General features: G+C 38.4%; 4 protein-coding genes and 1 long non-coding RNA gene across 8 annotated transcripts; all 5 read right to left on the reverse strand.

Annotated features, from left to right (window-relative positions):
- Positions 1–3,518: 3,518 nt before the first annotated feature.
- On the reverse strand, positions 3,519–14,589 carry LOC311085651 (uncharacterized protein). Its single transcript, XM_084118213.1, has 11 exons — positions 14,243–14,589; positions 13,655–13,981; positions 12,749–13,051; positions 12,020–12,139; positions 11,876–11,937; positions 9,480–11,625; positions 7,893–8,159; positions 7,463–7,774; positions 5,612–5,893; positions 5,341–5,480; positions 3,519–5,010 (listed from the first exon to the last, which is right to left on the reverse strand). Exons 6-11 carry the CDS (start codon positions 9,592–9,594, stop codon positions 5,002–5,004), a joined length of 1,125 nt encoding a protein of 374 aa, XP_083974339.1. The 5' UTR covers positions 9,595–11,625; positions 11,876–11,937; positions 12,020–12,139; positions 12,749–13,051; positions 13,655–13,981; positions 14,243–14,589; the 3' UTR covers positions 3,519–5,001.
- Positions 14,590–17,066: 2,477 nt separating this feature from the next.
- On the reverse strand, positions 17,067–22,281 carry LOC311085882 (uncharacterized protein; the record flags this gene model as incomplete). The annotated part of the gene is made up of 7 exons (XM_084118502.1): positions 17,067–17,175; positions 19,017–19,135; positions 20,060–20,124; positions 20,480–20,599; positions 20,946–21,257; positions 21,720–22,043; positions 22,233–22,281. 7 exons carry the CDS (start codon positions 22,279–22,281, stop codon positions 17,067–17,069), a joined length of 1,098 nt encoding a protein of 365 aa, XP_083974628.1.
- A 3,904-nt stretch (positions 22,282–26,185) lies between these two features.
- LOC311085657 (uncharacterized protein) lies at positions 26,186–36,212 on the reverse strand. 2 transcript variants are annotated; one of them, XM_084118222.1, is made up of 6 exons: positions 35,755–36,212; positions 34,277–34,603; positions 33,808–34,119; positions 33,574–33,690; positions 32,541–32,608; positions 26,186–26,383 (listed from the first exon to the last, which is right to left on the reverse strand). In XM_084118222.1, the coding sequence occupies exons 1-6, from the start codon at positions 35,801–35,803 to the stop codon at positions 26,276–26,278; spliced, it is 981 nt and encodes a 326-aa protein (XP_083974348.1). In that variant the 5' UTR covers positions 35,804–36,212; the 3' UTR covers positions 26,186–26,275. The 2 variants fall into 2 exon arrangements, with proteins under 2 accessions (XP_083974348.1, XP_083974349.1); XM_084118223.1 differs by lacking the exon at positions 35,755–36,212 and adding an exon at positions 34,784–35,118.
- A 2,099-nt stretch (positions 36,213–38,311) lies between these two features.
- On the reverse strand, positions 38,312–39,103 carry LOC311085702. The gene is made up of 2 exons (XR_014606907.1): positions 38,724–39,103; positions 38,312–38,474 (listed from the first exon to the last, which is right to left on the reverse strand). It is a non-coding gene; the product is annotated as an uncharacterized lncRNA (long non-coding RNA).
- A 2,407-nt stretch (positions 39,104–41,510) lies between these two features.
- LOC311085661 (SLAM family member 5-like) lies at positions 41,511–49,552 on the reverse strand. Of its 3 annotated transcripts, XM_084118229.1 has the most exons (6): positions 49,049–49,552; positions 48,241–48,570; positions 47,782–48,093; positions 46,681–46,797; positions 46,478–46,545; positions 41,511–42,907 (listed from the first exon to the last, which is right to left on the reverse strand). In XM_084118229.1, exons 1-6 carry the CDS (start codon positions 49,095–49,097, stop codon positions 42,857–42,859), a joined length of 927 nt encoding a protein of 308 aa, XP_083974355.1. In that variant the 5' UTR covers positions 49,098–49,552; the 3' UTR covers positions 41,511–42,856. The 3 variants fall into 3 exon arrangements, with proteins under 3 accessions (XP_083974355.1, XP_083974356.1, XP_083974357.1); XM_084118230.1 differs by lacking the exon at positions 46,478–46,545 and having other exon boundaries at positions 46,677–46,797; positions 49,049–49,551; XM_084118231.1 differs by lacking the exon at positions 46,478–46,545 and having other exon boundaries at positions 49,049–49,512.
- Between the last annotated feature and the right edge of the window lie 22,537 nt (positions 49,553–72,089).

Below are 72,089 nucleotides of genomic sequence, written 5' to 3' on the forward strand. Positions count from 1 at the left end.
TTGAGAATGAACCAACCTTTGAATGACCTCTTTTACCAAAGGATTGAAATCCACAGAGAAACCCACAGAAATGCTTTTACATAATCAGAATGCATCAGATCACTCCAAATGCTAGATGAACTTATAATCAAACATCGTTCAACTGAATAATTCTATATAACCTATGTGACTATTTTGCTTAGATCACATATAAGTCATACAATTGTTATAACTATTAGATGTTTGACTGAAAGTGTTTCTTGTTTCGTATCAGTATGATCGTATGTTCATAATTCAGAAGATGGCTTGTTTGAAATCTGTGTAAAATATATTGTATCCTTATTATAAGAAATCATGACTAAACTTTTCTCTTTGTACTCTCTACTTAGAGCGGGAAGGTAATAGACCATAAGGTGTGATTTACGACGATGAGGGAAGAAACAGCAACCTCTGAACTAAAGACAGTGTCTGGTTACCACTCATCCAGGAGGATGGACAATTATTTGAGTTTAAAATCTTAGGACACGAACAGACAATTTGGAGTAGCCATGTAGACCAGACATGTAGATGAGAAGACGAGCAGAAAAAAAGACTGCAGATCTAGATCAGAAGAACATTGGTTAAACAATTTCTTTCAAACCATCTATCTACTCTCATCACACTTTTCTTTCTTCTTCTTTCTTTTCTTTACTTAGTTACTTTTCTTTTCCATTAAGAGTTTTGGTTCGAAGTTAAGTATTGCTGTACAGTTTACACAGCTTTTTTTTTTTTTAAATGGCTGGTGTTGGTGTTTCGTGTGCGTTCGGCCAATCAGCGTACACTAATGTCACTGGTAGTTAATATAGTGCCGGTTTAGACCCTACTCTTATAGGAGCTAAATTAGTTCCTCCAAAAGGAGTTCCTACAACTAAAATCATTCCTATAGTTCCTGCGGTGCGAACACACCAAAAATCAGGTACTTCCGCCAATAGTTCTAGGAACTATGAAAAGGTTCCTACCCCACTGACCCACCATGCCACCATTGAGTTTTATACTACAGGCTGTAAACATCTTAATAATTTTTTTTTTTTAAAGAAATACACTAAACGTCCATCTCCCCCTCAATGGATGTAATGGGTCATTTTCACAACACTTTAGTTAAGGGTCCAATTCTCAGTATTAACTAGTTGCTTATGAGCATGCATATTGCCAGGATATTGACTGTATCTTGTCATAGTACTTATCAAGCACATGTTAATGCCTTATTCTGCATGACCATATTCTACATCCCTTAATCTTACTCAATAGGCTACCTAATGTATAAAATCCCTGTCGAACTCTTCTTTTGAATTATTCTGTGACATCACATGTGGGCGGAGTCGGGGACATGAACGAACAAGTTTATCTGCGCTGTAACGAGACATCATTGTTTGTTTGATGTGTGTGCGTTCTTGACAATGTAAGTTTCCATTAATATACTTTAGATGAACATATATGTGTATAAGTAGACATGTGTATATTAATGCTCTATTGTTGTTTTGTCGTGATATTTATGCATGTGCTAAGAAGAGAGTTTCGATTAACAGACATTGACAAATAGACGATCACATTCTGTGTTTAGCCTATTGCAGATGCATATTAACCAAACTGATATTGATCGCTCGAATAGTTGTGTGATGTTATCATTTAGTATTCTATTTACTGTTTGAGGGTATTGTTTAAGTGATTTATCACGAGTAGGCCTGTTTAGCACCAAATTTGGTGACTCTGTTCTATTACTGGAGCAAAAGCTCCGCCTAGTGGTTATTAGTTTAATTTCATTTAATACTGCAATTCCCAATTCAGTGTTTCTTTATTACTGCAATATACAGTGCAATGCATAAGTTAATACACCCATGCTAAAGTTGACTAAAAAGAGGAATAAAAAATCATATTTTGGAAATTGAACTTAATGCCTTAATTAAAAAAATTAGGAAAAATACAACCTTTTAGGACACCAATTTTCTTTGTGAATTAATAATGTATCGTAAATAAATAAATGTTCTTCCTTAAAATACATGGTGCATAAGTGTGTACACCCCTATGTTAAATTCCCATAGAGGCAGGCAGATTTTTATTTTTAAGTATTTTTTTTATTATTCATTTTTAGGATACTATGCATCCTGATAAAGTTCCCTTGGCCTTTGGAATTAAAATAGCCCCACATCATCACATAGCCTTCACCATACCTAGAGATTGGCATGGTTTTATTTCAGTTAGCCTAAAAGCTAGTTTGATTTGCATTGAGAGATGATCTTATGGAAAGTACCCCATGCCAATCTCTAGGTATGGTGAAGGCTATGTGATGATGTGGGGCTATTTTAATTCCAAAGGCCAAGGGAACTTTATCAGGATGCATAGTATCCTAAAAATTAATTTAAAAAAAATACTTAAAAATAAAAATCTGCCTGCCTCTATGGGAATTTAACATAGGGGTGTACACACTTATGCACCATGTATTTTAAGGAAGAACATTTATTTATTTACGATACATTATTCATTCACAAAGAAAATTGGTGTCCTTAAAGGTTGGATTTTTCCTAATTTTTTTAATTAAGGCATTAAGTTCAATTTCCAAAATATGATTTTTTATTCCTCTTTTTAGTCAACTTTAGCATGGGTGTATTAACTTATGCATTGCACTGTATATTTGCCAGCATTGTATTTAAATATTTGATACGTTTATTTAATTTATTTATTGTTATTCATTTATTTCAGAAACCACACACAAGCACACACATAAACCTACAAACAACTTGTGGATTTATTGGAATAAATCAATGCTTGGGAACTGGAGCTGTCATGAACTTCTTTGCTTACAAACCTTCTGATCGAGGTTGAGGATTAGATGTTTACAAACCAGTACATCTATGCACATACATCTTTAACACCTAAACTTAATAATTACTAACTATTAATAAGCAGAAATTAGGAGTTTATTGAGGCAGAAGTCATAGTTAATAGTCAATTAATAGTGAGAATTGGACCCTAATTTACAGGCAAACTGATACCAACAGCAACTTTCAGATGCAATTATTTTTTTAGCTCAAATGGCACAGAATAGAAAGCACTGGATTGTGGAATATCAAAAGCAGTGAAGGATACATATGCTGCCATCAAAAATCAATCAGATGAAGGTTTCTCAGGAGAAAAGAAGTGAAGCTAACATTGGATTCAGACATACAAATTCATCTCTAAAACAACTAGGCTACAATCAAACTGTCTGATTTGCTAAATTGATATAAACTGATTCACTGAACCCTGTCAGGATCCCACACTTGATATTGATGCTCCACGTCTTTAGCTGGGGATTTCAAATGTTGTTGAGCTCGTCTTTGGCTCCCTCTAGTGTCACTGAATTGAACTCACCACAATTATACAACTCACTCATTCATAAACACTTTTTTCTTTTCACCAAACCTAAATTGCAATTCACTAACGATAACAGAAGCATTTCAAATAAGAAATTAATACAGGGTCAGTTCCCAGTTTAAATAAGCAGCTAACCATGGTCTAATATTACTGTATAATCAGAATCAGTATTCTTTATTGGCAAGTATGTTTACACAAGGAATCTGTCTAGGTGACATAAGCTTCCACAGTACAGACAGAATGACAGTGGCATGACAGATGATAAAAATAGAATCAAATTTAACAAGCGAAAAAAATACCTGACGCCTTCTGCTAGAAATCTTATAATGGGCCGTGGTTGGATCTTCCATCAGGACAACGATCCAAAACAAACATCAAAATCAACACAAAAATGTGTTTCGGAGCACAAAAAGCATCTGCCATGAGCGTCTCAGTTCCCTGACCTGATGAGTGGAGTGAACTGAAGAGAAGAAGCACCAACATGGATCTGTGAATCTGAAGGATCTGGAGAGATTCTGTATGAAGGAATGATCGCTGATCTCTTGTCAGTTGTTCTCCAAACTCATCAGGCATTATAGGAGAAGACTCAGAGCTGTTATCTTGGCAAAAGGAGATTGCAAAAAGGTATTAACTAAAAGGGTATGAAGAATTGTTGGCAATGTGTTTTGGAGAAAAACATTTTTTTCATAATGTGAAATTATATATATATATAATTCCCCCCAATCCAATTTGAATTCTTTTACTTCAATGAAAGGTTCGATTTTTGCCAATTTTTTGAACGAAAGATCAAATTTTTTGAATGAAAGATTTATTTTTTACAGGGTTTTTTAGATCATATTTACCGGGGGTATGAATACTTTCCGTACCCACTGTATTTTTTTTTTTTGCTCCCATCTAATATCATTACAGTTTTTATTTTATTTTATTCTCTTTGATACTATTTTCACAAGTAAAGTGTACATTTTCAAATCTGTGTACATTAGTACAAAAGTGTACATTAGTACAAAAATCCAAACTGACACACTTGTAACAAAGCTTCAAAACCTGATGTAATGCTTTCATTCAGTTGCACATATTTTCAGTCGACATAATCATTGTTTCAAACACAAGATTATTGTAATATGTAATGAGAACATTTGGTTTAAACACAACAGTACGATCTCCTTTCAGTTTAGTACTTTTAACAATCAGTTCATTCAACAGCAAACAATGCAAAATACATATTTAAATAATGACAGTAATACAGGCTATGTTGCCACATACGAAAATACACTTACATTACAAAACGTATGAAATTGAATCCATAATGTTTGTAATAGTATCTATCTAGTGTGTTATATGACTGAATCTCTACACAGATGAAGGGTGATTTACAGTAATATGGCAGTCTCTACAATGCTAATCAGTTTACAGTATCACATACTGTAATGTACTTTATTTTATGCCATCTGTCTCTGCATCTCTGATCAATCTGATGTTATATATGTAGATTTCCTCTCATTACTTGATCCTGCTTTATGTTCACAAATTGCAAATCTCCACACTGAGCTCCACACATTAGTTTTGTTCTGTGCAGTCTCAGTGTTAGTATTAGGCACGTAGACTCTGAATATAGCCTTCATGATCTACTCCTCAAGCATCCTGTAAAAAACAAAAAATCATAGGGAAAAATTACAAATAAGAAAGGAAAAATACTGCTGCTTTTAAAAACTGAGAGAACATTTTTTCATGTTACAGAGAGAAAACTCACTAAAACCAGCGATAACAGCAATGTCAGTATTGGCAGCACAATCTGCAATCTACATTAATCTCTGATTAGGCATCATAAAAGGGTTATCATTTATTTCCCTTGAGGTCCACACTGATTTTTGTTTTTCTGTACCAAATTCATTTTTATTTAAATTTTTCTATTTTCTATTTTATTCTACGACTATTTTCTACTTCCTCTATGCAAGTTGTGATGATACTTACATGTTCTGGTTGATTACGGTTTCTGCAGCACCAGATCATCACTCCCGCAATTACAGCCAGCAGCACTGAAAACACTATCAGTGGTATAAGTATAAAATAGTAGTTGCGCTTTTCTGTAATAATCAAATGGTGGTGCTTTTCTGTAAGAAACAAATGGAAAACAGCACTTTTTGTCTGTCTGTTTTCAGTCTACACACAATACCTCATCTGGAAGAGGAACTATTCATGTATCAATACAGGTCAGAAGGCTGTAACATTACAGCTGATGTACCTTCACATGTATGACAGTGTTCACTGATATCCAGATGTGTGGTCTGGTTTCTGATGGGATTGTAGATCACACAGCTGTAAGTGTTTTTATCCTGATATTCCACCTCCAGAGGTAGAGAGAGACTGATGCTGAGATCAGACACACTGATGCTGGACAATACACTGATTCCTTTGTACCAGGAGAGAGTCACATCACTCACATTCAACACTGAACACACCAGTGAACATCTGGACACTGATGATGATGAAGAACAGTTACTGATGTTAGGAACAGGCAAAGAACCTGAAAAACAAAATGAATAAGCAAAGAAACAACTTTAACAATAGATATCTGACTGTTGTCTGAGACTGTAAGTCTCAAAATAAAAAATGTAAGAAATAAAATAACACAGGTGTAAAAACAACCTGAGGTTAAAGGAACCGTATGTAGGATTGTGGCCAAAACTGGTACTGCAATCACTTTAAAAATACTGTAGAGCGGTGTATCTCCTCCCCCTACCCCCTGACTCGAGGTTGCCAGATAAGCTGAATTCAGCAGAAACGTAGGCTGCTTCAATGAGCTTCTAATGGCAAGTGACGACGAGACGTACACAGTAAGTTTTTTTCTGTTAATTATGTTTATGCTATAGATATTAAGTAATTAATAAGTAGTAATTAATAGTAATTATTAAGTAATTATATATTTAAAAAAATGTACTAATTGCCATTAGTTAAATATAATCGTAAAGATGTATGCTCGTATGTGACAGTATAATCGTAAAGATGTATGCTCGTATGTGACAGACAGAACGGTAGCTGTTAGTCTAACTTGTAACGTTATGTATCTGTCATTAATGTAAGTACAAGCACAAGCCTATGTCACTATGTGTAACCAATATCAAAGATACAGCTATTCATTTAGCTGATGCTATAAGTGAAAGTGGCCAGCTGTATTTTTTTACTTACCCTGCAGCACACGTCCATAACACGCTAAAATATGTGATGTGAAATACAGGTCAACTTGCAGCATGTGTAACTTAGTCCACGATATACGTGAAGAACGAATGACGAATAATTTTTTCTGAGGTAAAGTTAGGCTTCTGTCTCAATTACGTTTCAAATTGCCATAATGGGCGTGCTAATGTTGTTTTCCTCAGCGTCTCAGCATAATGACAGAGAAACGGGCTCCTATAATGCATTGCTAATGTTAGCATACGTCCATGTGAGCTAACGTTACGTTACTTTGCACGAACATGCATAACTTTGTTCGACTGTCATGAATATATGAAATGTCCATTGACATCAAGTACAAGTTAGCCAAGCATAGATGAATCTTACCTGTCCAGATAAGCAACGTTGGCGTCTGTGTTCAAATTCTTCTCCGTTTTCAGCCGTCTCTATCTTTCAAAAGCATCTCCAATACAAATTCTGGTTTAATTTCGGACTTTGTCACGACGAATTTCTGAATTATAACGAGGTCTTTTTGATTTAGTAACGTTAGACATTTTTATCCGACTAGAGTTGGGGTAGGTTAGAGCAAAGCTGGCAACCCGGATCCCGAAACACTACTGACTTCGTGATTGGTAGATAGATGGAGGGAGGCGCGTCAGGCCAAAACACAAAATGACAACATCAACATCAGTTGAGGGCTGCAAGTCCATTTTTTAAATGACAATATCTTAGCCATACTACTGTTGTCAGTGATATAAGTATTTGAAATGAACATGATTTCTTAATGTCTAGTGACACATCAGGGCCATTTTATGATTAATTGAAATAGATTTCTTACATACAGCTCCTTTAAATTACAATGCTTTCAATGCTACAATTTATTTTCACCAGGATGAAAGTTATGAAGGAGAAAACTGCTTACCGTACACTTTAACACAATAAAACTTTAATGTTTTATGTTGTAATATTTCATTTCTGATGATGATAAATTTATAACATCCAGTGTCTTTAATGCTGATGTTCTGGATGGTGAGAGATCCGTTCTGACTGTCCAGCTGAAATCTGCTGAAGTCTCCGATTCTCTCATTATCACATGTAATATTGTTATTAGCTATACATAGATGATCTCCAGACATCCACCGTATCACATCATCGCTCTGTAGTTCAGAAGCATCAGGGCAAAACATCACCGAATCTCCCTCCATCACTAAAGCGTTCTTTTCAACTCTTAAATCTGTAAAACACAATATCCAGTTTAAACTTGACATTCATTGTAATTTGTAATTTCTTTTCATCCTGTTGAAGCTTTTTTAGGTCAGAGTTTCAAAGGGTTTGCTATAACGTTTACTTACACGATCTGGACATGGTTTGTTGTCGAGGTTGAGTGTCGCTGAAGCTCCAGATAATGTGTGATCTGCTCTGAGTGTTTTTAAACCTCTCGTAACTGTCAGAGGTCGAGATGATCCTTTCATAGACTTCAGGGGTGTGAATGTTTGGAGATCCGAACATCCACAACACGTGATCATATTGCTGTGTTTCACTAATATCATTGTGAAGAATGATGAAATCTCTCTCAGTCACTCTTGTCGTCAATTCATACCTCGCATAATCGTTCACATCTGGAAAAAGTTAGTTAATTAATGAAAGATATTAATACACCTGACAATAAATCTTAGCCACTGTCTTGCAAAGTACATTTTAAGTGATTAGTGATAATCTACTTATTATTCAACAGGCCAAATTTCAATTTAGTATAACACACAGCATTCCTTGTAATTTATGTTCGATTTTTTGTTTAACATGTTAAAAATGTTAAAAATGTTTAATGCAACATTCCTTTCCCCCCTTCATCCTCTGGCTAGCGTTACAGTATATGTTTGTAAAGCGAGACATCTCTGCATGCTTCTCTTTGGGAGGCCGATAGCCACAACGAACAAGACACGACACGTGTGCTGTCATAACGTGCTTGTCTATGATTAAGACCAGTGCTGGGGATTAATTACAAGAGAGTTATGTAATCTGGGGCCATATTCACAAAACATTTGATCTTATACTAAGAGTTCTCCTAAAAGCAGTAAAAGTTTTAAGGTAAGTTTCGTCTTAAAACCTATTCACAAAGCTGCTGAGACTAACTTTTACTAAGGAATAGAGAGAAGCCTTAAGCTAAGAGTAAGGGTGGGGTTGACCTTGTTGCTATGACACATTCCAGACACCAGTCTCTGTCAGTGATTTAATCATAGAAATACTGTAGAACGAGGTATCATGTTGCCATATTCAAAGAAAGATTTTAAAATAAAAATGGTATTGGTTTGGGCAAATTGGTTTTATGCAAATTCCCAACCTCAGGAACGTGGCCACTCATTTAGAATGCTCCAAATTCATTAACTTTAGAACGAGTTGAAGAACAAATTCATGTGTGTGAATGCACATTTGGTGAATTAGGCAGATTTTATTTCATGAGAAGTTCTCCTGTGCAATTACTAGTGAGTGAATGAGAGCCACTGGTGTTGTTGTTTTTTTTACTTGAGCTTAGAAAGCAGTTTATGAAACCATTTTTTTTTTTTTAATTCCTCATCTTATATTATTAAAACATAATTTTGACAAAGTTACATTGATTTTAAGATTTTTTTTGTACCCCAAAAATTTGTAAATAATTTTAAAATCTGTAACTGTTAGTCATACTTATGACAACATCATTGTATGGATAAAGAAATGCAGGGTTAGATTGATATAAGAATGAAGAAATAGCATCAATAGTAACTTTTTATTATATGGTCATAGCTGCCATACTTGCAGCCAGAGGCAGAATAAGACCACTGACATATGTACAGAAGACGTTAAGCCGTTAAACAAAGCTGTTAAGTTGAAGTTGATGGTGACTGGAGACTAGAAGATCAGGCTTAATTTTAGAGTAGAGTTTAAAAAAATGCATCACTCACCATCTATACACAGATAAACACAGAACAAAGATAGAAAAGTATTCATATTCTTCAGTAGTTTGAACAGATGAAGAGTTAATGTGTTCCCATCAGTTGCTCTGCTGTTTGTTCTCATCCTAAAAATAAACCAGTAAACTAACTGGAGAAACTTGTACTACATTTATTTCAAGTGTCATAACTTCTGTCATCTTTTATGCCAAGACATTCCCAAAAGAAAACAAAAGCGTAGAAGTGCACCTGCGCAATATGAGTTGTCACACGAGTCAGTGCTTGTAGATCAAACACTATACGCTCTTAGAAAAAAAGGTTCAGTGGAACCCTGGTATTCCTGACTCAACTTTAAAGAACATAACAAAAAGGTTACAAAATATCCATAAAATGATCACAGTGGAAACCCCTGAAATGTACACATGAAGCACATGATAGATCACTTTAAGGTTCTAGAAATGTTTATTTGTGATATATATTTTTTTATTAATGCATTTTAAAGTAAAATGATCAGCCTTCAACACATCAAAACATAGCAAATGAACTATTGTGCACATACATTGGCATTTGTGGTTCAAAATCTTAGATCAGTGTTTCAGTGAGCTTTAGCTTGTTTTCCACTCACTACTCTTGCTGTGCAACGTACATGCAAATGTGTCTTCGTCTGTCACATGACTATTTGGATATGCAAAAGATGGCAGTCAAATTATTTTAGCTGAGCTCTTCTGTCTTCCTCTTCTGGTTAACCGGAAGTGGTTTTCATAAATGTCGTTTTTATAACTTAATATGAACATTAGCAAAACCTTCTTAGATTCACTGTACATTCACTGTTTGTGCTGTAGGGGGCAGCATTAACTTCCTTTACATCACTTCAGCTATCAGCAGGGTAAGAGAAGAGGACTTTATTCACATTTGCATACAACCATGTCCACAGTTCTGCCATGGCAGGTTTGAAAAGTAGGCTTTAGAAGAGCAGAAACTGGAAGGGACAGGATATTATTGGGTTTGCCTTTGTGGTTTGTGTTCGTGGAAAAGCTACTTTCAGCTGTTTCTTAAACGTTGTGATGGTCTAATAATCGATGGAGGCTGGAAACTCCTTCCAACACTGAGGAACAGAGAGGACAAAGGGTCTGGAAAGCAACTTTGCACCTTGTTTTGATGAATCCACCAGGTTCTGCTAATTCATTGATCGTAGAGTAAAGGAGGGCACATAAATGTCATATCTCATTAAGAAGGCTGCGTCCTCCAGGGGTCGCAATTGTCATCCACAGAGTCAGTAAAAAAAAAAAAAACATTACATTTCAAAGTCATCAAGAAATTACAATTTATGCTTCACAAGAAATGTTAACGGGTCAATTTTACGGGTGAGACATCCTTGATGAAGAATGCGGCCAACAAAAAAGACGAGTGCTGATCAGTCCTGAAGGCCACAGTTCAAGTTAAAGATAATCTGAGCAAAAGATACTGTAATAATCCCCATTGAAAATATATAGGATGATCCTTTTAAGTGCTTTTTAGAAATAGGATGAGGGTGGAGATGCAATGTAAACTAGAACACTAAGGAAACCTTCCTCAATTTTAAACATTTTTAAACACCAGTGAAAGCACAACTGCAGGGGTGAAAAAAGGCAAAATAAACAAATACCATACTAACGCAGAACTAAATTACCAAATTAAAGAATAATAAAATAAAATATGTAAAAAAATGTATGCAAAAATAGATACAGTAAAACACACACAAATATAAAAATAAAATATAGGCATATACATAATAAGTGACACAAAGTATATAAAAACTTAGATACAATATAAGCTGCATAATATATAAAATATCAAGCTGAATGCCACCTTCATAAACCGTTCCTTTTAATACTGATAAATTCTTTATGGAAATACTGAACTGATACTCTGAAAAGTGGAAATAAACGAAAAGACACCTTGACAAAAATGACCTCTAATCTGACTTCAGACTTTAACTTTAGCTGCTCCTAAATGAAATGTAATAAAACGGAGTAAAAACATTAATGATGTAAAAATGATCAGATTGGGTGAATTGCCAGAATTCATGGCATTGCTGCAGTATAACAATAAAAAACAATCTGATGGATATTCATGTCACAATAGGTGAGTACACTGTGTGATCTGCTGCAATGATGTCCTGCAAGAAAACAGAACCACAATCACAAATCAGACCAAGGTTCAAAAACACAAGCCGTACTGAAGTATACAAGTGACGGTAACAAACAGCTCTAATTTCCACAAACGAGTAATAAAAACCTTTGGCATCATTATATCAATAAGATGCTCAGTCAAACACACCTTGACTACAGGAATTTAAAGTAGCTGAGGGAGTTTACATATTGAAAACCAGCACAGTTCATACAGTAATAAAATATACAGTATCTTACCATACTCTGAAGTGTAGAGAATGTTGGAACAGCGTAATCCAACTCTTCATCATGACCCTTAACTGTTTTAATAAAAATCAGACATTTAATAAACTAAAATACATTTAATTAACTTGAAATGGTCATTTCAATGGTAATACTTGCCTTTTTTTCCTGGTTGTTTACGTCTTCTGTGGCACATCAAACCTCCAACTACAGCTATTGCTGCCAGCAGCGCTAGAGTAACAGCTATTACCATCATGAAACTTGAACGCCGGGCCGGTGCTGTAATGAACAGAGAAAACAGTCATTAGTGTAATCTGAATATAATGCAGCTAAATCTTAAATAAACCATTATAGTGATGGATCTAAATGTGATTTAACATGTTAGGTTTCAATTAAGCAGGCGTTTAAGTAAAGTACTTGAATATTTTGACATCTATATGATAAAGAGTCCAACTATCTATCTGGTCTTTACTTGATAAAGTTCATAACTTATATTTACAACTATTAAAAATGATTTGATGAACACCGTTGGTTTTACTGTTAATGTATTTCCTTGAAACAGGATGTTTGGGTGGGACAAATCGAAGACATGTCATTTTTTTAAAACGCCAATAGCCTTCAGTTTATTACAAATATCACACCATGTTCGGCTGGAAGAAGTTATTTAAGATGTAGGTGGAGGAACATTCAACAGAGCTCTTTATTGGACAAACATTTGTATATGATAACATCAATGAACTGTCCATATTTAAGAGAAAATATTTTCTATATTTATATCTATATTTAGCATATAGATGACCAAAAAGCTCATGGACATTAAATAAAAGCTATAAAACACACAATTTTGATTAATCTAACACATTTAGAGGATAGGATATATTGTGATACCTGGACATGGCTGACAGAGATCAGTGTTGTTGAGATGTTGAGTCTTGTTGGTGAATGAATAAGACACGACACAGCTGTATGAATCATCCAGACACTGAATCTCCAGAGGTAGAGAGAGACTGATGCTGAGATCACACACACTGATGCTGGACAATACACTGATTCCTTTGTACCAGGAGAGAGTCACATCACTCACATTCAACACTGAACACACCAGTGGACATCTGGACTCTGATGATGATGATGATAATGATGTTGAACAGTTCGAAGAGTTACTGGTGATGACAGGAAAGGGCAGACAAGCTGGAAAATATAAAAATCGTTTACATCTTAATAAGTACAACATAATTAGTATTTAAAAGATATAATGATTTCTTTGTCTGTTTGCAGCATGAACCGCTCAACAGACTCTGCCTTTGTTGTGCTCTCTTTCTGCTATTTTTCAATTTCATGTTTTCAAAAATGAAGATTATGATTAGGATTAGATGAAAGGAATAAAATCTCCCTTTGACTTCTACTGGTGCTTTCAAAATGTAACGGACAGCGTTAAATTATGTTGTATTTGCATATTGAATTGCTTACTGTATTGTGATTGGTTTTCATTCTTATATCAGTTAATTAATCTAAACTTTATTTTAATATTAATCTCTATTCTCTCTAAATTTGGCTTTGCAGCTATTGTAACATTGTTCCTAAAACTTCAACACTATTGTTTCACCTCCTTGTAAAAGCACTGGTATTTCCTTCAGGAAGTGCAAAAGAATAGTACAGCAATTGATGTATAAACCAAGTGTAGAAAATGGTTTTAAGTTTCACTTTTGTCAATTATTAAATACTTATGAACATCCAGATTAATCAAGAGAAGTTTTATTTTTGAGTGTCATCACACACGGACCATTTACTCACCAACAGTAACATTGAATCTTTTGAAAGTTCCGCTGCTTCTGATGATCTGTAGATTATAAAATCCAGTGTGTTCAGTTCTGATGTTTCTGATGGTCAGAGATCCAGTTTGATTGTCCATCTGGAGTTTGTCTTTGAATCTTCCATCATTACTGACAAATACAAAGTTTATTTGGTCCTTTTTAATGATTTCAGCTATTTTAGTGTTTTGAGGTCCAAACATCCACAGTATATGATCATCTCTCTGTACTTGAACATCAGTGTTTAGAGTGACAGAATCTCCCTCAGTCACTGACACTGACTTCACTTCATCTGGATCACCAAACACACCTGAGAAAAAAAAAAATTTTTATATATATATATTATATATATATAAACAAACCTGATCAACATCAAATAGTATTTATGAAGATCACCTAGGACAAAAATATTTAACACCATAAAAAAGGACTTTAAACTAATAGCCTTGTGTTAGGAATTGTCCCTGAACAAATAAGAAACATGACAGTAGTTTTAATTCGCAGTGGGGGGTTTTTTTCTTTCTTTTTTTTCTTTTTTTTCTTGTTATTTCAAAGGATGTTTATAACGTACCATTCGATAGCAATAAACACAGACAGAAGAAAGATGCGCTGTGAATCATTTTTCTGAACTTCTCAATAAACACTCGACGACATACAGGCAAACATGACGCGAAAAACGTGCGTGAGAAAAAAAAAAACATTCAGCGAGCTGGAGCTCCACTTAGAAAAACTATTTCCATTCTCAGGTTACACATTTTCAATAACAAAAATATATATCCATAGTAATAATTTAAAACATTTACAAGCAAGAAATAATCAGCTGATACAGTTCCATGTTAGAAGTCCGTTCAGAAACAGGATCTAGGAGTTTACGCTACATTTACATGCACACACCATCTCTCTCTCTCTCTCTCTCTCTCTCTCTCTCTGGGGGCGGATATTAATATCTGTCAAATGAAACGGCAGATCAGTGTAGGGTTATGTAGTTCATAAGTATTTATGTTTTAATCCAATATTCTGATCATCTGTTTATTTTGCATCTTAAACTTTCTTATTGCTAAGTTGAATAATTTGTAAAAGGGCCCCTAAATTCAATTTATTTTTTTATAGCTCTATGGATATTAGGCTACACATTGGTCCAACGTTTTCAAGAACAGTGTTTTCAAAATGTTGGTGCCAGTGGAATGTTAATATGTTTGCTGTAGATAAGGAGTAAATCTTGGGAGGAGCCGGGGTTTATCTGGGAAGCTCTCCCCGTGACATTTTAAACACATTTATATGAAGCATGCACACATAAAAGTTGTCTAATATTATATTGGATTATAAGTAGTGTATTCAATATCATTATTCTAAAGAACCCATGTGATATGCAAATAGTAAGGAAGAGGATGAGGCACAGCAGACACTAGTGGGCGAAACTTGATGCTGCTTGCAAATAGTGGCCAGGATATGGTACTGATGGATAAAGATTGCTTTGCCTGTGCACACATTAGGCTATTAACATAATCATGTTGCTGAATATAGGCCAATTTACACTGCACAGACGCCGACAGTCACTAGATTAAAGTACTCCTCAGACATTCCAACACACAAACACATTCACAATATTCAATTGGCAATAACAAGCGCCAACGTAAATCTCTAACCAACAGAGTCTGAATGACCACAGAGTTTACATCAGGTAACATCACAATGCTTCCAGGTATGGATACAGAAATTTACATTATGTTCACAGAGGAAATAGTATATACTGCATAAATAGAAAAAAAATGGTAGTAACAGAGTAACAAGTAAAACAGTGCCAATGTACGACCCCTAGACCACCGAGAAACTGTAACAGCCTTGTTCTTATCAGTTTACATCTAGAGGGTTTTTTCTTTTGACACTTTGGGTTCTGGTAGGCCACCATTTCCTTCACAGCTAAGACACAACATCTGTGTCAACTTTCTCACGGTTGAACATGTTAAATCTGCAAAAACAAGCGCCAATCAATGCCAACAGACACAACAAGGGTATAACACACTAAACTGACAAACCCATTGAATTGCTGTTGGTCGGCATCTGGCGGTGCAATGTGAATTGGCCTTAAGACATCTGTTTTAACCTAACAGCGACATAAATCAACTATGAAACTAAACTAAACTAAACTATTGTAGAATTATAATGCTGCTTATTACTTTTATTTCAATCATTTACATATTTATATGAGGAAATGCAATTAGTGGCCAAGCAAAGAAAGGTTTTCTGTTTGTAATCTGCAATGCGAGTCTCACAGTGGCTCTCAAACTCAAACTAGCACCACCATCAGGTCAAAAGGTTTCACAAACTGTTCAAAGTTTTCTGCTATTTAATTTGAACTGATTTGAAACAATACTTTTTTTCCCCCAAGCTTCAAAAATGTATGACAAGCTACATTCAACATTTAAACCTTCACCAGTTTTGGGTCACATGACCATGCTGATAAAATGGGTGTATTCAAAACCAGCAACGGCTAGAAAGATGACGGTAAAGCTGTATCATGTTTCCATATTTGTCTATCGAAACACGCCTTGAGCAGCTTTGTGCTTATTTATTGGCCCTTACTGTGAGAACTATATTAAATGTCTAAAACCTGAAACCTGTTTTCATCTTTGTATCTCAGTTCACAACTGGTTCACAAACATAAAGGATCAGAAAATGCAATCATTCAACTGGGACATTCATTCCTTTTGTTCTGAAATAAAAGCTTGACTGTGAATTCACTTTAATAAAGATGATGTTCTGAGCCGTATTTATTTTGGCAGGTTTTGCGTCATCAACACAAGCTAAGAAATGTTCCATATAAATGTCACTAAAAACGAATCTATTTTTAAACTCATTTTGTATAAACCTGTATCAAAGTATGCATTCTAGTTCCCACAACGTTCTGACAACATTAGTTTCCAGTGAAGCGCTGAGGCCTGGTAAGGGAGTTTCACAAGAGCATCTCTTCACCCACTCATACACCTTATACACACTAACACTCAAGTGCACTCTTGTGAGCCCAATAATAGGTTCACCAAAAAACCACCCGCTGCATTCAACCAACAACAACACAAAAACACTTGATACCTTACACTGACCTAAATAGATCTGACTTCTGACCACAGGTATCATTCTGACTCCGAGCTGCTAGTAAAGGCACAAAGAAGCTCTTGTTCATTCTACATTTAAAAAAGAGGCATTCTGCACAATTGATTCAATGCAAAAGCATCAAGACAAAACAGAAACATGATGGGTGTGAACCAAACAATGGAACAATACTCAGGAATTTACGGCAATACTCAATAATTAACTTGTGTATTGCAGGATTTCCAGTGGAAGGTCCTAACAATGCTGTATCTGTTGTTCAAAGCTCCCACAGACAGATCTTTGGGTTAAGGTTCTTTAAAGGCCGACACATTAACATCGCTGCTAAAGGACTGTGCTCCACTGCTACCTTCAATGAATTCTTCAACATACACAAACTTGTCTGCATTGGCGAGCCTAAAATAAGACTGCATCAAAGAACATTAAGAGACAAAGACCACAATTTGAATGTATAAATATAATTTTAACCGTGTCAGAAATCCACATCAGAAGCAAAATCCCTTGCGGGGAAAGTTAGGTCACTCATTGGCCATTTTTCCAACGCCTCTAAGTAGCTATTTCAGGCATTCACGACCAAGCCCTATCTATTTGAATAGGGAAATCCTGAGATCTCATTTTCACATAACATATCAGGAACAAAGTCTGAACTGAACTGCCCCGTAAATAATGTTTTTTTTTTAATGTTCAAACAGAATTAAACTTATACTTAGCATTAAAATATATGCTTATATTTCAGGCTGGACCAGCCAGTGATATTCAAAATTAGATTTAGTGCATCCCAAATCGTAGTATGTTGAAATGTGTATTCCAATGACAGATGGATGGTCTATTTTTTCCAGTTGAATCTGAAGTGCAGATCTGTGCGCACCCTAACGGCTAATATTGTCCATAACCCATTGAGTGTTGGACGAGGATTCGATTAGAACTAAAAACATGGAATAAAAAGTGTTAGAAAACTACAAACATGGTGGATGTGCGAGACCGATGGTAGAGGTTTAGTTAAAGGGGTTTGAGTGATTAATACTGGCAGATCAACATGCTGTTATATACGGTGGCCGAGAGAGCTCAACGCGCTGCAAATGAAGAAAACACATGCAAACAGAAAAAAACGCATGCAAACAGAAAAAAACACATGCAAATTTGCAGCGCGTTTCTGTATTTGGTTGTGTTGTGAACTTTTGCAGCGCGTTTCCGTATTTGGTTGTGTTGTGAGCATTGGGACGCACGTGAGTTGTAAAACTGATGAAGATGTTTTCTTATTCGTTGGTGGGTTTTTTTCTATTTGCATGTGTTTTTTTCTATTTGCATGAGTTTTTTTCTGTTTGCATGCGTTTTCTTCATTTGCAGCGCGTTGAGCTCTCTCGGCCACCGTAGTAATATTTCTCTCTGAAACGGTAAGAAATTAAATGAAATTGAATGTGGAGGAGTTTAACTGTGACAAGATGATTGGCTGTGTCCAAGTTGACAGGCTCTGCTCTGCCTCCCTCTAGTGTCATGAGTTAGCAAATAAGCAGACTATTTTGAGCTATTCGTTAGTCAAATCATTAGTCTTCCTTTAAGACATGACATACTTGCATGTTTGGACTGAAGCAGTAGGCAAAAAGTAAAAGATTCTTTCTAGATTTTTGTTAAATGTTTATTTGAGCAACACTGATATTAACACACAAAGCATTCAGAGCAGATTTTCTGCTGGCCTAAAATGTAAAATACAGTGGAAAATGCCCAGTATTAGCTGAACAAACATGTCCTGTCTGACAAGTTAAGCAACTAAACCAGACAGCAGCTGGTAAAATGGGCGCCAAACATTCAGAATCTAATCTGTTTGAAAAAAAAAGGAAGTCCAGCCATTTAATACTTAAAGTTATCCATTAACTTGACCATTTATTTACAGAAATCATTTCACTTTTTTTTCTTAAAAAAAAAAACAAAAAACTTTTTTTTGAACTTTTACAATAATAACAGGATACAGATAGGCTACAGGAGAAAAGTGAACAAATATTGAGAATTGAAAACAGAGTTTAAACAAAGTGAAATTTAAGTAATAAACCTCCAGCTACACTAGCGATTCCAACATCACACTAGAGGAATCACAACCATCTCTAGGGTTTACAGAGAATGGTCAGAAAAAGAGGAAATGTCCAGTGAGTGGCAGTTCTGTGGCTGACAATGTCTTGCTGATGCCGGAGGTCACAGGTCAGGAGAACGGCCAGACTGGTTTAAGCTGATAAAAAGGTTACAGTAACTCAAATGAGCACTCGCAGAAGAGCATCTCTGAACACACAACACTTAAAGCAGAAGAGCTACAGCAGCTGAAGACACCGGCGTCACTCCTGTCAGCTGAGAACAGAAACTGAGGCTACAATTCACACAGACACACCAGCATTAGACAACAGAAGATTGCAAACATGTTGTCAGATGAGCCTCGATTTGTGCAAACCTTTTCCAGTAACACAATATACTTTGATACACAATAATAATCTTCACTGCATGTGTTTATAGTTCACAGCTGTCTCTGTTCTGCCCAAATCCAGCCATGGTTTATGTTAAAGACAAAAAGAAACGTTCATATGACAAATGAATCAGTACTCTGATCTATAACTAAAACGCTGTTGAATCGGCTGTAACCGAGAGTAGGATTTAGAAGTGCTTAAACAAAATATCCATGAGCCAATGATGAGCAGTTTCGTTCACTGTTCTATGTTCATTCTTCCGCGAATGCGGGCGAAACACTGTATAAAAGTAGCCGACTCTGACGATAACTGCGTCCCAATTCAAAAGGCTGCATCCTTCGAAGGCCAGTTTGTACTGGACTTTTATTAAAGTTATATTCACCAGTCCTAAAACAAAACAGGGTTCACAAACTGTCTAAATATGTTTGCCATGGTCCATTTCTGTTTATAATAGAGTATAAACTACATATAATAGCATCTTGTCAACATTTGAACAGCTTTAAAGTTTTTTTTAATCTTTATATATCATTAGATATTTGAGTAAGTTTAAACCCAATACTTGTGTTTAAAGGTAATTCTGCAATTTCTCTCAAAGAAATCCTGTAGTCACTGGCACGTAGTGAATTCTGGGATTTAAGGCTGCGAAGGATCCATATTTTGTATCCTTTCATTTCACGGGAAATGAAGGACGCATTTGGAGGAGCCTTCGAATTGGGACAATCGGCGTTTGAATGAGGCTTTTGAAGGATGCAGCCTCTGAATTGGGACGCAGCCTCTGAATTGAGACGCAGCTAAAGACTCCCACAATAAATTATCAAGCGTTTACTGACCTGTGGCAGATCTCCCGTCTGAAGACAGTAGATCTGTGTGTATTCAGACTCTGTGATTGTCAGATCTACAAACACAAACACGTGTGGATCAGTGTGAGGAGAGTTTTTGTATTTAACATCAGTATCACACACTCATCCTGCTCTGATCAGTCAATAAAGCAATATTTCCTTTGAATGGGTTGTACTGCCATCTAGTGGAACATGTTTCCAGTTTGAAGTTTAAATTACTTAAAGTGTATATGTTTTATATGTAGTTTAAAAAATTAACGGTTTAACTTGTAAATGAATGTACAATTGCATAATTGCATTTACAATTGACTATTTATCAATCGGTTTTAACATATATTGCAGCACGTCTTTTGAACACTTTATTTTGACCCAGAAAGTCTCATATCATTGAATAAAAGAGGTAATACTTGCCTTCTATTGTTGCTTGTTTGCAGTTCCTGCAGTGAAAGTATTTCACCAACACAACTACAGCTATGACCAGTATCAGTAAACCAGCTGATATCAGCGGAATAAGATGTGACTGAATGACATCTGTAATGAAGAGAAAACAGTCATTTATATTAATGTTATAGTCTTTCAATGACTCAATCAATACATTATATAACACTGCAGAACTCAATATAAACCATCATCATTAAATAAAGAAATGTAATGGTAAAAGAAAATATTAAATACAAAACAAACGTAAATCTGCTAATGTGACAATGTCAATATAAGTTAGACTACTTGAAGACACTCGAGATCCCACTTTTAAACAAAATCTTTAAAGCTCATTAAGATAAAATAGCACAACAGTTGTGTTTCTCTACAGTATTTACAATCATTGACATCCAGCAAAATCTATGAACTATTCTGACGTACCTGGAAAATGACTGACAGAGATCAGTGTTGAGATGTTGAGTCTTGTTGGTGAATGAATAAGACACGACACAACTGTATGAATCATCCAGACACTGAATCTCCAGAGGTAGAGAGAGACTGATGCTGAGATCAGACACACTGATGCTGGACAATACACTGATTCCTTTGTACCAGGAGAGAGTCACATCACTCACATTCAACACTGAACACACCAGCGAACATCTGGACTCTGATGATGATGATGATGATGATGATGATGATGATGATGATGATGAAGGATTTTGAACTGATGAAAAGTTTCTGGTGATGTCAGGAGTGGGCAGACGAGCTAGAAAAATATAACGTAAAAACTAAAATGTTTTTTAAGGAAGAATCAATGATATCTTAAGACATTGTAAGTAAGATTTTCAAACATGCAGGTCAATAAATGTGTCAGCATAGTGTTCGCAAGGAATTTCTTCATAACTTTCTGCAATTACTTCATCATGACAGTTTTTATTCATCTAAACATTATTTTAATATTAATCTCTATTTTCTCTAAATGTGGGTTTGTAGCTTTCTAACATTGTTCCTAAAACTTCAACATTAATGTTTTGATTCCTTGTAAGCACTGGTATTTTCTTCAGGAAGCGCATAAGAATAGTACAACAATTATGTATAAACCAAGATAATGGGTTTTGGTTTAACTTTTATCAGTTATTAAATACTTATGAACATCCAGATTAATCAAGACAAGTTTTATTTTTGAGTGTCATCACAGTCTGAATCATCATGAGAATCATTTACTCACCATAGACAGTAACACTGAATCTCTTGTATGAAGTTCCTCTGCTTCTGATGATAGATAGTTTATAAAGTCCAGTGTGTTCAGATCTGATGTTTCTGATGGTCAGAGATGCAGTTTGACTGTCCATCTGAAGTCTGTCTCCAAATGTCTCATTACTGTCATACATATCAATGATCTGCTTATGGATTTCAGCTATACGAGTCTCTTGAGGTCCAAACATCCACAGTATCTGATCATCTCTCTGTACTTGAACACCAGTGTTTAGAGAGACAGAATCTCCCTCAGTCACTGACACTGACTTCACTTCATCTGAATCACTAAACACACCTGAAACATAAAAAACCCCTGATCAAGATCAAATATAATATTTATGAGGAAGATCAACTAGGACAAAAAGATTGCACCAAATATTTAACACCAAAAAAGGCCTTTAAACTAATATCCTGCTGTTAGGAATTGCCCCTTAACAAATAAACAAATAAGAAACATGGCGTGTTATTTCAAATGATAACGTACCATTCGATAGCAATAAACACAGACAGAAGAAAGATGCGCTGTGAATCATTTTTCTGAAAAGAGCTTTTTGTGCAGAAACATCTCTTCACCCACTCATACACCTTATACACCAACACACTAACACTCAAGTGCACTCTTGTGTGCCCAATAATAGGTTCACCAAAAAACCACCCGCTGCATTCAACCAACAACAACACAAAAACACTTGATACCTTACACTGACCTAAATAGATCTGACTTCTGACCACAGGTATCATTCTGACTCCGAGCTGCTAGTAAAGGCACAAAGAAGCTCAGGCGTTCTGCACAATTGCTTCAGTGCAAAACTTTTGTGATAAGCATGTCAAGTTCAAAAATATTTTTATACAAATAAAAATTCTAGTTAATGCTGTAGTCAGTGGCAATGCTGCAATAGCTCTATGTTCAGCATATGAGACATAAAAAATTGCTGCAATGAAAAACAACTTTTAATGACCAAATATAACTTGACTAAGCAGTCTGGGTGACATACACTCACCAGCCACTTTATTAGGTACACCTTTGCTAATACTGGGTTGGACCCCCTTTTGCCTTCAGAACTACCTTAATTCTTCATGGTATCGAAGGTGCTGGAAACATTCCTCAGAGATTTTGGTGCAAATTAACATGATAGCATCACGCAGTTGCTGCAGATTTGTTCATCCATGATGCGAATCTCTTGTTCCAGCACATCAACAGCTTCAAAATAGCCTGTATTTGACCGAAATTCACGAATTGTCAGCTAGATAGTGAGGTGAATTTTTAGGCCTATAATGTTTGACAATGAATGGGACGCTAAATATAATTTTGTCTTTAATGATATAATATCATTTTGTCTAAAGATTTTCCTAGTAATAGACAGGAATAAACCTGGTGCCCTCTTTTATTCCTGTTCTGTCCGACAACAAAGCACTTGTAATTACGACTTCATACGTGGAATGTATAGGACATTTTTGATAGTGTGACGGCACCATAATTTCATCATTTTGTGCATTGTCCTTTCTCCCAATAATATTAGTGCACCATCTTAGTATATAGGCTTATACAATCTTTTGCTGGATCCCAATTTGTGTACATGTGCACTATTCTATAACATTTTGTAGTACAAACAGTGCAAATAGTGAGTTCAAACTGAAAATTCCAAAAAAGAAAATGTGCCCTTTAAATACCCGGATGATGCCGTCAAAAAAAAAAAAAAAAAATTTGTGTGGAACTTTAGACACTTTATGCACTCACCTGTGGAGGAGGAGAGGCCATCAGACTCTGAAACTGGATGTCCAAATAACAAAACATATAAAATTCATACACTAGACAGCTGGATATTACAAGTATAAAGTGTATATACACATATACCATTTTGTTTGCTTATTTTCAGCAACACAAAAGCCTATATTTATAATAGTTGTGAATATTAAAATCATGAAAAATCTATTTTCCCCTCTATAAGCCTAAAAAAGCCTAAAATCTATAAGCCTAAAAATTATATTTATTGAATATAACATGGAAAAAATGTCTCAATTTGCAATTTGCGAAACCTGATACATTAGGTTTTGAGGCGAGCAGAACTTCCCGTATCAGCTTCGCTAAAAGGTGCTCCCGAGCAGGTTTAAGTTTGCGCACATGTTGCTATGACAGCAAGTCCAGGATGAGCGTTAAAGAACCAAACAATCCAAGAATAGCAACTGCGTGATGCTATCATGTTAATTTGCACCGAAATCTCTGAGGAATGTTTCCAGCACCTTCGATACCATGAAGAATTAGGCTAATACATGAAATGAACATTTGTCATCAGTAACAGTAATGCACATTCATTTGAGTCTAAATGTGATTGATTTGTAGATTTTTATAATTTATTATAAAACAAATGTGTAGCAAAGTTAGATGTTATGGGAAGAAGGAGGCGAGAACCGGCAAACATGAAAAGATTTTAATAACAAAATAAAACAAATACAAAACGAAAGTAAAGTAAAGTAAAGACAGCCTCTCACAAACGACTGCTGTCACATATAACAAAACAAAACATTAAATAAAGTAGTCCAGGGGCCCGTTCTTCGTACGTCGCTAACTCACTTAGCTGGATTTGATTGTTGGCGATTTGGCATGATCTTGGATTGTTTGGTTCTTTAACGCTCATCCTGGACTTGCTGTCATAGCAACATGTGCGCAAACTTAAACCTGCTCGGGAGCACCTTTCAGCGAAGCTGATACGGGAAGTTCTGCTCGCCTCAAAACAAAATAATCATTATTTTGGGGTGTTTTGGTTGCTTCTGTGACTCACCGATGCTCTTTATCTAAACTATGCTTTAATGATGTTACTGATTTATACTGGTGAGCACATGAAGAACTTTATTGCTTCCTGTAAATAAACATTTAAAAAGCTTTTTACATTGATGTTTTTATCTTGAGAGTGAGTCTGAAATGTGTGCCAAGGGCATGTGACTTATTCCTAAAGTTTAGATTAAAAATGCTAAACTCTTGATTTCTGTGTTTTATATTGGTAGATCTGACTTGTAACCAGTGTTGGGGGTGACTCATTACAAGTAACCTGAGTTACGTAATCAGATTACTTTTTCAAGTAACTAGTAAAGTAACAGTTATTTTTTCAAAAAGTACTTTTTTAAAGTAGTTACTTTTTTACATTTATTGACTGACAGCTCTCCTGTCCCCAAGTTAAGAGAAATAAAGGAGGTGTTGTGTGTGAGCGCTGTGTAAACATGATGGTTATTGTAGTTCTAGACTAAATGTGAACATGCATTTACTCATCTCATTTGCACGAAAACATTCAGTATTCCTCAAAATGAATAAAAACAGTAAAATGCAATCTCTGAATTTTATTCTCCTTATATTGTGACTCAGCATATGTATGGTCCTCCTCTCCTCCATTATAAATAACTGTACAGTGCAGCCTTTTAAACTTGCCACGGCAGTGACAAGCGCCTCTCACTGCTCTGGTCCTCCGCTTCTGCTGGCTTCAGTCACGTGACGCTGGTTCTGAACGAAAACGTGTTGTGGAAGCGCATTGGCCTATTTATTTTTTTAAGTTAATTCGGCCAGCGCACACACCTGTATTTATTTCCTGTTTTCGGTCGAAGTCCATAGTAGTCGATTGTCGAGTTCACACGCGTGATCATAGGTAACTAAGCAACAGTGGAGAACTCGACAATCGATTACTATGGACTTCGACCGAAAACAGGATGTAAATACAGGTATGAGCGCTGGCCGAATTAACTTCATTTTTATTCATATCTTTCACATCTACTGCAGTCAGATTCACCGTGTTCACTCTGAAGGAATCACTCACATTGGCTGGGCACTTGTAATGACACATCAAGGATGTTAAGAGGCTAAAAGCAGGTTTAAAACTTGCCCTATTGAAGTCAACAGGGTGCAAATTTTAAAAAGAGGATAACACGGTGTAGGCAACACCGATTTTTGTCGTTGTTCTCTGTACTGACAGCACTCCAAATTTACAAAAAAATGAGCTCAATCTTAAAATTGACCGGAGTTCTCCTTTAAGCTTAAATTCAGAGTATGAAATCCAGTGGGAACTGTAAAGTCGCGTGCAGTCCTACATCAAGAACAATATAACTTTTTTTGTGAAGGCAGGTGTTAACACTCAGAGGACCATTAGGGGGCGTTTACACAGAACTTGTGTCCTTGTGTGGGTTTTTAATTTTCTATGTAAATTTGCACTAATGAATGTCTTTGATCATTGCAGAGATTTGCAGAGGCCCATTATGTAAATAATTGGTTTTAAATCTGTCTGAAACCTCTGGTGATGTTTAGTTTAATTTAAAATAAATGTATTACAAAGATGATAGCTGAGAATTTCAAATGCAGAGATTTTAAACAAAGGGAATTAAACGCATTTTATTAGATGTTAAAATAAAGAAAACAGAAGATTGGTGCAAATCGTTCCAGGTAACTGGAACTGATAAAAATACACAAAAAAATATTTAAAAATTTGGCAATATTAAATATAATATCAAATCTATAATACAAAAGACAATTTAATTCAGTGACTCCTACGAGAACTCTGGATCTAAGTGATATTCTCTTGACATCTGCTTTTTGAGTTTCACCATGTGTTGATAGTTCACAGCTGTCTTTGTGCCCACATCCAGCAATGGTTTCTAGAGATGGAGAGAAACATTAATTTCACAAATTAATAAGTAATCTTATCTATAACTAAAACACTGTTGAATTGGCTGTAACTGAGAACTGTTTCTATTAAACAAAATAATATGTTTTGTTAGCGGTTCTTCGTTCATGCAAATGTTGGAACACCGTACTAAAATGGCAACAATTTTGCTGTTATAAGGTGAGAAGAGACCCAATTGCGAGTTACAATGAAACAGTCCTTTATTAGAAAGTAAATGAGGTAGCCTCCAGCTGAGCAGTCCAACAGAAATGTTCTTAGTAGATAATAGACAACAGAAACAGCCAAAATAAGGCCAGTAATTGTAAATAGAAAATTATCCTCTTCCAAACAGAATGTAGACAGCGGGCAGCGGCGATGCGAGAACACAGCAGGTGGCTAGCCTCAGGTCACAGAGATGGTAGAACAGTAGACAAACAGCGGGGAACAGCAGCAGCACAGTCAAGCGTTTCACTGGACACAGAGAGCTGGTTAGAGCATGAGTAGATAATACTTGCTGCTAGATGATATCCCCGACAGGACACGACAGGACAGGACACGACTGGACAGAACAGGGAAAAGGTTGATCGAGTAAGTAACACCGTTCTTCATATAGCTGAAGTCAACAAACAATCCGGCAAAGAGGCAGGAGAAAGAGAGAGAAGAAGTAGCAAACGTAATCAGAGAGAACAGGGTACAGGTGCGATGCACTTAGGGTAGAACAGGAGAAGATAGGAAACAGCTGCGATAACGAGAGTAAGTGATAGCGTGCGCAAAACAAGAGTGTAAAGAATGAAGTGACCAGAAGAGGGCGGAAAAGGATAGGAAAAGCCAGAATCATGACAGTACCCCCTCCTCAACGAGCGCCCCCTGGCGCTCCCAAGGAGGAAGACTGGCGAGAGCGGAGAAAATCATCGATAAGCGAACGGTCCAGGACGTCCCGAGATGGAATCCAACTTCTCTCCTCCGGACCGTACCCCTCCCAGTCAACTAAATACTGGTAACCGCGACCACGACGGTGAACGTCCAGGAGCTTACGGACTCTATAAACCGGAGTACCCTCGACTAAGACAGGAGGATGCGAAGGACAAGACGGGGCGCGAATAACGGGTTTAATGCATGAGACATGGAAGACCGGGTGGACGCGTCGGAGATAAGGAGGTAGCTTCAATTTGACTGAGACAGGACTGACAATCTTAGAAATCCGAAAAGGACCGATAAACCGAGGAGCCAGCTTCCGTGAAATGGATTGAAGTGGCAGATTCTGGGTGGATAGCCACACCTTTTGACCGCAAAGATAGCGGGGACTCTTGACACGACGCCTATTCGCTGCAACGCACATCCTAGTTCTAGAACGACAAAGAGCTGATCTAACCCTCCTCCAGGTTCGTTTGCAACGCTTAATGTAAGCTTGAACAGACGGAACGCACGAATCTGGATCTTGGGAAGAGAATAAAGGCGGTTGATACCCAAGACAACTCTGGAAAGGCGAGAGACCGGTAGCGGAGGACGGTAGAGAATTATGAGCGTATTCAGCCCAGGGGAGCTGCTCGGACCAAGACGCAGGATTCTTAAAAGCTAGACTGCGTAAGATGCGGCCGACAATCTGGTTAGCGCGTTCAGCCTGACCATTGGTCTGGGGGTGGAACCCAGAGGAAAGACTCGCGGAAGCTCCGATCTGACGACAAAATTCTTTCCAAAATTGAGAAGCGAATTGGGGACCCCTGTCAGAAACAACATCGAAGGGGAGACCATGGAGCTTAAAAACGTGGTCGACCATAATCTGCGCCGTCTCTTTGGCGGAGGGAAGTTTAGGAAGGGGGATGAAATGTGCGGCTTTAGAGAAGCGATCAACGACAGTAAGGATAACGGTATGACCCGCCGACGAGGGAAGCCCGGTAATAAAATCGAGAGCTATGTGTGACCACGGACGAGACGGAACAGGCAGTGGTCTTAAAAGACCCGACGGAGGAGAATGACTGGACTTGGTTTGAGCGCAAACGGCGCATGCAGCAACAAAGCGACGAATATCCTTCTCACGGGACGGCCACCAAAAACGCTGCTTAACTAAAGCAAGGGTACCTCGAACACCGGGATGAGCTGCCAATTTGGAGGTATGAGCCCACTGAAGGACCGCGCGCCGAGCAGGGAAAGGAACGAAAAGTAAGTGTCTAGGGCAGCCTCGCGGTGGAACGGAGCGAGCAAGCGCACGTTTGACGAGTCTCTCTATTCCCCAAATAGTTACCCCAACCACCCGTGCAGGAGAAATAATTACCTCCTGGGTTGGAGTGATCTCAGAGGGATCGAAAAGACGAGAGAGCGCGTCAGGTTTTACATTCTTAGACCCTGGACGATACGAGATGGTAAACTCGAAACGGGCGAAGAAAAGAGCCCAACGCGCCTGACGCGCGTTCAGACGCTTAGCAGAACGAATGTATTCGAGATTACGATGATCGGTCCATACAATGAAAGGAACCGATGCTCCCTCTAACCAGTGACGCCACTCTTCCAAAGCCAAACGTATGGCGAGTAACTCGCGGTCACCGACGTCATAATTGCGCTCTGAGGGCGAAAGACGGTGAGAAAAATAGGCACAAGGGTGTACCTTGTCATCAAGGAGTGAGCGTTGGGAAAGAATGGCCCCAACGCCCACTTCTGATGCATCGACCTCGACTATAAACTGGTTAGAAATGTTGGGAGTAATTAAAATGGGAGCCGTAGAGAAAAGACTCTTAAGACGCTCGAACGCACTCTGAGCGGAATCGTTCCAGACAAAACAGGACTTGGACGACGTAAGCGCGGTTAACGGTGCTGCCACTTGACTAAAATTTCGAATGAACCTGCGATAAAAATTAGCAAAACCAAGGAATCTCTGAAGGGCTGTGCGTGAATCAGGAACTGGCCAATCTGTGACCGCTTGGACCTTAGCAGGGTCCATACTAATTCCCTCCGCCGAAATAACGGAACCGAGAAAAACCAGCGACTGTGTGTGAAAAGAGCATTTCTCCGCCTTGACAAAGAGACGGTTCTCTAACAGGCGCTGAAGAACGCGTCGAACGTGCTGTACATGAACCTGAAGCGAGGGTGAAAAGATCAGAATGTCGTCTAGGTAAACAAAGACAAAGATATTGAGCATATCGCGAAGGACGTCGTTAATAAGTGCTTGAAAGACAGCGGGAGCGTTTACGAGCCCGAAAGGAAGAACCCGGTATTCAAAGTGCCCGAGAGGAGTATTGAACGCGGTCTTCCACTCGTCACCCTCCTTAATACGTATCAAATGGTAGGCATTGCGCAGGTCTAATTTTGTGAAAAACTTAGCTCCCTGCAAGATCTCAAAAGCAGATGACATAAGCGGCAATGGGTATCTATTCTTTACCGTAATGTCATTAAGCCCACGATAATCTATACAGGGACGCAAGGAACCATCCTTCTTTTTCACAAAAAAGAAACCCGCGCCGGCAGGGGACGAAGAGGGAACTATGGTACCCGCATTAAGAGCCTCAGAGAGGTAATTCTCGAGAGCCTCACGCTCAGGAATCGACAAAGAATATAATCTACCACGTGGTGGTGTAGTACCGGGAAGAAGATCGATACAACAATCGTAAGGACGATGAGGAGGGAGAGAAGTGGCCCGTGAACGGCTGAAAACCGCTCGCAGATCGTGATACGTCTCCGGCACTCCAGACAAATCTCCCGGCTCCTTCTGAAACACAGAGACAGATGAAACAGGAGGAATGGCAGAGACAAGACAACTGACATGACACGACAGATTCCATGACAGGATGGTTCCCTTAGACCAGTCAATATGGGGATTATGCAAATTTAACCAAGGATGTCCTAGCACTATGGGAGAAAAAGGGGAACGGAAAATTAAAAAGGAAATAGTCTCACGATGATTGCCTGAGACCGTGAGAGACACAGGAACAGTCTCACGGCAAATCATGGGCAGGGGACTACCATCTAGGGCAAAAAGGGGAGTGGCCTCTTTCAGATCATTGAGAGGAATACCTTGCTCACGGGCCCAGGTCTCGTCAATGAAATTCCCCTCGGCCCCAGAGTCAATCATGGCGTTGGTTGAAACTGAGAAACCTTGCCAATGCAGATGAACCTGGATGATAGTGTTGGCCTGACGAGAAGGGACCAGAGAAGTAGCGCTCGCCAGTATCCCTCCTGTTACTGGCGAGCGTTGGCTTTTACTTGACACGTCGACACAAAGTGCTTGTCGGAGCCACAGTAGAGACAGAGCCGGTTCATGATTCTTCGTTCTCGTTCCTTCGAGGAGATTCGTAAACCCCCCAGCTGCATGGGCTCCGCATCAGAAGACGAAAGAGAAGAAACAGGGGGTGGAGAGAAAGAAACGGTCTCGGTACCTCTGGCTCGTCGCCGCAAGTCGAAGCGCTTCTCCACTCTGATGGCGAGGTCGATGAGTGGATCGAGACGACTGGGAATCTCCCTGGCGAGGATCTCGTCCCTGACCTCGGTGTTGAGACCCTCCAGGAAGCGGGCCACCAGCGCCGGCTCGTTCCAGCCGCAAGTCGTGGCAAGAGTGCGAAACTCAATTGAGAAATCTGCGGCTGAACGCCTCCCTTGACGAAGAGAAGAGAGCAAGCGGGAAGCCTCAGGGCCATGAGCGGAGCGATCGAAGACACGAATCATCTCCTCCTTGAACAAGGTAAATTGATCCAGAAAATCCGCCTCAGCATCCCAGCTGGCCGCTCCCCACTGACGAGCCCGTCCAGTAAGGAGGGAGATCACGAATGCGACCTTGGAGCGGTCCCTGGCGTAAGTAGATGGTTGAAGAGAAAAAATTACTTCACACTGTGTCAAGAATGAACGACACTGAGTTGGCTCACCCGAGTAACACGGTGGATTATTTATTCTAGGCTCTGGAGACACGGGCGGTAGAGAAGATGAAGAGGGCTCTTGACAAAGATGATGGAGTTGCGCGGTCAGATCAGACACCTGCGCAGCCAGGGATTCCACCACGCGTCTGGTAGCGACCAGCTCCTCTTCATGCCTGCCCAGTAAAGCACCTTGGCGTTCGACAGCAACTTGAAAAGGAATCTCACTCGCTGGGTCCATCTTGGCCGGATTGTACTGTTATAAGGTGAGAAGAGACCCAATTGCGAGTTACAATGAAACAGTCCTTTATTAGAAAGTAAATGAGGTAGCCTCCAGCTGAGCAGTCCAACAGAAATGTTCTTAGTAGATAATAGACAACAGAAACAGCCAAAATAAGGCCAGTAATTGTAAATAGAAAATTATCCTCTTCCAAACAGAATGTAGACAGCGGGCAGCGGCGATGCGAGAACACAGCAGGTGGCTAGCCTCAGGTCACAGAGATGGTAGAACAGTAGACAAACAGCGGGGAACAGCAGCAGCACAGTCAAGCGTTTCACTGGACACAGAGAGCTGGTTAGAGCATGAGTAGATAATACTTGCTGCTAGATGATATCCCCGACAGGACACGACAGGACAGGACACGACTGGACAGAACAGGGAAAAGGTTGATCGAGTAAGTAACACCGTTCTTCATATAGCTGAAGTCAACAAACAATCCGGCAAAGAGGCAGGAGAAAGAGAGAGAAGAAGTAGCAAACGTAATCAGAGAGAACAGGGTACAGGTGCGATGCACTTAGGGTAGAACAGGAGAAGATAGGAAACAGCTGCGATAACGAGAGTAAGTGATAGCGTGCGCAAAACAAGAGTGTAAAGAATGAAGTGACCAGAAGAGGGCGGAAAAGGATAGGAAAAGCCAGAATCATGACATTTGCAGCAACAATTATTCAACGGTGCACCATTCCTGAACAACCATCTGATTACCTAACAAATGACTCGTATGAGACCGTTCTTCTCAGTGGACCAAAATCATCAAGCATGACCTCTAATGTTCTCTAAAGTTTTTTTTAATGTTGCTTAATGGTTAAGAAGACCAATTATTCAATATGTTTTGCCTCTCAAAAATTGAAACATTTAAATGTCTGTGTAAACACTCGTCTTGTAATATATTTAGGTTAAGAAAAATGACAAAACTCGTTCCCTCTTGCCCTCTATTCATATAAGATAACTGGGTTTGGAAGTGTAACAGGTCTTCTATTCAGCATCAATGTGAGATTAATGTCTGTCACATTTACAATGATTTCTTTACTGACCTGTGGCAGATCTCCCATCTGAAGACAGTAGATGATCTGTGTGTATTCAGACTCTGTGGTTGTCAGATCTACAAACACAAACACGTGTGGATCAGTGTGAGGAGAGTTTGTGTATTTAGCATCAGTTTTATATGACCATCCTGGGTGTTATTCCAGACAGTAAGGTTAGCTTACCGTCAAATATATCCTAACTCTCGGTTGATTAACCTAAACCTTGCATACTTGAGGTATGCAGGTCCAAAACCGTGGTCTGGAGTAAGATCAGTCAACACGGAGTATGAAGCTAAAGAGTTAACGGTGACCACACAAAGACATTATCAACCGAGTGGCAAGATCCGAATCCAGGAGTCACCATGGAAACGGACGCTAAGAACAATAGCGCCATACTACTTCTTTTGTTTAATGGCAATTTACATTCTTCGTGCATATTTTCACCTAGTGGGCGGCTTTGCTATATTTTAAATCTTATATTTTATTCTGAAAAATTAGGTTGCTTTATGTTATGTTATAATATATAACGATATCATATAGTACTGTGTGAATCTGTGATGCTCACTGGAGCCTCATCATGTGCTGAATACTTCTGAAATAAACTAACCCTGAAACAGAACCTGCTCTGGAGAAGGTTAAGTTCAGAGAGTAATTTGCTATGGCTACTTACATACCCTGAAAGTTACCTTTGTTTTTGGAAATGAAGGTTGAGGTTATCCGGTTACTCTGAATCAACTTAGCCAGCAGGTATGTTGCATAACCTGCTTTCTGGAATAGAGTGCCTGTGGTAAAAGCTGAGGTTTCTGCACACAATCATACAGTGTCTTACCGTACTGTGAACACTGCGTGCACGAAATGTTGTTTCAGCATAAAGTACCTCTTCCTTACAAGACTGGACTGTTTTAATGATAATAATCACATTTTCAAAATACAAAATAAGTCTGAAATGTTTTGACATTGTGGCACATCTTAGGAGCACTTCATTTCACATAATTTGAACCCAGAATGTTCATTTAATTTGGGGAGTAGTACTATTACTTGCCCTCTTGTGTTGCTTGTTTAATCTTCCTTCTGAGAAAGATTATTGCCGCCACAACTAATACAGCCGGCATCACTAAACTAACCGATATTCCCACCCAATGTGACGGCTGCATGAGTTCTGTAATGAACAAACAGAAAATAGTAATAATTATGAATGAGTCCTGCAATGTTTGCATCTCAATTGAAACAAAATCTAAAATCATTAATTAAATCAATAATATCAGCGCTGCAGTACCTTCACATGTGTGACAGAGTCGACTGATGTCCAGATGTGTGGTCTGGTTTCTGATGGGATTGTTGATCACACAGCTGTAAGTGTTTTTATCCTGATATTCCACCTCCAGAGGTAGAGAGAGACTGATGCTGAGATCAGACACACTGATGCTGGACAATACACTGATTCCTTTGTACCAGGAGAGAGTCACATCACTCACATTCAACACTGAACACACCAGTGAACATCTGGACAATGATGAACGTTCAGATGATGATGATGATGATGGACAGTTTGAAGAGTTACTGGTGATGACAGGAGTCTGTAGAGGAGCTGGGAAACATGGAAATGGTTCAGGTCAGGAGCAGCATGTTCATTTAATAATCATCCCAGCAATCACGAAACATAAACATCTGTATATCTCCAACCCTCAATCCCCCTACACCAGCCCACTATCTTGATTTCTTGATCAACACTTAATTTTACTCACCATAGACAGTAACACTGAGACTTCTGTGTGTGATACTTCTGCTGAAGATACTCAGTTTATAAAGTCCAGAGTCTGTGGTTCTGATGTTTCTGATGATCAGAGATCCAGTCTGACTGTCCATCTGGAGTCTGTCTCCAAATGTCACATTACTGTCAAACATATCAATGATCTGCTTATGGATTTCAGCTATACGTATCTCTGAACTGTCATGTCTATAAGCCCACAGTATATGATCTCTCTTTGCTTTAACATCAGTGTTTAGAGTGACAGAATCTCCCTCAGTCACTGACACTGACTTCACTGCATCTGTACCAACACCAAACACACCTGAAACACAAACAGAAACACTTTTTTAATTTTTAATAACACTTTATTTGTGCACATTTAGAGAAAAATACATGGCAAAAGCCTACAGTTTCCACAGTTCACTAACTCAAACACATGCCCAAAATAATATACCATTATAAAAAACATGTTTGTTAAAAAAAACTGCAGTCAGTTGTTTACTTTTTCACAGAGGATGTTTTCCAGATGTTGTTGAGTTCAAAGGATGAACATATTCAAACATGTCTTCTTCTTCTTTTAGTTTTATGGCGGATTGCATCCACGACTTAACAGGTGCATGCCGCCACCTACTGTACCGGAGTATGCAATATGGGTAATGATTCAATGATCTACTTAAAAAAAAAAAAAAAAAAAAAAAAAAAAAAACTTTCCTATATAACTTTTTTAATATTACATATATATTTATATCCATAGATCTTATAACATACCCCTATACTCTTTATTCCACAATATTCATTCTGTGTATCCTCTACCCCTCCTGTTGTTCCCAATACACCCTTCAATTTTCTTCCTGCCTGACTTATATATTTTTTTTAATCATCTCTTCTCTATATTTCTTATTTGCTCTGCATTTTCTGTAATTTTGCACTCCAAAAATTTATCTAATTGACTTTTACCTAACATAGCCAATGTTTTATTTAACCCTGTGTGGTCAAACCTCAGTCTGCTCTACTTTCTGTTTACCAAAATGTTGTCCCACCTATCCTGCCAGCTTTCGCAATCTAAATAAACTTTGATACATTTCTAACATAAATGATTTTTTTTTAAAACATTACCCATCCAAATCCATTACCTTGAAAATAATTATATTCCCAACATTCTTTAATGACACTATTTGTAGGATTTGCATTACCACATCCACATAGATGACACGTAAGCTTAAGTTTATCTTTTCTCAGGTCTGAGGGCATTTCTCTTAACTCTACCTGGATCTACCTGTCGACACGAACATGCCTTTTTTTCCCTGAAGTCTTTTTGTTGGTTGGATTTTCAGTTTACCACATATTTCGCAATTCCTCCTCCACCCTTACTAATATTGAAAATGCCAAAATACAATGCATTCACTGTTTGAAAAGGTATAAAATAGCACATTTTGGGAGTGAACCACATTTAATAAAAATGAAAACACTTACCATGTGAGAACCAAATCCACAGACAGAAGAAAAATGCTTTATGAATCATATTCACAATTCCCTATATCCGAGCCACCCAAAAAAACGTACTGTAGAAAAATATTTAACCAAAAATTTAGAACGAGTTTGTTTGATTGATGAAATCCAACGATGCGTTAAGACAATTTCTATCCGCTTTTCTCTAGTCTATGTAGGTAAATCTTCAAGTAGCCTAATCCTATGTCTAAGATCCTTTCAAATAAGTTATTAGTATTTTTATTTATCAGTAAAAAAAATTTTGCGGGGAAAAAGAGAAGACATACAGAACCCCAAACACTACTTCATGATTTCAATTTCAGCCTTCCAGATTTCAGTTACTTCGCCTGCCCGCCCCTCAGGGTCGTCCCATTATTGCCTGAGTCTTCAGTTCAGTCAGAGAATGTTCAGTTCTTGAGACGTCTTTGCAGTAACTATATAGCATTAGAGGAAAGTCAGCTCTTTCAGCGACGCAAACAGGATGAAGACTGTGAGTTGGGACTGTTATAGTGCAGATTTTTTGCATGATATTTTTTCACTTTGCTCTACTTCTGGTTTGTTGCTCCTCTAGTAGGCTATAAGCTCATCAACTCCTTCCTGTCATTTTCCTTTCAGAAAATAAATCCTTTCAGAGTACAGCTCTATAACTAACAGCTGAATGTAAACATTTTCCTGCCCACATCAGTCTCTAATATACCAAATACAACAGTTTGTATTGTTTGCATATCGTTTGCAGGCGTTTACAGCTTATATCGCATCCTGCAGTCCAAAAGGCCATTAAAATACAATATATGAGATGTCAAATCAGTGTACAAAAGTTACATAAGCTTATATATTGAATAGTTGATGTCATTTCACTTCTATAGCCACTAGTTCACATTTTCTGACACTTTGGGTTTTGGTTGGCCACTACTTCCTGTACATTAATCTAGTTAGCGGCTGCAGACTTTTGACTGGGTCTAAAAAGAGGGATCATATTTCCCCTGTTTTAGCATCCCTTCACTGGCTTCCCATTAAATTCAGAGTTGACTTCAAGATCCTTATGTTCGTATATAAGGCATTGTCTGGCCGTGCACCAAGGTACATTAGTGATCTTATTGTGCCATACTGTCCTGCGGGCACTTAGATCTTACAATCACTTCCTCTTAAATGTGTCTCTGTGTCTCTACAAATCAAAGGGTGATCGGGTCTTTCTGTGACTGTCTCCCTTATCATGTGAGGTCTGCTCCTTCATTGGACATTTTTAAATCCTCTATTAAAACGCATTTTTATTCTTTAGCTTTTGGGAACCTGTGATTGTTGTTTTTTTATTATTGTTTTGTTTTATAGTGTAGACCTGCTTTGTACTATGTACAGCACTTTGGATCAGTCTATAATGTGTTTAAATGTGCTTTATAAATAAATGTTGTTGTTGATGACTCATTGTTCTCACTGAATGTAACAAGGTCAGCCATCATCCTCAGTGCAGCCTTTCATGACTTCCATGTTTATGTAAGTTGCAGGGCGTGAGTTTGTCTGCAGCCCTTCACCCACATGCAGTGTTTCCAGCACCTTCTGCTCATATCTCAGATAATAGACACCTATACCACATCTGACCAAACACCACAGCACGCCTCATTCTGAGCGGAGCAGGTAATGTGTCACAGTGCATGAAGCTTCTCGCATTCAATCTGTGCGTTAAAAAAAATACTATAGTGCAAGACTGCAAAATAGAAATAAGTACCTAAATAATAAGCGTTTTGTTGTAATATTTCACTATAAAAGATTAACACTGAGAACAAGCAACCATTCAATCCTCTAGAAGTTTAAATGAATAGTTTCCTTTTATATTTATTGATTTATACCATTTTATTTGCTTATTTTCAGCACACTGTATTTCAACAAGCAGTTGCAGTTTTACAGGGACAATGTGTCACTGATGACATCTGTGCTAGATTGTCTTCATAGGGCCACACAAAGAGATGGTGTGATGCGGAGAGATGAAAAGTTGACTTTAGTTTTGAGGCTCATGTGGATGCTGTGTGTAAGAAAGCCCACCATTCCACAGAGATTCCACTCATCCCTTGCAGAATGTTGAAAGTGTTTTCCTTCTACTCATAGATATTATGTGCTATTTTGTCGGACTAATAGATAAAAAAAAAAATATTTTGAACCAGCTGTCATGGTTTATTAAATTATTCTAAGTAAATTATTTATGGAAGACATTTTTTCCTCCTCTTTTCCTTGTGTGTATAGTTGTGCTTGTTTTGTTGATTGAATGGTTTACTGCTGGCTGTGAAACATATTGGGGATAATAAAGTAAACATTACCTTACCTATGTGGGTTTTATATATTTTTCTAAATAAATATGCACTAGATGTGTGTCTTTGATCATTGCAAAAATCGCAGAGGCCCATTATAGAAATAATTGGTATATGGTTTTAAATCTGTCTGTAGCCTCTGGTGGTGTTTAATACAAACATAATGTATTACAAAGATACTGGCTGAGAATTTCAAACACAGAAAAAATGTTTTAGACATAAAAAAAAATGCAAACTTGATGCAAATTTGTAATATTAAATATAATATCAAATCAACAATACAAAGACGATATACTTCAGTGACTCCTACTCTGGATAAGTGATATTCTCTTGACATCTGTTTCACGGTATGTGTTGATAGTTCACAGCTGTCTTTGTTCTTCTGGCCACATCCAGCAATAGTTTCTGTCAGAGAAAGAGAAAAAAATCATTTGACAAATTCAATTTTTTGCCTCAACAAACATGACAAAGTAATTATAATGTCAGTGTAAACACTCCTCTTGTAATATATTTAGATTAAGACAAATGACAAAACTCGTTCCCTCTTGCCCTCTATTCATATAAGATAACTGGGTTTGGAAGTATAACAGGTCTTCTATCCAGCATCAATGTGAGATTAATGTCTGTCACATTTACAATGATTTATTTACTGACCTGTGGCAGATCTCCCATCTGAAGACAGTAGATGATCTGTGTGTATTCAGACTCTGTGATTGTCAGATCTACAAACACAAAGAGTTATTGCTGAGTTGAATCATTTATAAAGGGTTTTAAACACATTTGAAGCATGCACACATAAAAGTTGCCAAATATTATATTGGATTATTTGTTGTGTAATCAATACTCTATTGTTACATAACCTTTATGATATGCAAACAGGGATGAGGGTGAGGGACAGCAGAGACTGCTGAACGACACTTGATCAAACGTGCTCTTTCACCAACAAAGTGAGTGACCACTGCATAAATAGAGTAGAATGGTAGCATGCTATTCAAAACAGTGCCAATGTACGACCCCAGACCACTGAGAAACCGTAACAGCCTTGCTCTTATCAGTTAACATCTAGAGGGGTTTTTCTTATGACACTTTGGGTTCTGGTAGGCCACCATTTCCTTCACAGCCTGAGTTCACACCTTTTTACAAACATAAAGAACCAGAAAATGCAATCATTCAACTGGGACTTTTATGTTCTAGGATAAAAGTTTGACTCAGTTTATTCACTTAAACACATATATGGTGTTCTTGGCCATATTCATTTCGGCAGGAATTCTGTCAACACAAGTGTAACTGAGAAAAGTACCATAGTAAATGTCTCTAAACAATCTATGTTTAAACTAATCTTTTACCTTTACCTGTATTGAAGTATTCATGTGCGTTCTAGTTCCCACAACGTTCTGACAACATTAGTTTCCAGTGAAACACTGAGGCCTGGTAAGTGAGTTTCACAAGAGCATCTCTTCACCCACTCATACACCTTATACACACTAACACTCAATTGCACTCTTGTGAGCCCAATAATAGGTTCACCAAAAAACCATGTGCTGCATTCAACCAACAACAACACAAAAACACTTGATACCTTACACTGACCTAAATAGATCTGACTTCTGACCACAGGTATCATTCTGACTCCGAGTTGCTAGTCAAGGCACAAAGAAGCTCAGGCGTTCTGCACAATTGCTTCAGTGCAAATTTTTTGTGATAAGCATGTCAAGTTCAAAAATATTTTTATACAAATAAAAATTCTAGTAATGCTGTAGACCCCCCTTTGCCTTCAGAACTGCCTTAATTCTTCATGGTATCGAAGGTGCTGGAAACATTCCTCAGAGATTTCGGTGCAAATTAACATGATAGCATCACGCAGTTGCTGCAGATTTGTTCATCCATGATGCGAATCTCTTGTTCCAGCACATCCCAAAGCTGCTGTATTGGATTGAGATCTGGTGACTGGAAGCCATTTGAGGTTAGTGAACTCATTGTTCTGTTCAAGAAACCAATTTGAGATGCTGGTCAGCAACATAATGTAGGCTGTGACATTTAAACAATACAAAATTAGTACTAATGGGCCCAAAGTGTACCAAGAAAATATCTTCCACACCATTACACCACCATTACATACACCCGTGTGAATAATAGTCTCAGTTTCATGTTTTTAGCTGACAGGAGTCACACCGGTGTCTTCTGCTGCAGTGGCTCTTCTGCTTCAGTGTTCGACACGACTCTTCCGTTGAAGAACCCATCGACTACGAGACGATGGAACCGGAGTGCTAAAATGCTAACTTCTTTCTGGGTTTTGACCTACAAAAATACATCATCCCTGCAGCAGCCATTTAGCTCTTATGTTTAGAAGGGTCTTATGCTGCCTTCACGTGCTATCAGAATTATCGTAAATACGATTTCCTAGTTAAAAATTGGACATGAACGCCATCTCAAGTTGTATTTACCACTGGGAAGCTCATTTAAACATGGAGGAGGAGAGAACTGACGATTGCTGCTGTGACTGCTGTTCTTTATTAGTTTTTTCCACAACAGCTTCATCGCCTTGTCATTAAAGTAGTGCATATTTACATACAGTATATGAATAATCATATGAATTGATTTGTAGGTTTTAAACAGTCAAAATAGCCTGTATTTGACCGAAATTCCAAAATTGTCAGCTAGATAGCTTGGTGAATTTTTAGGCTTATAATGTTTGACAGTGAATGGGACGCTAAATATCATTTTGTCTTTAATAATATTTTCCCAATAAATAGGCAAGAATAAACCTGGTGTCCTCCATGATTCCTGTTCTGTCCGACCTTCATAATTGGAAAGTAGGACATTTTTGTTAGTGTGACAGCAGCATAATTTCACCATTTTGTGCATTGCCCTTTCTCCCAATAAATACATAAGTGCACCATTTTAGTATATAGTCTTATACAATCTTTTGCTGGATCCCAATTTGTGTACTTGTGCACTACAAACAGTGCAAGTAGTGTTCAAACTGAAAATTCTAAAAAAGAAAATGTGCCCTTCAAATACCCGGATGATGCAGTCAACCAAAAAAAAAAATATATATATATATATTTTTAATTTTTGTGGAACGTTAGACACTTTATACACTCACCTGTGGAGGAGAGGCCATCAGACTCTGACACTGGATGTCAAAATGACAAAACATATAAAATTCATACACTAGACAGCTGGATATTGCAAGTACATAGTGTGTGTTAATTGGGACTCAACTTTGGTTCATACTTGGGACACAGGGTTGCTGTTGTCAGCTGTGCTCTGGCTCCCTCTAGTGTCACTGGCAGAGTTTACACACACTTTTGAGTTATGTATTAATCAAATAATTAATGAATATTAGTCCATGATCACATCTTCATGTAGATTTAGAACATGACAAACTTTACCTCTCTGGGCAGAAGTCAGTAAAAAGTAAAAGATTCTTTATAAATACTGGGTTAAAAAAAGTTTTATTGGTGCAATACAGATTAAAAACAGTTCAGTGCAGTTTCAGATAGCACTACATTATGAAAAAATACCAAAGCAGTTTGTTAAGGGTACCATGTTATTGCTGTACCTGTGACTTAAATGAAAATAACATTAGTATGTCAATGTCAGTAGGAAACACTGGGATTAAGGACACTTTTTCTTTGTGAGGTTTTACATTTTAAAAAAAGGCACTGTGGTATACAACTTGTTTTTCTGCTGAGCTCAAAGCATCTAAAATAAGGGTGTAAAGACTCCTGCATTGAGCTCAGCTTACACAAACATGTCCAGTCTGACAAGCAGAACAACTAAAAATAACCGTAGAGAATAACAGATGATTTCCATAAAATGAACAAAAGGCACAAGCTATCCGTTAGCATTATCATTCATATCAATAGCAGTTTCTCAGCTGGAACAGGATTCAGAAGAGCAGAAACCGGATGCTGACTTGGCAGTGGTGACAGACTAAAACATCCTGGGCAGGTTGTGATACATTCAAACTGAAAATGCTGGTCTTAACATTAAAGGAGAACTCCGGTCAATTTTAACATTGAGCTAATTTTTTTGTCAATTTGGAGTGCTGTCAATACAGAGAACAACGACAGGCCTATATTATATCATATTATATCATATTATATCATATATTAATAGGCCTATATATAATCAATATAAAAACTCTACACACATGCAGAGTTAAGGCCTTTTTTAAGGTTGATGTGAACTGCTACAGCAATTGTCTTAACTGAAAGTAATATGATTGTGTATGTGTATTTATAATATACAGTATGCATTCAGCTCACTGTTCAAATCTCAAATAAGATTATGATAATAGAGTCGAGCTTGTATGAACATGTTGTGTCTCACAGTTAAACATCTCGCCGCAGAACAAGTTAGAGCGTGATGGAAGACCTTTGTAGGATTCAAATGAGTGACAAACACTGAGCTGTGATTATTCACAAATATTTAAATGGCAATTGACCAATCGGAATCATGTATTCCAGAGAAACATGTATTAATGAATAAAGAATATTAATACATTCACTGAAATTCTATAACATGGAATGTTAGTGCAAGCTAGAGACAATCCTGATACTGGAATACTGATAAAATACTGATGACACTGAAGCTCAGGATTTTATATAATAAATCTGAACAACTGTTAATAACTCTCTGCAAATCTATCCTTATGGTCTCTAAAGATGCATGAGCCCACAGCGACTTTCTCTAAAATTAATTACTTGAAAATGACATGGCAGTGTTATTAGTCACAGAAAATACTGAGAAAAATGTCAAATACACATACACTGAATATGTCATGTTACATTAACACCCGAGTATATGATGTGGTCTTCTCGATGAGCTTTCTGAAAGAAAACAAAACATAGAAATTAAAATGTGTATAACAAAAAAACTGTGTTTGTGTGTGTATATACTGTATATCACACACACTTTTTTATAATTTATTAAAGGGATGGTTCAGAGTAAAATGCTACCGCTAACCCGGACGTCGACGTCACTTCACTGAGTTGAGAAAAGCACGTAAAAGTCCTGACAGAAAGCGATGCATAAGGATGTAGTGAAACGACAAATTATTATTATTTCCCGAAGTGTTAACAACTTAGTGTTTACTAATAATTGTTGCAAACTGGTACTACCAACAAAATATTAATGCATTCCTGGAACTGGGGGTCGTTACACTACATCCTTATGCATCGCTTTCTGCCAGGACTTTTACATGCTTTTCCCAAATAACAGAAGTGACCTCGACGTCCGGGTTAACGGTAGCATGAGCCGTCAGGCAAGTGTTATTTAATAAACTCCTGATGTACTTACAAACTTTCCAATGCCTCGTTTTATGAGTACAGAACCTATTTGTACTACTGTATAAGTGTGGTACCATTCTGGGCATTATTAGTGGGGGAATTTAAGAGATACATCATAGGATCCATTAGCGCCTGCACTAAGCCATTCGGCTGATATCTCTACATGGCACCCTTTAGCGTCAATATGAGATGCACAGAGCTTTGTTCGGTTATGGGTAGGTTTAGGTCTAGTGTAGGGTTAGGGTTAGACCGCTAGGAGGCGCCTTCTGGCCCATTTCTATCTGCGTCTCATATTGACGCTAAAGGGTGCCATGTGCGTTCGATGTAGACGAAATGTCACGAGTGTCAATATATGACGCCCTAGGATGAGAACGGGCTGAAGGACCCTAGGTTGATTTTACTCTGAACCATCTCTTTAAGCTTTTAATTATAAGTTTATAGTTATCATTAACAGACTGTTGGTGTGTGTCTGATATATATATATATATATATATATATATATATATATATATATATATATATATATATATATATATATATATATACAGTGCTATGCATAAGTTTAGACACCCATGCTAAAGTTGACTAAAAAGAGGAATAAAAAATCATCTTTTGGAAATTGAACTTAATGCCTTAATTAAAAAAAAAAAGGAAAAATCCAACCTTTAAGGACACCAATTTTCTTTGCGAATGAATAATGTATCGTAAATAAATAAATGTTCTTCCTTAAAATACAGGGTGCATAGGTTTGGACACCCCTATGTTAAATTCCCATAGAGGCAGGCAGATTTTTATTTTTAAAGGCCAGTTACTTCATGGATCCAGGATACTATGCATCCTGATAAAGTTCCCTTGGCCTTTGGAATTAAAATAGCCCCACATCATCACATAGCCTTCACCATACCTAGAGATTGGCATGGAGTACTTTCCATAAGATCATCTCTCAATGCAAATCAAACCAGCTATTAGGCTAACTGAAATAAAACCATGCCAATCTCTAGGTATGGTGAAGGCTATGTGATGATGTGGGGCTATTTTAATTCCAAAGGCCAAGGGAACTTTATCAGGATGCATAGTATCCTGGATGCATGAAGTAACTGGCCTTTAAAAATAAAAATCTGCCTGCCTCTATGGGAATTTAACATAGGGGTGTCCAGACTTATGCACCCTGTATTTTAAGGAAGAGCATTTATTTATTTACGATACATTATTCATTCACAAAGAAAATTGGTGTCCTTAAAGGTTGGATTTTTCCTGTTTTTTTTAAATTAAGGCATTAAGTTCAATTTCCAAAAGATGATTTTTTATTCCTCTTTTTAGTCAACTTTAGCATGGGTGTCTAAACTTATGCATAGCACTGTATATATATATATATATATATATATATATATATATATATATATTTACACACACCAGCAGACTATTAATGTTCTTGTAATCCTTGTAAAGCTCAACATGCTGCAACTGAAAAACTTGTCATCAGACAACACATTTGCTGTAAATGCTCATGATGCTACCAAATACAGAAACACGCTGAAAATGCGTTTTTGTATTCGGTTGCATTGTGAGTATTTGCAGCACGTTTCTGTACTTGGTTGCGTTGTGTGAGTATTTGCAGCACATGTGTTGCAAAACTGATTTTGTTTTCTTTAATTTGCATTTGCGTTTCTAAATTTTGTGTTTTCTTTAGTTTCCGCACATTGAGCTCTCTAGGCCACAGTAATAAACAAACTATAAATCCAACTTCGCCTCAAGGACAACAGCTGAGTAAAAACAAAAACAATTACAAGCACAGGACATGATAGCGGCAAAACATGATATTTTACTAGATTGTCAAAAACACTTACTAGACTTACTAATATTTTCTGCCATAATGGGGTGCCTTCAGTATTGCTTTTGCTATTTAAATGACTTTTTGGGGAATTTATGGCTAATTAACAACATTATTATTTTTTTGTTCAATGTTAATTAATGGTGGAGCAGCTAAAATGTCAACTGGTGGATCCCAAAACTTTAATCTTACAGTTAACTGAAAACCTCCACCCTCCCCAAACCTTCTGGGCCTGAGAAATGAGAGCACATGTTTGTGTGTTGAATTGCAAGTTTCTAAAGTTGTCTGATATGGCACAGTGCCTTGAGGACGCTACTGTGTAAATTTGAAACCTAAGCATGACAAGTGCAAGCAAAAACAGACAGTAAGCAAAATAGAGCGCATTAAAACGCTTGAAAATAGCTTACTTGTCTTAGGCCATATTTTGCATGGATAAAGTATGAACGCTAACATCAGCACAGGATGACACAGCGACTGCTTCGACACATACAGTGCTATGCATAAGTTTAGACACCCATGCTAAAGTTGACTAAAAAGAGGAATAAAAAATCATCTTTTGGAAATTGAACTTAATGCCTTAATTAAAAAAAATAGGAAAAATCCAACCTTTAAGGACACCAATTTTCTTTGTGAATGAATAATGTATCGTAAATAAATAAATGTTCTTCCTTATGCTGTGCATCCTGATAAAGTTCCCTTGGCCTTTGGAATTAAAATAGCCCCACATCATCACATAGTCTTCACCATACCTAGAGATTGGCATGGAGTACTTTCCATAAGATCATCTCTCAATGCAAATCAAACCAGCTATTAGGCTAACTGAAATAAAACCATGCCAATCTCTAGGTATGGTGAAGGCTATGTGATGATGTGGGGCTATTTTAATTCCAAAGGCCAAGCGAACTTTATCAGGATGCATAGTATCCTGGATCCATGAAGTAACTGGCCTTTAAAAATAAAAATCTGCCTGCCTCTATGGGAATTTAACATAGGGGTGTCCAGACTTATGCACCCTGTATTTTAAGGAAGAACATTTATTTATTTATGATACATTATTCATTCACAAAGAAAATTGGTGTCCTTAAAGGTTGGATTTTTCCTTTTTTTTTTTAATTAAGGCATTAAGTTCAATTTCCAAAAGATGATTTTTTATTCCTCTTTTTAGTCAACTTTAGCATGGGTGTCTAAACTTATGCATAGCACTGTAAACACAAACAGCTCTTTTCTTCGCGCCTGTGATAAAAGCTGAGGTTTCTGCACACAATCATACAGTGTCTTACCGTACTGTGAACACTGCGTGCACGAAATGTTGTTTCGGCATAAAGTACGTCTTCCTCACAAGACTGGACTGTTTTAATGATAATAATCACATTTTTAAACTACAAAATAAGTCTGAAATAGTGTTTTAAAAACAGATATTGTGGGTAATCTTAATTTCGTATCCTGAATGTTCATATCTTTGATGAAAAAAAGTATTACTTGCCCTCTTGTGTTGCTTGTTTACTCTTTCTTCTGAGAAAGATCATTGCCGCCACAACTAATATAGCCAGTATCACAAAACTAACCGATATTCCCACCCAATGTGATGGCTGCATGAGCTCTGTAATGAACAAACAGAAAATATTAATAAAAACTAGATGGTAAAGTTCGTAGACAAACTTTAAGTTGGTTTGAAAAAGCCTAGCCAGAAAGTTTGAAAAAGTTTTAAACTGTTCTGGCATGGTTTGACATGATTTACCATGATTTACCATGCATAGTTTATCACATTGCTAGCATGATTTACCATGTTTTAACATGACCATGGATGGCTGGATGGATAGATCAAGATTAGAAAGAAAGAAAGAAAGAAAGAAAGTGTTATGATTTCTGTCTTATGTTCCTCTTGTCTTGTGTGGACTTTTGTCATTTCCTGTCCTGTACCATGTTTTGTAATCCGTTTTTCTTGGTTATTAGGCTCCCCAGGAGTTTCTGTTTAGCCACACCCCCTTGTTATCTTGTTTAGCTTGTTAGTCTCTGTATTTAAACCCTGTGTCTTGCTAGAAAGAAAGAAAGAAAGAAAGAAAGAAAGAAAGAAAGAAAGAAAGAAACAAAGAAACAAACAAAGAAAGAAAGAAAGAAAGAAAGAAAGAAAGATTAGTTATTAGTTAAAAAGAAGATAGATAGCTTAAACGAGTATCAAGGGCTTCTAGCAGTTAAACAGAGTTCAAACAGTCTTTGACATTTGGTCAATGTGAGTCTATGGGATTTTTATGATTTTTAATATTAAGTTTTAAGAAAACTGAAAGTCAAATCAGTCTGAAAAGATATAGCACATTAAGTCAGAACATTCTGATGGTCTGACCCGAGTTTGGTGGTCATAGCTTTAACGGTCTAGGAGGAGATACAGTCTAAAATTTGGCTCAGAAGAAGAAGAATGAAGAAGAATAATAAGTTTAAGTACAATATCAGTAAGTTGGCTTTTCCAAGCCAACTTAATGAATCCTGCGATGTTTGCATCTCACTTAATATGTCTCTGTTGGAAATCTGTTTTAAACTAAATCTAAAATCACTAATTAAATCATCAATAATATCAGCGCTGAAGTACCTGCACATGTGTGACAGAGTTGACTGATGTTGTCCAGATGTGTGGTCTGGTTGCTGATGGGATTGTGGATCACACAGCTGTAAGTGTTGTTATCCTGATATTCCACCTCCAGAGGTAGAGAGAGACTGATGCTGAGATCAGACACACTGATGCTGGACAATACACTGATTCCTCTGTACCAGGAGAGAGTCACATCTCTCACATTCAACACTGAACACACCAGTGAACATCTGGACACTGATGAACGTTCAGATGATGATGATGATGGACAGTTTGAAGAGTTACTGGTGATGACAGGAGTCTGTAGAGGAGCTGGAAAACATTAAAATGGTTCAGGTCAGGAGCAGCATGCTCATTTAATAATCATCCCAACAATAACAAAACATAAACCTATCTCCAACCCTCAATCCCCCTACACCAGCCCACCTTGATTCTTGATCAACACTTAATTTTACTCACCATAGACAGTAACACTGAAACTTTTGTATGAGATATTTCTGCTGAAGATGCTCAGTTTATAAAGTCCAGAGTCTGTGGTTCTGATGTTTCTGATGGTCAGAGATCCAGTTTGACTGTCTATCTGGAGTCTGTCTCCAAATGTCACATTACTGTCAAACATACCAATGATCTGCTTATAGATTTCAGCTATACGTATCTCTGAACTGTCATGTCTATAAGCCCACAGTATATGATCATCTCCCTGCACTTTAACATCAGTGTTTAGAGTGACAGAATCTCCCTCCATCACTGAGACTGACTTCACTTCATCTGCACCAGCACCAAACACACCTGAAACACAAACAGAAACATTTTTTAAACTTTTAATAAAAATGTGTTCATATTTTTAGAGACAATTACATTACAAAAACCTACAGTTTCCACAGTTCACTAACTCAAACACGCGCCCATTATATTATCCCATTATTAAAAAAAAACATGTTTGTTCATAATTTTAACACCATTTCTTCTGGAACTGAACTGCAGTCAGTTGTTTTCTCTTTCACAGAGGATGTTTTCCAGATGTTGTTGAGCTCAAAGGCTGAACATATTCAAACATGTAGGTCACGTACATGCCTTTTTTTCCTTAAGATTTTTTGTTGGTTGGAAGCTCACAGTTTACCACTCATTTCGCAATTCCTCCTCCACCATTACTAATAGGCCTACTGAAAATGCCTAAATACAATGCATTCATTGTGTGAAAAGATATAAAATAGCCTAGCTATTTTTGGGAGTGAAACCACATTTAATAAAAATGAAAAACACTTACCACGTGAGAACCAAATCCACAGACAGAAGAACAATGATGTTTGAATCATATTCAAAATGCCCTACATATCCGAGAAACCCCAAAAAACTTTTTTTACAGAGCGCGTTCGTTTGAGTAATGAAATCCAACAATGCGTTAAGACCATTTCGATCCGCTTTTCTCAATATCGTAGTATATCTTCAAGTAGCCTAATCCTACGTCTAAAAGATCATTTCGAAGATCATTTAGTTAATAGTGCTACTAAAATATGTGAATTCAATATCGTTTTCGCTTCTAAAGGCGGGATACACAAACGACCTTTACAGGGTGAGCTCCGACTGGTAGGCTAGTTAAAGAATGTTTTATTCGTGATTCTTGCACCCGTTAAAAAAAAAAAAAAAAAAAAAAAAAAAATTGTGAATAAGAAATACAGAACCCAAAACGCTACTTCATGATTTTAGTTTCAGCCTTCCAGATTTCAGTAAAAAGTTACTTCTTCTTCGTCTAGAAAACGTGGCTCCGCCCCTCAGGGTCGTCCCATACTCCCATACTGTTGCCCATAATCTTCAGTTCAGTTCTTGAATCTTGAGGCGGTTTTACAGTTATATAGCATTAGAGGAAAATAAGCTCTTTCATCTACACAAACAGGATGAAGACTGTGAGTTGGGACTGTTATGAGGGTGTTATAGTGCCGATTTTCTGCATGATTATGTTCACTTTGCTCTACTTGTGGTTTGTTGCTTTTCTCTAAAGCTCTTCAACTCCTTCCTGTCATTTTCCTCTCAGAAAAATAAAAATCCTTTCAGAGTACAGCTCTATAACTAATAACTGAATGAAAACATTTTTCCTGCCCACATCAGTCTCTTAATATACCAAATACAACTGTTTTTATTATTTGCATATCAAACAAATGGCAAAGCTGCTGCTTAGCTAATAAATCACAGAGTCGGTTGGGTTGGCAGGTGTTTTAATCTGGAAAAAGGAAATGTTGTCATTATGACAAAGAAATATGGTGTTTAACAGCTTAGCACATCCTGCAGCACAAGAAGCCATTAAAAATACAATATATGTCAAATCAGTGTACAAAAGTTACACTAACTTATATATTGAATACTTGATTTCATTTCACTTCTATAGCCACTAGTTCACATTTTCTGACACTTTGGGTTTTGGTTGGCCACTACTTCCTGTACAGAAATCTACTTAAGTTGAAAAGAAGTGTGTGTGGTGAATGTTTGTGCATGTGTGTATACATGGAGAGCACTATTCTGAAATTCAAATGACACATTAAAAGGATGATCTTTTGAATACCATCCATCCATAATGTTCATAGTCTGCCAATTCTTATTTACAAAAGCATCTGCACACATGCATGTTGTATTGTAGGAAATGTAATAGGCCTACATATTTTCAGAGTTTGTTTGTTCATTGTATTCAGTCTAATCTCAGTCAACTCATTGTTCTCACTGAAGATAACATAAGGTCAAGGTCGATCATCCTCAGTGCAGCCTTTCATGACTTACATGACCTTCATGTTTATGTAAGAGTTTCTTCTTCTAGCTTCTTCCGCTTCTCTCAATTCTCAGCTCAGTTCTTTGCATTTTTCGTAACGCGAGTATATTTGTTCTGTTCAAGTCTATAGCTAGTCATTTTTACAGTATCTATACATGTTCTGAACTGCTTGTTCTGTGTTAATGTGATGAATTATGTTGTCTTGAAGTAATGCAACACATTTATTTATTTAAGTTGCAGGCCGTGAGTTTGTCTGCAGCCCTTCACCCACATGCAGTGTTTCCAGCACCTTCTGTACACTTTCTGCATCTCATATCTCCAGTAGTAGACATCCATACCACATCTGACCAAACCCCACAGCACGCCTCATTCTGAGCAGAGCAGGTAATGTGTCACAGTGCATAAAGCTTCTCGCATTCAATCTGTGCGTTAAAAAAATGCTTGTGCAAGACTGCAAAATAGAAATAAGTACCAAAGCGTTTTGTTGATATATTTTACTATAAAAGACTAACACTGAGAACATGCAACCATTCAGTCCTCTAGATATTAAAATAATACTTTTAATTTATTTTTATTAATTTATACCATTTTGTTTGCTTATTTTCTGCAACACAAAATCCTGTTTTCAAGGTTCTGCCCTGACAGTCTTTATCACTCTTGTCTCTGTTCTATGTTTCTTTGTCTTGTGCCTGAGCACATGGCTTTGTCTTTGGTTGGGGTGGCTCCTCTTTCCTGGTTTCCTATATATCGCGCCCCATTGTTTAGTCTGCATCTGGTCTTTGTTTCACTAATGTGCTCTGATCCCTTTATATTGAGCTCCTTCCTAAAAGCCAGTCTCTGCTAGTTCACAGACATGGGCAGTATTTCAATTAAATGTATTTTAAAAACGTATTTAATTACTTTAGTGTATTTTGTAATTTGTATTTTGCAGGTGTGGAAAAAATAAAATGTAGTTTGTAACAAAATATTTTGAGGGAGTGTATTTAGAGTATTTCAAATACTTAAATACTTAAGAAAAATCACCATATGCTTATCACCATAGTAAACGATTTTGCCATATTTTCGGTCTGATGTTGGCAATGGCAATGTCCAGGTTAGATGCACGAAAATCACGTGCTGGATCACTCCTCCATAGGCATAAGGCATTATAACTTGCTGGCCCAGAATATGAGAGTTGCGACCATAGAAATCGAAATCGCGAGAGCGATTGAAAAGCATACAGAGCCGTCTACTCTCTAATCGCTCTTGCGGTATTTTAATGTCATTCACCGATTGGTCTGTGCAGTGTGCCGTTTCAAGCATAGACAGTAAAAGAAATGGACACAGCGACCCCATTGGAACTCAATTGAGACAAGTGAAGCCCATTTTCAGCGATTTCTTAGCACTTCCTTTCCTGACGCGCAGACTCAAACCGAGCAAGGCGTTACACGGACCACGTGAGCAACCCGTCTGCCTTCTAGTAGCTGTGCCAAGAGAAATCTGAATCATTCCCTTCCGAATCTTGCAGAGACGGAGAGTGTGAGTAGGAGCTGTCCATAAGCTTGGAGCAGGAGAAACTTTTGCTAGGTATTCTGATTAATTATATTGTCATTTTGCCTCCACGTCCCCCCGATTGCCCGCGAGCTTCTCCTCCCGTCTATACGGTAATCTCTCTAGTGTGCGACAGAGAGTCGCGTGGTTATGACGCAATCGTTAGCCTACTTTTACAAAAACTGCTTCTACGGGTCCATAACATAAGCTACAAGGTAATGGAGCATTTTATACATTGTCGTGTATCTTTAGAAATAAATAATGGACAAATGGAGTCTTTAAACGCCTCAGATGTAAAGTTATTCGCTGTCAAAGTGACGCCAAAATGAATGGGAGTCAATGGGATGCTAACGCAAGTGAAGTTCTGCTACAAGATGTCGGCACCCGGCCGACTTCAACTTCTGGTCGACTTCCTTCCCGCCTGGTTTCAAGTCGAACAAGCCTACTGTGATCTCGCCACCGCGCGGTCACGTGATTCGTGTAGCTCTCAATAGTTCCAAACAATTTGTGTTGCCAATAATTTTAAGCGGGGCAGAGAGCAGCAGCTATTATTGCAGCAATTATCAGTAAATACTGACGCATAATGAACATTGCTTATTACCTTGACACTAAAATTACTTGCATATAATAGCACTTTTTTTTCTGAGGAGTAGCAGAAACACTGCATTAATACGTTTTGGTGTTTAATTTTGTAGGGAAATTGGCTGCTCCCATAATGTAGTGTGTATATATATATTCAATGGCATTGTGCAGGTTTATGTGAATGTATCATAACATTAGGATGTTTATAATTATGACCATAGACGCTCGTGAAAAATATGTACAGAAAAAAAAAAATATATATATATATATATATATATATAGACTAATTAATGTCATTTTATTAATAGATTGATGTGCCAAGAGTGACAGAGTCTTCACGTAGACTGAGTTAAGCAAGAGTCTTGTGACAAAAATTATAATAGGACATTATAGCAATAAAAAAAATCATAGTAGCCTACTTGGATACTTAAGTACATTTGAAGGCAAATACTTTTGTACTTTTACTCAAGTGAATGTTTAAAGGCAGCACTTCTACTTTTACTTGAGTAATATTTTACCTTGAGTATCTTTACTTTAACTCAAGTAGCCTACATGTGTACTTCGTCCACCACTGGTGTGTAGTGACAAGGTAAGGGAGCAGTCTTAAATAGATATATTGATTATATCAGCACAGCATTCAATATTAAGCACATAATCCCACTGGCATCCGATAAACAATCCTAAATCAGTGCACAAAAGTTACATGTAAGCTGTACATTGAATAGCTAATGACATTTCATTTCTATACTCTATCTAGAGATTTTCTGACACTTTGGGTTCTGGTAGGCCACTATTTCCTGTTCAACAAACAGACAGAAATCTTCTTTTAATGTTGATCATAACAGTAGTTTTGTTGAGGTTAATGTTCAAAGTGCTACTAACACTTGATGTAACTGTCAAAGGACATGTTTTTTGTTGATTTGTGTATTTATGTTTTTGTTATAAATTAATGTCAATTTGAGTTTATTCAATTTGAAACAGTTGTGATATTCAAGCCGATGTTTATATGTATGCCCTTTGAGGTTTAAAGTTAGGGGTTCTTTAAGTAAAATTTACGTAGAGAACGTGATGTGTCACATGACCCAGTTTAGTTTGGAGCGGGTCAGCGTCATCTTTGGGTCAGAACGAATATGAATGCAGAGAAACGACATGTAGTCTGTCTGAGAAGGAATTGGAATTGCTTGATCTGCATGGTTTGAGAGGCGCACACGGTAATTTGACTTTGTATATTTCATAGAGTTGTTTTATATTACTTTACGTGTAATGTGATGTGCTATTCATAATGTTGATTGTATTTGTCGTATTTCTGTTGCAACATTCACATGCATTTCATCGGACATTGGCTTGAGAGACTTGTGAAGGACTGAGAAATGCATATTTTTGAGTATATGTTTTTTATTTCTTGTAGTTTTCACGGTGTCTACGGTGTTTACTGAAGAGAGAGATACAAAATAAACTACAAAGACATCTGTATGAAGCGTGGCCTTTATTTCATCAGACCAATGCAGCTATAGTGAAAACGTGACGCCATTACAGTCGACAGCTTAAAGAGTGGAACGGCATCGGCTGGATGAGAAGAGGAAACGAGATCGAGGGCGCATCGCGTATAGAAGAGATGTCGGATTCGAAGAGAATGCACGATCGCGGGACTATCGCATGGAGAGAGAACGCGTCAGAGAAGAGGATTGCCGTTATGCACGCAGTTATCACCGTCAGGGAAGTACCGCGACCCGACCAGTAGAGGGCGACATTTAACCGCGTAGACTACAGCTTCGCGAGTATCCTTTCTACAGGCTTCAGAGAACAGTGTGTTTACTTCATTACTGTTACAAGCAGAAGAGTGCTGCTCTGCAATTAACAGCAGGTTAGACTGTGCTGCTTTTACATCTTTATGGACATAAAAGAAGAAGAAAAAAGTAAAGAATTTATTTGTATTTATTAGTGATGCTCCGATCAGCATTTTTGGGGCCGATCACCGATTACCGATCACCAAAATCATGATCTGCCGATTGCCGATCACTGCCGATCACAGAATGGCAGGGGAATGGGAATCTTTTATCAGTAGAAATATGCTAGAGTCAAGAAAATCTTAAAGAACCACCAATGTTTATTTGATTGTAGTTAGAAAACAAGATAACATAAGGCTACTGTGTGCCATCTTTTCCAAATAAGGCAGAGTAACATTTTTCAAAACAAAGAGGAGTCAGGCAGACTACAATGGATGTAGTTGAGGAACTAACTACATCAGATCCAAAAAAATAAAATAATGTATAGCTAGATTAGCTACTGTACGCCAATGCCATCCTTCATAAATAACAAGGCAGAGAAACAAAAGGAGGCCAAGCAGATAGTTACCAACCCACATGAACTTGGGATAGGATGAGGTCACATTTAGGCCCAGGCTACTTGTAAAATGTAGTGTTTTTTAATATAATACAATTAAACAATTGGACTCAAAATGTTTCAAACGAAAACTTGCTTGGCCTCACAAAGGACAAAATTATTCAGGTCTCAATCATAAACTAAAGGCAAGTTTCTCTTGATGACTATGAGCATCTCTGCATTTTTTGATGTCAGACGGTTTCTTTTGTCATCAATAACGTTTGCAGCCGTGCTAAATAGTCGCTCACTATCCACACTTGTGCACGGTGAACAAAGATATGCTCTTGCTGCCTGTGCAAGTGCTGGGAAACGGCCTTTATTCGCCTGCCAATATGCAAGTGGATGTCCACTGTGTGACATTACGGGCTCTGCTAGATATTGGTTGATCTGCGAAACTATTGTGATGTCCTCATCAGTTTGTCCTGCATCCTCCTCCACCAGTTCAGCAAACATTGCCTGTAAAGAGCAAGCTGGTGGGCTTTTGTCCGTTGACTTGCTGGAACCGGGCACCTCCACGCTGCTTGGCAGTTCAGTGCTGCAATGAGCTCCAATGGCTTCCCGAAACAGATCATGCACAGTTGGTTTGAGTGCCTCTGGAAAGTATCTGTCTTTGTACCTGAAATGAAATAGATGTAAAAATTAAAAACTATGTAAAATCAATTAGAGTGACATGCCATGCACACATCCACACATCCATTTGTGTCAATGCTCATTTCGGGTTCATTTTCGACAGACAACCGCTGCTTGTTAACTGATAAGATTATAATATTGAATTGACATTAAGTAAAAAAATTAAATTTACGAGTGTCTGTGACCCGTAAAAAATAAATAAAATAAAATCACGGGTTTAACGTGCAAACAGATCAACAACAGAACCTGTATTTATAAAATGTTCACACACCTGCAGCATTTCTGACAGTGTCAACAGAGAAAAACAGAATAATATAAATAAAAAACATAAAATAGGCCTAAAATAAATATATTGTTTTAACTTAAACAATTAAATTATGACGACAAAAAGAAAACACTGAATCAGTTTTCAGCTGAAAACCGGATTTATTTATTTTTTTGAAATATGTCTGTAGGCTATAGTTGCGCATCGATGCGCCACGTTGAGTTAAGGCATAGCCTATATACTTTTTTTTAACCATGCAGCAAAAAAAAAAGGCTATTAATCGGTCAAAAAACTTTAGGTTAACGGTTAAACGGTCAATATGAGCAATGCATACAGGTTCATCTCAAAACATGAAATAGGCCTAACGTACTCGATAGTATTTCCAACTATGACAAAAAATATTACATAGTTTAAAAATATTTTAGATTACTAAAGCCTAGTAAGCCTACTATATTAATTTAATACTATATTTGATCCCTTCAAATAAGGCATAAGAAAAGCATAATTACGTATTTTAAACAAAGAGGTAGTTTGCCTAAGACTGAAAGACAATGGAAGACTAATGATAAGTGATAAGTTTCTCTTACCTTGGATCTAGGATCGTCGCAATTGCATACAGCTTCTGTGTATCAATGTCAGCAAATCGTCTTCTGACAGCTTCCAGTAGCACTGTTTTTGATGTTTTCACGCCATGGTCGGACTCCGTCTTCTCCAAGAGTCGGGTGAGAGCTCTTATACACGGAATCACATCCGCAGCTGACGCAGTTGAGGAGCTGATTTGTTGTGTCAGCTCTTCAAACGGGGCAAGGATGGAAATCATATTTTCGATTAATTTCCACTGGTGAATTGTAAACGTGCATGGCAATTCGTATTCTGCAGCATATGCTGCAAGCGCCAATTTCTGCTCTAAAAGACTCTGGAGCATGTACAATGTACTGTTCCATCGAGTGGACACATCCTGGCGAAGTTTTTTAATAGGCTGGCCGAGTTGCTTTTGTACATTTTCCAGCCGGCTGTAAGCCAACGGCGAATGTTTAAAGTGCCCAACTATGCGTCTCCCTGAGGCTGTGATATCCGAAATACTTCGCTGGGACAATACCCCCTCATGCACAGCAAGCTGGAGAGTGTGTGCCATACACGGCAGGCCAGGGAAATCTGCGTCTCTCATTGCTTTCTGCATGTTTTTTGCGTTGTCGGTTAGAATTGCGTGGATTTTCTCTTTTGTGATCCCCCATGACTGAAACATGCCGCTAAATGCGTTCACCAAAGCCTCCGCAGAATGTGACCCCGTGAAATCCTGACAGTGTAGCACAATGTTGTGTCTTTTGAAGTTTGAGTCAATAAAGTGCGCTGTTAAGCTTAGCAGGGACATTGGACAGGCGTCTGCACTCCATATATCGCTTGTGAAGCTAATATGTACGCTATCATTCAGAAGCTTGTCAATGTGTGTGTGCACGGATTTGTACAACGCGGGGAGACACACATCAGTTAGATATTTCCTGCCTGGGGGGTCGTATCGTGGATCAAGGCAGGTTAGCAGGCGACGGAACCCTTTATCCTCCACAACGGATAGAGGTTGTTCGTCGAGGCAAATGAATTCCATGATACTGGACGTGATGTCTTTCCATCTCTTACTATCCCGGCTGTATGGTTCACGTCGTTTAAAGGCATCACTCACAGTCGGCTGATTGAGGGATGGGGATGTTTGCGTCGGCACACTCGGCTGGTTTAGTCTCTCATACTCTGCATATTCAGCTGTTGCATGGCGTGTTCGAAGATGCCTAATCATGTTGGTTGTATTAAAATGCCGTTGGTGTGTTCCACCTCGAGGGATTTCAGCACGACATGTATTGCAAATGGCTAATTTTATGTCTTTGTCTGACACTTTGAAAAACCTCCAGACGGGAGAAGTCATTTTGCTGCTGTCTAGCCAGCTCTGCTGTTGTGTTCCCGCGCGCGCCACATGCAGAAAAGTTGCGCGAGTTATTTACGTCACGTGATCGGCTTTTTTGATCGGCGCTTTTGGGGGTTGCCGATTAAGCTATTTTTAGCCAATATCGGCCGATCATGATCGGCGGCCGATCAATCGGAGCATCACTAGTATTTATATTGTTTGATTTTACAGCCTAATTTGGTGTATGCTTTATAATTGACTTAGTGGTGAATAGTTACAAGGTTTTTTGATCTGAGAGTAGTAGTTAAGTAACACTAGTACTTTGCTAAAACTTTTGCAATGTCAGTTCGTGGAGAAAAATCACAATATGATGATTCAAGTGAACAAACTGAATCCCTTCAGGTAGAGTTGACTAGCTTAACTGAACAGTTAAGATTTCAAACTGATGATGCTGAAAGGGAAAGATTAGAGTCACTCATAGCTGATATTCATGCTAAAATACTTCAAATAGCAAAACCTACTGCTTCCACTTCAAGAAGAGATGAACCCAGGAAATCTTCACGAGAGAGAAAATTAACTCCAAAAATGCAAGAGCTTAAGCAGCAAGAAGTTTCTCAGAAGGAGAGTAAATTCTTCAAGTTGTATGAAAGCTGGAAAGAACAAGTAAGATCTACCCGTACCAAACTTAAGGATGAGTGCTCTGACCAAGACTTGGGTGACATGATGGACAGTGTTGAAGGGCTCGAAACTCAAGTGAAAAATGTGTACGAGCTTATACGATCTCAATCAGTACCTTCAACTGAGATTAGAAGAAAAATTGATTCCTGTACAGCAGTAACAACAGATTTGATGGGGCTGATGAAAGTACGTATGAGTGAAGTGGGACAGGAGGAATTTGATGCTAGTGCAGAAGATGCAAGAATTCGTATGGTGCTTGACAAAGAGTATGCTAAGTCAATATTTTCAGCTACAAGCTCCAAGTCTACAATTCGTAGCCACCGTTCAAGCTGCTCAGCAGGACAGCAAAGCATCTCCGCAAAAAGAGCAGAGTTTGCCGCACAGTTGGCTGCAAAGCAGGCAGAGATAAAGATGGAGGAGGCTATTGCTGCTCAAAGACAAGAACTTAAAGAGCAACTTGCAGGTTAGAAGACCCAACAAGTCAATGTATAGAAAAATAATGTAGGAACTAGATTTTCTTAAAAAAAAAATTATAAATACGCTACAGTGGCTTCTGGAGTCGTTTTTGTGAAAATTTTTTACTTCCGCATCTGAAAATGGGCGTGACGGGCGAGAGTCGTGACGTAGCACGAGGGAGAGCGGTCGATTCAAACAACAGGGAAAAGTGGATTGCAATGACATTTCGGACGCTGAGGAAATTGTTGACGGACCACAGCCATACAATTATGAGCCTGCTAGGCTGCCAAGAGAGCAGGGACAGGCCAGGATCAATGTTAGACAGAACATATTGGAACTTACAGTAACAGAAACTAAGCTTTGATCAGGCGTTTGTCATGCTCATTAATATCTGCCCAGACTAACGTTACGTGATATAACTTAGCGGTTTCTCATCGGGAAAGAGAGAGATATTTATTCCTGCTAACATTTTTTGTTCCATAGGTGCTTGTGTGGGAAATGCGAGGCAATGTTTACAGCTGAGGAAAGTCAGTGTAGGGAGGTGGATGCATACTGGGCCTTAGTGGAAAATGCCAAACTTCCATGGTTGCAGTTAGTGTTACTACAGTAAAGCCATGGTGAATGTTGCTGATCTGTGGACACTGGATAGTTCGTTCATTCATTGCACAATGTTTATTCCTGGTTTCCACGTCAGCGCTGTTTGATCCGTTAATAACGGAGAAATGTGAATATTTCTCACTAGATCTCGCAGCGATGTTATTACTTCAGTGGCGAATTCAAATGCTTTATTTACTGGATCTCGCAGTTACAGTGTTGCTTGATCAGGCTCGCGCTGCACTGGTCCAAACTGATAAACGGTCCACACAAACACAATAACGAGTAGCTCAGTTTCGTTCCGCTTACATTGCGTTTGCCAGTTGATGTTGTGCTCGCGCCTACATCCGGCGGGAGAACCCGAACAAAACGCACCCAAGAACGAAAAGCCTTGTTTTTCCTAGAAGGAAAATGATGGACACGATGTCCTGACAGGCTGGATTTTGTGCAACCAGCACAAACACAATAATTTACCATTATGGCTTCTCTAAAACTCGACCTAAAACTTTCTCTGTCGCTCACTACTGCTCTAACTACTACACCCACAATGAGAGCGCTGGCTGAACGCGAGCTCATATTTACCTCGGCATACGTCATATGACGCGTTGCTATAGGGGGAAAGGCGTATTCCAGAGCCTAGCACATTTTCATCAAAATCTCTACAACCAATTAGATTTCATTAGTAATTTCTACATATGTGTTTTTAAAAAACCTCTTCAGACAGTATCAAGTATTAATTCAGTTATAAATTTAACCTGCAAGTTGCTCTTTAAAAGATTGGAAAATGAGCGTGATCTTCAAGTAATAGCTGCAAAGCTCAAAGCATACTCTGAAGCTGACTCAGGTGAATCTAATAACGAAAGTAGAATAGCACACAGTGATGTAGCTAATTGTCCTCCAGTGTCTTTTAAGGAAATTAAAGAGAAACAAACAACTCCTTCTGATAGGGAAGCCTCAGTAGTACAAGCCCTACATGACACAATGGTTCTCAGCAGACTTCCTGCACCTGAGCCCTCAGTTTTCTCAGGGGACCCACTTAAGTTCTTAGAGTGGAGAACAAGTTTCAAGGCATTGATAGAACAGCGATGCACAAATTCAGCTGATAAGTTGTTCTATCTACAAAAATATGTCAGTGGTGAGGCACGATCTGTGTTGGAAGGAAGCTTCTACAGAAAGGACGATAAAGCCTATGATCAAGCATGGGAAGCTTTGAATTCTTGGTACGGCCATTCATTTGTAATTCAGCGTGCTTTTAGAGAAAAACTGAATAACTGGCCAAAGATTGGTTCAAGAGAATCAGTTAAACTGAGAGAGTTAAGTGACTTTCTGACTGCCTGCAGCAATGCCATGCCACACATCAAAGGGCTTCAGGTGTTAAATGACTGTGAAGAGTGTGAACTCCCTGATTGGGTGACGTCTCGTTGGAATCGCTATGTTACAATGCAGTTGAGACAAACAGAGGAATACCCTAATTTCAAGGAGTTTGCTGAATTTCTGGCTCAAGAAGCAGAAATAGCCTGCAACCCTGTAACATCCTTTCACGCCTTGAAACTCTCTGAAGAACGGCCATCTAGAGAAGTTAAGCGCTCAAGGGCTAATGCATTCATCACAAATGTGAAAGCATCAGACAAACCAAGTACAGTGCCGAAAACATACAGTGTTGAGAGAAGCAACTCAGTGGTTCCAAACAGACTCGATAAAGTAAGCGCAGCGCCTGTATGTTCATACCTAGTCACTTGCCGATGTTGTGGGGAAAGTCACTCCATATACAAATGTCAAACGTTTGCCAGTAAGTCGGTGGAGGACAAGAGAAAGTTCATATTTGACAATAACCTGTGCTTTGGCTGTCTTAGGAAAGGACACCATTCAAAGGATTGCAAGAGTAAAGCTACTTGTAGTATATGCAAGAAACATCATCCAACACCACTTCATGAAGACCGTCCATCTTCTGCAGCACTTTCTCATGTTATGCAAACAGAAGAAAACACATCTTCCCTTTCCTGTTGTGTAGGTAGTAGTAACGGTGGGAGCACATCAATGATAGTGCCTGTATGGATTTCTTCAATTGACAATCCTGAAAGAGAGACCTTAGTGTATGCCCTACAAGATACCCAGAGTAGCAACACCTTTGTAGACCAAGAGGTATGTGAGAGGATGGGGGTAGTTTCAGAGCCTGTCAAGTTAAAGCTTACTACAATGATGGGAAAGGATTCTGTCATTCAAAGTGAAAGAGTTAGTGGGCTCAGAGTTAGAGGGTTTTCCTCTCATGGCCTAATTGATTTGCCACCTTCCTACACCAGAGATTTCATACCACTTGAACGCTCCCACATTCCTACCTCTGAAACCGCAAGAAGGTGGATACATCTGAATAAAATGGCACAGGAAATACCAGAGCTGTTGGATTGTAAGGTTGGACTTCTGATTGGTTATGACTGCTCGAGAGCTTTAGCACCTCGACAAGTCATCGCAGGAGGTGATAATGAGCCGTATGCCATCAGGACTGATCTGGGTTGGAGTATTGTTGGTAGTTCACCACAGGTTGTAAAGTCGACAGAAGTCACTGGTCTGTGTCATCGTGTATCTGTTAAGGAACTTCCAATACTGACTCCTGTTGCTGTCATCAGAGCCCTTGAATCAGACTTTAAAGATACAAACCCAAAGGAAAAGAGCATATCGCAAGACGATATACAGTTCATGCAATTACTGAATGAAAAAATTCATCAGAATACAGAGGGACACCTGGAGATGCCTCTTCCCTTCAAGACACGCCCACAATTACCAGAAAATAAGCGGCTGGCTCTTGTGCGTCTGAAACGTTTGAAAGGAAAATTTGAGAAAAACCCCAAATTCAAGAGTGACTATGTTCAATTTATGGAAAGTGTCTTCAATGATGGTGATGCGGAGAGAGCTGAACATCAACCCAAGGCAGGAAACGTCTGGTATATTCCTCACCAAGGGGTGTACCACCCTAGAAAGCCAGAGAAGATTAGAGTTGTGTTTGACTGCTCTGCCAAGTATGATGGCACTGCTTTAAATGATCACTTGCTAACTGGACCTGATCTCACTAATGGGCTTACAGGGGTACTCTGCAGGTTTCGCAAACATCCAGTCACAGTTATTTGTGATGTAGAAAGGATGTTCCACAGATTCCATGTGAGCCAGGAAGACAGAGATTACTTGTGGTTCCTGTGGTGGGAAAATGGCGATACAAATTTAGAGCCAAAGGAGTATCGCATGAAAGTCCATCTTTTCGGGGCAGCATCCTCACCTGGCTGCGCAAATTATGGAATGAAGTACCTTGCCTGTCAAAATGAAAGAGAGTATCCTGCAGCAGCCAGTTTCATCAAAAAGAATTTCTATGTTGATGATGGGCTCATTAGTGTAGAAAATGGACGCAGCTATCAAACTAATCCAGGAAGCCCGAAATGTGTGTGCAAAAGGAAAATTGCGTCTACACAAGTTCATGTCCAACAACAGAACGGTTTTGGAGTCAATTCCTGTCAGCGAAAGAGCCAGCGAAGTTCAGGATGTGGACCTTGGTTCTGACGAACTCCCAGTTCAGACTGTGCTGGGGGTGAAGTGGAGTGTAAATAGTGACACCTTTTCCTTTAAAATTGCCCTGGATGAAAAACCAGCAACACGGCGAGGAATCCTTTCCACTGTGGCTTCTGTGTTTGATCCACTAGGCTTCCTGGCTCCCTTCCTCCTATTAGGTAAAAAGGTACTGCAGGAGATGTGCCAAAAGGGCATTGGATGGGATGAACCTCTGCCTGAAGAGTTAATGCCACAATGGACATGCTGGCTGAACGAGCTGAAGAACCTGCAAAATCTCCAGATTATGAGATGTTTTGCTCCTGAACATCTAGGGACTATTCAGAGGATCGAACTCCATTACTTTTCAGATGCAAGTAGCCATGGCTATGGTCAGTGCTCATATATCCGAGTGTTGAGTGAAGACAAAGTGCACTGCTCCTTTGTTATTGGCAAGGCAAGGGTTGTCGTGACCATACCAAGGCTTGAGTTGACAGCTGCGGTGATCTCTTCAGCAGTCAGTAGCATGTTAAAGGAGGAGCTGGAGCTCAAAATTGATCAAGAATATTTTTGGACAGACTCAAATGTAGTCTTAGGCTACATTAACAATAAAGCACGTAGGTTTCACGTGTTTGTGGCGAATCGAGTTCAAAGAATTCGTGAAACAACTGACCCTGCACAGTGGCACTATATAAACACGGATCAAAATCCAGCGGATCATGCCTCCAGGGGCCTCAAGGTGTCAGATCTGATTCACTCAAATTGGCTAACGGGACCCAAGTTTCTTTGGGAAAAGGATATTATCACACCAAAGACAACTCCAGAGCTGCTTGTTGGTGATCCTGAAATCAGAACGACGCAAGTACTACAAACAAAGGTAGTAGAAGATGAGAATTTTTTGGAGAGGTTTCAGCGGTTTTCCAAATGGCACACAGCATTGAAAGTTGTTGCTCGTATCCAGCAATTAGCAAGATACAAAACCGCTAAACCCATAAATGTTGAAGACATGAGAAAGGCCAGTATCGCGCTTGTAAGATTGGCACAAAAGGATGCCTTCAAAGATGAGATGCAAAAACTGAGTCATGGCAAATTGCCACATTGTCATCCATTGTTCCAACTTGACCCAGTACTGCATGATGGTGTTCTGAGGGTGGGAGGGCGATTGATGAAAGCTTCCTTACCTCTTGACTCGAAACACCCAGCAATCCTCCCGAGAGATAGTGTAGTCACACGTCTTGTCTTGGATTACTGCCATGAAAAAACTCAGCACCAAGGCAGAGGACAGACCCTCAATGAATTGAGAGCGAACGGTTACTGGGTTGTTGGTGGCAGCAAAGTTGTGGCAAATCACATCAAGCAGTGTGTTCCGTGCAGGCGAAATCGCAGGTCAACAGAGATGCAAAAGATGGCAGATCTACCAGCTAGCCGTGTTGATCCCTCTCCACCATTCTCTTATTGTGGGATGGATTGTTTCGGACCATTTTTCATCAAGCAAGGTCGTAAAGAGCATAAGAGATATGGTCTCATAATCACCTGTTTCTCTTCAAGAGCAATCCACATAGAGATGCTGGAAGATCTCACAACTGATGCCTTCATAAATGCCTTGCGGTGTTTTATAGCTATCCGTGGAGCTGTAAGAGAGATCAGATCGGATCAAGGGACAAATTTTGTTGGGGCGAAAAATGAGCTCACAAAAGCTTTGAAAGAATTGGACAAGGACAGATTGACTGCTTACCTATCCCAGAAGCAATGTGACTTCATAATGAACGTACCTGATGCCAGTCACATGGGAAGGGTTTGGGAAAGGCAGATCAGAACAGTTAGGAGCGTTCTAAGCTGGGTTCTTTCGCAGAGCTCGGGAAGATTGGATGATGCTTCCTTGAGAACTTTCTTCTATGAAGCCATGTCGATCATTAATAGCCGCCCACTCACCACAGATACAATCAATGATCCCAAGGGGCTAGAGCCACTTACCCCAAACCATTTACTCACCATGAAAACCTCTGTTCCACTGCCTCCACCAGGGAAATTTGTGCTGGAAGACCTGTACGGAAGAAAAAGGTGGCGCAGAGTACAATATCTGACAGAGCAATTTTGGAGTAGATGGAGGAAGGAGTTTCTGACAAACATCACTCTCAGACAACGGTGGCATACTCCAAGACGCAATGTGAAGATTGGGGATATCGTCATCGTCAAAGAGGAAGGGGTTCCGCGCAATGAATGGAAACTTGGAAGAGTGCTTGATGTTTGTGAAGATGAAGATGGCCTGGTGCGAAAAACCACAATACAAATAGGAAATAGAAAGTTAGGGAAAGAGGGTCAGCGACTTACTAATCCATCCATTCTTGAACGTCCTATTCACAAATTAGTGGTACTTGTAGAAAACAATTAAACCTTATGCAATGGAACTAATCTCTTGATTCCTTGAGAGTTTGAAGTATTAAGAGTTTAAATACCAGACTTGATGCCAAGAGTCACAGAAAATTCTATTTGGTTCTGAAATTTGGTTTGTGAAATTACTAAATTTATTCAAACTTTTGCAAGTTTACAAGTTCATCATAAATGATAGTAATTTGGTGGGAGTGTAACTGTCAAAGGACATGCTTTTTGTTGATTTGTGTATTTATGTTTTTGTTATAAATTAATGTCAATTTGAGTTTATTCAATTTGAAACAGTTGTGATATTCAAGCCGATGTTTATATGTATGCCCTTTGAGGTTTAAAGTTAGGGGTTCTTTAAGTAAAATTTACGTAGAGAACGTGATGTGTCACATGACCCAGTTTAGTTTGGAGCGGGTCAGCGTCATCTTTGGGTCAGAACGAATATGAATGCAGAGAAACGACATGTAGTCTGTCTGAGAAGGAATTGGAATTGCTTGATCTGTATGGTTTGAGAGGCGCACATGGTAATTTGACTTTGTATATTTCATAGAGTTGTTTTATATTACTTTACGTGTAATGTTATGTGCGATTCATAATGTTGATTGTATTTGTCGTATTTCTGTTGCAACATTCACATGCATTTCATCGGACATTGGCTTGAGAGACTTGTGAAGGACTGAGAAATGCATATTTTTGAGTATATGTTTTTTATTTCTTGTAGTTTTCACGGTGTCTACGGTGTTTACTGAAGAGAGAGATACAAAATAAACTACAAAGACATCTGTATGAAGCGTGGCCTTTTATTTCATCAGACCAATGCAGCTATACTTGATGTCTTGGATTTATGAGTCCATCAAATCATGATTTACAAAATCGTCTCCATACATGCATAATGGACAAGAATCAGCACATTGTGGGAACTGTAGCCTAACTGTTTAGTATTCTGTCGCATCTCAGTTGACGCTTTGTTCTCACTCCATGGGAACTTGGCACTTGAGAACATTGCAGGCTGTGGGTTCAGCTGCAACCCTTCACCCACATGCAGCATTTCGGCAAGTTTTGCTCACCTCATCTCATATCTGACCAAAGACCACATCTCATTCCAACACATTTTAAACAGAGCAGGTCGTGGGTCACAGTGCATGAAGCATCTCATGTTCGTTTTATGCATTAATAAAAAAAAGCAAAACAATGTGCATATCTGCTTGAATGCATAATAAGACCAGAAATAAGACACATCAAGCTCATCATCATTATCTTTTTGGTTTCTTGACTAACGAAAATAAAATTACTTACATTTTGTGATAACACATTTTCATATAGGTATAACATTTTTGTCTTGTGGCACTGCTGAGAACATGCAAACATTTGGTCCTCTGGATATTTATAACAACATTTTGCATCTTACACATTTTATTCTACATCTGAAGTTTTTTTTATAGTTTTTTTACAACCATGCACTATTTTAAATGTTGTCTATATCTCCCTCTGGTGTCTATATCTTCCCCTGGTGTCTGTCTCGTATAAACTCACAGTAGTTTATTATATATTTGTTTGAGATGCTGTAATGCTCGCTGAGCATTTCAAGGAAATTTAAAGGAGACATATCATGCTTTTAAATCGTTCCTTTTTACATATAAATCATACATTTGTAGTCTATATAAAGCGGAACTGCAATGCTTGGGTCTGAATTCCTCATTATTATAGCTCCACAGGCCCCTTTTCTACCCCTTTTCTGATGTGCGTCTGAGAGCAACTCGTTTTGGTGCGGTCTCTTTAAATACAATTGAGAAACTTCATACCCCGCCCCCTCTCCAGTTTGCAGAGGTTCAACTCCACCCCGTTCGGCCATTTTTGTAGTTTGATAGCAGAGATACGATTATATAGCGGGACAGAAACTTTTTATTCACACGTTATTAACAAAATGTCAACAACGGAAGACTTGTCCAGCCAGCCTTACATGTTCGAGCCAGAGTCGAAGCCGGAGCGAGATGAAAATGAAGACGGCGAACCTGCAGAACAACGTCTACATATGGATGTATCGCAATGGTGTGTTACTGTATTTACACATTAAACTTTGGTCTTCCGACCTTTTACCACTGTGTCGATTTATTTTGATTAATATGTGCGAGGGAGAGAGAGCAAGACAGCGCCTAGTTTGGAGACGGTGAAGTCTTGTTTACACTTTCGCCTGGCTCCGAAGAGAGAGAGAGAGAGCGCGCGCGACCGGGTCTCTCTCTCTCTGCTCGTTCTTTCAGTTAAACATGCGCCCTGTCACAAGCGCGGCAGTTCATCTACATTAGACGGTGTAATGAAGCGTGTGGGTTACTACATCCAACAACCGAACATTTTACCCTCTCGTAACTTCTGCATCCTTTAGCTTGGACTACAAAATTGCAGCGAAAAATAAATATGGCGGATTGCTAGAAGTGTTGGGCCGGAAGTCAATGTCCTTATTTGGCAGTTCCGCTGCAAAAACTGTGACGTAATAGTTCAAAAAACGTCATAGATAACAGAAAAATCGGAACAGGCTGAAAAATATGACCAAAACAGAATAGAAAGATATCAACGAAGCACCTGAAGAGAATAATTTCAACTTTTCTGTACTTCTAAACACTCCAAATATACAACTAAATGCATTTAAGGGCTAAAAAAGTGCAAAAAAGTCAAATTTAGCATGATACGTCCCCTTTAAATTGTTTAAATTGCGAATTGTGAAATTTTAATTTGAAATCCAAACGCAACATTTAAGTTAACATTTTATAGTTTCAGTTATATATTAAAGGCACGTACCACGATTTTGTAGCTTATTTGGGTTTTATTTTTAATGAGTGATTTCGTCTCGCAGTGATGATGTCATCACAAACTGATTTTTCCACAGCAGTGACTCTGCAGGAGCCAAAAAACTTCTGAAAAAATGTTGGTCATTTTTATGTTTTTATGTATTGTTGGTGTTTTATTTGTCTCACATTGTGAAAAATAAAACTATTATAGAGCAATTGTATACTCTTTTAGCATAAATCTCGACTCTCGATACTATCTCGTCACTATACAGATATCTACAAGATCACAGCATTTGTTTGTTATACATTTACATTTAGTAGACACTTATTCAAAGCCACTTACAAATTAGAAATACATCAAGCATTCATCATGAAGAGGCAAATAAACACAAGAAGTGCTCAAAATACAAGTTTTAGACATTGCTTAGAGTAGCATAAACTAGACAAGGGAGGGATTAGTAGTCTGTGATAAACCATGCTTCATATAACACAGCAAAAAAAAAAAAGAAAAAAAAGAAAAAGTTGGGTCATGACATATTTCGGTAGTGACAATTTAAGAAATTTTTGAGCCTAATTAAAAGATGCTAATCAGCACATGGTTAACTAGCACAGTTCTGAGCAGTTGTACACAGACAAAAAATACATTTTATCGAATAACACTCAAAAAACCATGATGTCCCATCCGAAACTTCACCACATGTTTCGGCAGTAACTGTTTCGGTAGTGACAATTTTAAGAGACTTTTGAGCCTAGTTCAAAGATGATAGCCAGCACATGGTTACCTAGCACAGTGCTGAACAGTTGTACACACATAAAAACTCAATTTTATGGAATAACACCCAAAAAAGTTAGCTTAATTGCAGAAAAAGGTGTTTGGTAGTGACATTCCTTAAAGTTACACACAGATTTATAGACTTTTGAACACATTTCCCTCAAAATGATGGTACCTATCTACAATGAGATGAAGGCTATGAGAGAGAGGGACATAGGAATATTTCCTGATCAAAAATGTAGGGGTGTGGTGCCAGTACTTGCTTTCGCATTAAATCAACATGATTTTTTCACAATATCTGTAAAAGTAAAACTGCAGATCAGTGCAGGGTTATGTAGCTTTTTCTGATCATCTGTTTATTTTGCATCTTAAACTATCCTATTGCTGAGTTGAATCATTTATAAAGGGTTTTAAACACATTTGAAGCATGTGTTATCCAGACTGCTGGATAACACTTGATCAAACGTGCTCTTTTGCCAACAAAGTGTGAGTGACCACTGCATAAACAGAGTAGAATGGTAGCATGCTATTCAAAACAGTGCCAATGTACGACCCCAGACCACCGAGAAACTGTAACAGCCTTGTTCTTATCAGTTAACATCTAGAGGGTTTTTTCTTTTGACACTTTGGGTTCTGGTAGGCCACCATTTCCTTCACAGCTAAGACACAACATCTGTGTTGCAGGTTGGTGAATTAGGACGCTACACAAATGGTGGGTTAAGATCTGTGTATTTATATATTGCAGAACTCACATGCACCCGTAGCACAAAAACTGCTGACTTCCTGTTACGTGGAGCCAGTGGGAGCTGAGCTCCCATAGAGAGAGCATGAGCTCCCATGAAAGCAGTAAAATCATACACCTGTGGGGGTCTCTAAAAATCATCAGCACCATTATTTTAAATTACAAATAGGCCTAAAGCACTTTTTCCTTCAGACTACTGTAGCGTGACTACAAGATGTCAAACACATGGATCTCGCGGGGTCTCGGATCGTCATCACAGAGAAAAATCCACAGACAGAAGAACAATGATGTTTGAATCATATTCAAAATGCCCTACATATCCGAGAAACCCCAAAAAACTTTTTTTACAGAGCGTGTTCGTTTGAGTAATGAAATCCAACAATGCCACGCAGTTATGCTTCGCTTTCTGCCAGGACTTTTACTGACTTTTCTCAACTCACAGAAGTGACGTCAACGTCCGATCTAGCAGTAGCATAAAGGCTGATTTATACTTATGCGTCGGACCTATGCCGGAGCCTCTACGCTGTAGGCAACGCGTTGGTTTTCATTTATACTTCTGCGTCGTTGTCCGCGTTCACGCGCGCAGAGGGAGCATGTGAAACCCAAGGGAGCGGTCCTAGCAGACCAATCACAGCGCTTGCGTCCGCGTAGAGTTGACGCGTTGTTACATTTTTGGAGAGGTGCACGTCAGGGTACGCCGAAGGGTACGCGCGCTACACACAGCCTACGACGTAGCTACGGCGTAAGTTCGACGCAGAAGTATAAATTGGGCTTAACCCATCAGGCAAGTGTTATTTTACATTGGCGTAATTTGCGGGTGGGAAATGTCCCCACCACTTTTTGCTAAAGTCGATATTGTCCCCACCACATCTCGCGGCACTAATATACCAATACCAAAATGTGTTGTTTTTTTAAATAAAGCGATCAAAGTGCTCGTTGCTGCTGCGATCAGGGTGGCTCGCGCACAGTCTTCACTTGGACGCGCGCTTCAATCCGTTGTGGAGACTCTCTATTCGTTCTGGTGAAATTACAAAACAAAATGCACAAAAACGTGTCCGTAACCACTGAAAAAACATAATCGGTTTAAAAAAAAAAAAAAAAAAAAACTATACAAGTGCGGATTAGAACCCAAAACCACGAACCTCTGACACGCTTGGCAAAAGTTCTGCCTCTGGACCACTTAAATGCACGTTTAAAGTTTCACCACTAACAACATATATTAGACCTCATTAAACGACAAATTAAATCAAATGTACTATTTAAATTGAATTGTGTTAGCAACGCTTTTTTATTAAACATTTTCATTTATTTAAAATAAATAAAAATATTATTTTTATTATAATACTATAATTATATAGTAATATACTATATAGTTACGAACTGCTCCGAGACACAAATGTTTAGATCCAAATGCAGCTTTATTTGAGGGCAATCCAGAGGCGTAATCCAATGTACAGGCAAGGGTCATACACAGATAGGCAGTCCAAACAAAGAAACAAACAAACAAACAAAACAGGCAGGGACCAGAGGCAAGAGAGTAATCCAGGGACCAGAGGCAAGAGAGTAATCCAGGGAACAGGGCAAGATATCCAAAAACCAAGAGACAAGGAAACCAAGAGAATGCTCAGAAATGCAGTGAAACACTAAAACAAGACTTCGCCGTGAGTGAATGAATGAACATGGTATAAATAGACTGAGACTAACAGGGTGATGGGACACAGGTGAATGCAATCAGTGATAATGAGGTACAGGTGAATGTGATGAGTGATCAGAGATGATGAGTCTGGGCAGTGAGTATGGGAAATGTAGTCTGAGAGTGAACGTGAGTGTCTGATGTGGAGTGCCCTCTGGTGGCTCTCAAGGGCACTCCAGCTGGTGACCGTTACATATATATATATTATATATTATAGTATACTATAATACTATAATTATATAGTAATATATGTATTTATTATAATACTAGCCAGGCTAGTAGCCTAGCCTGCTCATAGGCTACTTTTTTTTCTTTTTTTTTTTTAAAGAGACCCCCACAAAGATGAAATCATAATTCGAACCCTGAACATACCCAATTCCCCCACAAAGATGAAATCATAATTCGAACCCTGAACATACCCAATTTTCCCACAAGGTGGAGCTGCTGCCTAAGCAGTACAACAGGATACCCTGTAACATCTCCCTTCCTGTAGTAAGATATCCAAACATTAAATGGCATTGCCAACAAACCTGAACTTTATTAAACTCCACCTGTTAACTCTGCAAAGAACGCCCCGACTTATTAACAGGCTATTACCATGAACAGAAAAAAAAACTAATTTACCTAACAGTTGTT

Source organism: Abramis brama (assembly GCF_963993115.1).
Source record: "Abramis brama genome assembly, chromosome: 6".
In the NCBI taxonomy this organism is placed as follows: Eukaryota; Metazoa; Chordata; class Actinopteri; order Cypriniformes; family Leuciscidae; genus Abramis; species Abramis brama.

Coding starts and splice junctions, on each gene's coding strand:
- LOC311085651 (XM_084118213.1), bottom strand. CDS start 9,594: ATGAGAACAAACAGCAGAGCAACTGATGGGAACACATTAACTCTTCAT. Junction 7,775..7,892: donor ACAAACCATGTCCAGATCGT/GTAAGTAAACGT, acceptor TGTGTTTTACAG/ATTTAAGAGTTGAAAAGAAC. Junction 5,894..7,462: donor TTATTGTGTTAAAGTGTACG/GTAAGCAGTTTT, acceptor TTTGTTTTTCAG/GTTCTTTGCCTGTTCCTAAC.
- LOC311085657 (XM_084118222.1), bottom strand. CDS start 35,803: ATGATTCATAAAGCATTTTTCTTCTGTCTGTGGATTTGGTTCTCACAT. Junction 34,604..35,754: donor GTGGATTTGGTTCTCACATG/GTAAGTGTTTTC, acceptor TTTGTGTTTCAG/GTGTGTTTGGTGTTGGTACA. Junction 33,691..33,807: donor ACTCTGTCACACATGTGAAG/GTACTGCAGCGC, acceptor TGTTCATTACAG/AACTCATGCAGCCGTCACAT.
- LOC311085661 (XM_084118229.1), bottom strand. CDS start 49,097: ATGATTCAAACATCATTGTTCTTCTGTCTGTGGATTTGGTTCTCACGT. Junction 48,094..48,240: donor TTTCAGTGTTACTGTCTATG/GTGAGTAAAATT, acceptor AATGTTTTCCAG/CTCCTCTACAGACTCCTGTC. Junction 42,908..46,477: donor CACGCAGTGTTCACAGTACG/GTAAGACACTGT, acceptor GTTTTCTTTCAG/AAAGCTCATCGAGAAGACCA.